A 72,089-nucleotide genomic window follows, 5' to 3' on the forward strand; every position below is an offset into this window, starting at 1 on the left:
TTGACACAGATCCGAACGACTCTAAGTCGTATTTATTCTTAATGGGGGTGCGGTAAGCTGGTGCAGTTCCAAGAAGAGCGTCGTAGCAGATTCTACATGTGAAGCGGAGTACATGGCTGCCTCGGAGGCGGCTAAGGAGGGTGTCTGGATGAAGCAGTTCATGACGGATCTTGGAGTGGTGGCAAGCGCATTGAATCCAGTAACCTTGTTCTGTGACAACACGGGTGCCATTGCCCTAGCAAAGGAACCACGATTTCACAAGAAGTCCAGACACATCAAACGACACTTCAACCTCATCCGTGACTACGTCGAAGGGGAGGTCGTGAATATACGCAAAGTGCACACGGATCTGAATGTAGCAGACCCGCTGACTAAACCTCTTCCACGGGCAAAGCATGATCAACACCAGAACTGTATGGGTGTTAGATTTATTACAATGTAATTCGCATGATGATGTGAGGGCTAGATTATTGACTCTAGTGCAAGTGGGAGACTATTGGAATTATGCCCTAGAGGCAATAATAAATATAGTTATTATTAAAGTTCCTGTATCAAGATAATCGTTTATTATCCATGCTATAATTGTATTGAATGAAGACTTATATACATGTGTGGATACATAGACAAAACACTGTCCCTAGCAAGCCTCTAAGTTGGCTAGCCAGTTCATCAAAAATAGTCAGTGTCTTCTGATTATGAACAAGGTGTTGTTGCTTGATAACTGGATCACGTCATTAGGAGAATCACGTGATGGACTAGACCGAAAATAATAGACGTAGCATGTTGATCGTGTCATTTTGTTGCTACTGTTTTCTGCGTGTCAAGTATTTGTTCCTATGACCATGAGATCGTATAACTCACTGACACCGGAGGAATACTTTGTGTGTATCAAACGTCACAACGTAACTGGGTGACTATAAAGATGCTCTACAGGTATCTCCGAAGGTGTTCGTTGAGTTAGTATGGATCGAGACTGGGATTTGTCACTCCGTGTGATGGAGAGGTATCTCGGGGCCCACTCGGTAATACAACATCACACACAAGCCTTGCAAGCAATATGACTTAGTGTAAGTTACGGGATCTTGTATTACGGAACGAGTAAAGAGACTTGCCGGTAAACGAGATTGAAATAGGTATGCGGATACGGGATTATATGAATCCTTGGCACTGAGGTTCAAACGATAAGATCTTCGTAGAATATGTAGGATCCAATATGGGCATCCAGGTCCCGCTATTGGATATTGACCGAGGAGTCTCTCGGGTCATGTCTACATAGTTCTCGAACCCGCAGGGTCTGCACACTTAAGGTTCGGCGTTGTTTTATGCGTATTTGAGTTATATGGTTGGTTACCGAATGTTGTTCGGAGTCCCGGATGAGATCACGGACGTCACGAGGGTTTTCGGAATGGTCCGGAAACGAAGATTGATATATAGGATGACCTCATTTGATTACCGGAAGGTTTTCGGAGTTACCGGGAATGTACTGGGAATGACGAATGGGTTCCCGGAGTTCACCGGGGGGGGGGCAACCCACCCCGGGGAGGCCCATGGACCTTAGGGGTGGCGCACCAACCCTTAGTGGGCTGGTGGGACAGCCCAAGAGGGCCTATGCGCCAAGAGAAGAAAAATCAAAGAGGAAAGAAAGAAAAAAAAAGGAAGGAGGTGGGAAGGGAAGGAAGGACTCCCACCAAACCAAGTCCAACTCGGTTTGGGGGGGAGTCCTTCCCCCCTTGGCTCGGCCGACCCCCTTGGGGCTCCTTGAGCCCCAAGGCAAGGCCCCCTCCCTCCCACCTATATATACGAAGGTTTTAGGGCTGATTTGACACGACTTTCTCACGGCAGCCCGACCACATACCTCCACGGTTTTTCCTCTAGATCGTGTTTCTGCGGAGCTCGGGCGGAGCCCTGCTGAGACAAGATCATCACCAACCTCCGGAGCGCGGTCACGCTGCCGGAGAACTCTTCTACCTCTCCGTCTCTCTTGCTGGATCAAGAAGGCCGAGATCATCGTCGAGCTGTACGTGTGCTGAACGCGGAGGTCCCGTCCGTTCGGTACTAGATCGTGGGACTGATCGAGGGATTGTTCGCGGGGCGGATCGAGGGACGTGAGGACGTTCCACTACATCAACCGCGTTCACTAACGCTTCTGTTGTACGGTCTACGAGGGTACGTAGATCACTCATCCCCTCTCGTAGATGGACATCACCATGATAGGTCTTCATGCGCGTAGGAAAATTTGTGTTTCCCATGCGACGTTCCCCAACACTTGCACCAGTCTTCGCTATGTGTGGCTTTGAGTACCGATGTATGTGCCCCTTCTAGATGGAAGAGAACTAGGATTCTGTTCCAGCACTGGATCGGACAACCTACCCGGGCAAAGCACTATATCCCTCCAGCAGTAGCGCAAAGAAGAAGGAAGAAACGCAACAGGAAATCATACCAGCGATGAGGAAGAAGAATCTTTATCTCGACACAACCACCACCCATTCAAGGACCAACAAGGGTAGTGCCATGCGAGCACTAATATGGGCCACACCATTTAACACTATAGTGGTTCCCTGGTTTGGAAAATTGTCAGAAATGTGCGAGTCCGTTTTTTATTTTATTTATCTTTTTTTGTTTGCTGTTTGGTTTACTTACCTTTTGTTTGAGCTTTTTAAATTCTGTAAATTTCCCTCCTAAGTATTTTTTTTTGGAAATTTTAAATTATGTTTGGAGTTTAAAAATATATTCATGGTTGCAAACATTTTTTGAACTTTCAAACAATATTCTCGTTAAAAAAATCTTAAATACTAGCAACGTTTAAGAAAAATTAAAAAATCTGTTTTCGACAACTAGGATTTAAAAAAAATCCAGTTTTCAAATTTTATTCATTTCCTAAACGTGTTTTTTAATATGTTTATGAATTCAGAAAATGTTCAGTTTTTCTAACGTTAGTACGAAATTTGAAAGAAAATGCGTTTCCAGATTTTGTTTGGAATTTCATATTTTTCTCTGGAAAAAAATTAGTTGAAATGGATTTTATTAAATATTCCAGAATTTCGAAAAATGTTTAGAAATTCCAAGAATTCTTTAAATTTTCATAAAATATTAGTTTTTATAATAAAATAATGTCAGGTTCTTTTAAACAAAAGAGTGGTACACTGACAAGTAGCTACATTGCTCGTTGTTTCGTTACTATGAACTGTTAGTTTCAATGGGTCGGCCCAGTCAGGTGGCCGCTTGGTTGTTCTCTATCAATCCGCGGAATTTCCTATTGGGCGCCACAGGCACTAGTTAACGTGCATGTTTGTTAACTGGGCCTGTGGTGTTTTTAAATGGGCTAGCCCATCTAGTCACGATTTCACGATGTTTTTATAAAAATTTATGAAGTTTTCTAAATAATACTGAAAAAAATAAAAAAATGAAATTACTTTTATATATTTATAAACTTTTTCATGAAAATAGATGAACCTTTTCTAAAATATTAAAAATGTATGAACTTTTTGAAATTTGATGAACATCTTCTTGAAAACGGATGATTTTTTATCAAAATTAATGAATCTTTTTAAAGTTTAAAACTTTTTTCAATTCAATGAACTTTTTCTAAAATACATGAACATTTATTTGAATTTCTATGGCTTTTTCTAAAATTGAATGAACATTCTAAAAATGTAATGAACATTTTCCAAATTGGATGAACGTTTTTCAATTTCAGTAAACTTTTTTCTAAATTGATGTAATTTTTTCAAAATTAATGAACCATTTCTAAAGATATGACCACTTTTTCCTAATGGATGAACCTTTTTCTTGAAATATTCAATCATGTTTTTATTTTATATTTTTATTTTCGGAACAAATAAAAAGTCTAGATGTTTTTATTCTACTGGATCAATAGAAAAAAAACATATCAAAGGAAAAAAAACTGGATCACGCTAGTCGCCCAACCCATGCCAGCGACGCTGCAGGCACCGGATCGTTATCAGGAACCTGCAGCGCTGCATAGGAGCTCCCTCAATCCGCCGCAAAGTGCGGTAGATAGGAGATCCAAACAAAGTAGGCCACAATTACGATGTGTTTGATAACCTTCATCAAAGCCACCAAGCTCTCACATTCTGATTTGTTTGGTGTGAGCTCCTATGCAGCGTTGCACGCATCCGTTAACGATCGGATGCATATAGCATTGCTGGCATTGCCGGCCCACTAGTGTGCCGCCCAGCTCTTTTGATCTATTTCTTTCTGTTGATACAATAAAACGTCTAGATATTCCATTTATTATGAAAATAAAAATATGAAATCAAAAAGGTTTACATATTTAAAGAAAAAGGTTAATCTATTTGAAAATAAAATCATACTTTGAAAAAGGTTCATTGAAATTGAAAAAAATGGAAAAATTCATTAAATGTGAAAAAAGTTCACAAAATTCAAAAGAGTCCATGTATATTTTTTTAAAGTTCATTAAACTGAGAAAAACTCATAAATCTTGATAAGGTTCATTAATTTTGATAAAAAATCATCCATTTTCAAAAAGATATTCATTGGATTTAAAAAAAGTTCATCTATATTAAAAAAACTTCATAGAATTTAAATATTTCAGAAAATGTTCATCAATTTTCAGAGAAAAGTTTATCAATCATAAAAAATATTCGTTAATTTTTTTTAAAAAAGCCATCAATATTTAAAAAAGGTTATAGAATTTTCTAAAAAATTTGTCAATGGACGCCTAGATGGGCTGGCCCATTTACGAACGCCACAAACGTGAGTTAATAAAAGTGCATGTTAACCGGCTCATGTGGCACCAAATAGGGAAATGCCTTGTTAGGCTGACTACTTCGCACGAAGAAACTGATTTGCACAAAACTCGAAGTACTCCTTGCCCAAGCTCGCCAAAACTGCTATCGACCGAAATCACTAATTTCGGTTTGGAAAGGTCACTCCCACCTCTTGAAGTATTGCTTGTGCCGCACTTGTCACAATCTAAGAGTTTTCTGTTTTTTCATATATTTGAATCACGAAGCACTATTGCAATTGGGTTTTTGTGTCAAAATATTTGAAACCAGATCCCATATAAATGGGTTCGGAAGAACACTTATCCCCCAAAAAACTAGGAAAAAGTAGAAAACACTAATATAACAAAAAATGAAAATGAAAAACAAAACCACGAAGAAAAAAAAAGGGAAGCACAAGTGTGATTCATCGTGTTTTCACTTTTATTTTTACACATGATTTATATGTTTTAATTTGTTTGGATTGCTTACCACATGTGTCATATGGTTACACACGTCATACTTCATTTTTGAAGCATTATTGTGTTTTTTTACACATCGTGTGCTTCACGTGAGAAAAATAATACTAACAAAATGAATGTGAGAACCTAGAAAAAATCAAAGAAAGACAAAAAAAATGCAAAAAAGGTGTAAAAAGAAAAGAAAAAAATGTGTTTGTGTGTGTGCACCAACATGCGACACTAATCTGCATTGAGGTGCACCACGTGGCGCGCTCCTGCGCTCAACAGTGCCCGCTGCCCCCCCCCAAGGGGTACTAGCTTATTAAGAGCAACTCTAGCAGAACCCATATATCGCGTGAACCCGCAAAATAACCGATATTTTATAGTTTCGCGTTGAAAAGTGTCCCGAACAGACCCCATATCGGTTAGCAAACCGTAAAAAATTTGCGAGGCATGGTAAAAGTTCGCCCTCAACCTTTAGATTCACGAGCTCGAGGTGCGGCCCGAGGTTGACCCCTATCGGTATAGATTTTTGGCGGGATGAACATTTTCGCATGGCAGTTCCCACTTCCACTTTGGTTCGTCTTTGTTGATCTTCATCCGACCGCTTCGGACCACCATCCGCGTTCGCCCGTCGCCGTCATGGAAGCCTTCAAGCTGTTGTTCGTCACCGTCGAGGTCAGCCATGTGCCAAACCCTCCGACAGATCCCGTCACCGGCCATGTCGTGCCAGACGTCGTTCAACCCTTGTTCGTGCCACCCCGCAAGCGGCAGGGCAGCTCCGTCATCCAAGGCGGCTTATCCACAGTCCCTGTTGGGAAGGCACACGCGCCCGCCGCCAGGGGTGTGATTCCAGGGAGGCTGGCGCTAGCCCGGATAGGCACGGTCTGAAGTGTGAAGCGCAAGAATGTGAGTGCAAGAGCAACCACGTTAACGCCTCGTCCGGTTGCACCGACGAGGGAAACACCAAGGATGTCAGCAGATGGCTATGCTACCGCCGCGTCCAACGTGTTTGCCAAAATGGGGCAAGGTATGAAACTTTTTAAACTTGTTTCTTTGTTCGCGATTTATGTTTGTTCGTGAATTATTGATCGTAATTGTCGAGACGGCTTGCACAATGCGACTGACGACTTTGAGTACTTGTTGGACGACAACACCATTGACATCGGTGAAGCACGATCGATTATTATGGTTACAATAAGTTGGATGATGTCATGCACGATCACGGTGAGGAATAAGATGGGGTACTGGAGGTTGACAAGGCGGCATTCAACCAAGAGCAAGCAAAAAATGTGCAAGATCCAAGAACCACACGTCATTGGAAGATCAAATCTTGATCAAGGCGTGGGAAGTTGTGTCTCTTGAAGCAACGACTGGCACAAACCCAACCGTCAAGCGGCATTGGCAAAGGATAGAGGATCAATTCCTCTGCATGACGGCGAAGTATCCCAATAGAACACCGCGCATCTTTAGGTATCTTCAAGGTCATCGGGACGCCATCAAGGTGGTTTGTAGCCGTTGGCTTGCTTGCTTGGAACAAGTCCGCAATTCACCACCAAGTAGCACTGTTGAATCGGACTATGTGAGTTCTTTCTCACATTGTACTTTAAATGTTTCACGCATGTTTCATATGTTAACATTTTTTTTGTTTTGTAGGAGGAAATTGCGCAAGAAAGGTACAATGACATGGAAGCTTCATGTGCTAGGTCATTCAACCTAGAGCATTTTTGGAAATTGCTTCAACATAGCCAAAAGTGGGAGTTAATTGAGAAAAAATCCCCATCAAAGAGAAGCTCACTCATCGAGATGGATGATGATGATGATGGCCCAAGAAACAAGAACAAGCCGGATGGAAACAAGAAGGCCAAGGACAAGATCAAGAGGGAATTTGAGGCATCAAGCTTGCGTGATAAGATAGATATCATGGTGCAATCAAATGAGGTGTTGGTGATCAATACATTGGAGACGAAGGAGTTGGTCGAGAAGGAAGCCCAAGAGAAGCAAGAAAAGTGGCTCTTACTCCACGATGAGGGGTTGGGCAAGGCCGCCATTGAGGAGAGGAAAGACCTTGCCGAGGAGAACAGGGCTTTGGCAAGCTTCTTGCGGAGGAGAACAAGATCATGACAATGAGCCGCAATAAAATGGACGACATCACTACGGAATGACATGATATGGCAAGGAGAAAAATCTTGAACAGAAGGATGATGGCCGCAAGGTGTGATGGCTTCGGTGCCGGTGGGAAATGGGTGGCGGTGGTGGAGAGTGATGATGTTGACAATGATGATCACGGAGATGATGAAGGCTTTGGCTTGAAATTCTTTTGCGGTTGTGGAGAACAAAAACGATGACAAAGATGCTGATGAAGATGGTGATTGCTTTTGCATGACGTTCTTTAGCGTCTTGATCGTAAATTATGGTTTAATTTCCACTCAAATTGTGTTTGCTTGTTCAAATTTGCTGCAAATCCGTGGATTTGATGTCAAATTGTAAGTTTGAATTTTTACGGTGGCGAGGGCTGCGACAGAACAATACCTGCTTCACGGAAGTGTAAAACGGAATATTCTACAGTTTCACAATGCATGTTCTGGTCTATCGTGACCCTCGCCAGCCCATAAAAACCCTTTTTCGCAAACTGCAAACATACGATAGAGGTTCGTAATATAAGAGGTGTGCTACAGTTGCTGTAGGTACCATTAGATCGTTTGTTTCTGAGATGCACACGCATGCTAGTAAATTCCTGAAAACATGTGAACGAGACATACCTTGGAGCTTCACGCTACCTTGACTAGCTATCTCACTGCCTTCCTTTCTCTTCTAACGCCAAAGTAAGCATTTAAAGTTGCAATTTCTTAACACTTTTGCAGCTGTCTTAGTATATACAAAATGAAATTAAACCAAGTTTGGAACCACACTGTCAGCCACTTATCCACACCACACGTTACCATTCGGCTAGATCCTAAAGCAGTTGACACAACACCATTAGAAAAAAAAAAGGTTAACGGCATAGCAGTAGCGCAAGGTGTTGTGTTATTACTACACTGCTATAGCTAACAGTTAGCAGTAGCGTGGAACAGTTAGTATACTGATAATTAATGTATCAGTAGTGTATTTTTGTACCGTGATACTCCTAAATATTAGGAGTGCATGTCTGTACCCCGTGTCACTACTAATCATGCGTATTTGTTATATTTATATTATATTTTCATATAGTTATACATACTAATATACAACATCAATAAAAATTATAAAAGAAACAACATTTACATTACAATAGATGGATACAAGAGACCAAATTGAATTAGAGAAAAATATGATGTTGCCAATCGCAACATCGTATTTTCACCTAATTCAACTTAGTCACTTACATACATCCACTTTAATCTAATATATCTCATATAATAGCTCATTATCCACTTTAATATAATATATGTCATATAACTTATCATCCTTTTAATCATCTAACAACTCATCATCATCTTAATCATACCAAGTTAACCACTAGTACATAATGTCATAAATCAGAAAAACTCCTCTCTCTTCTAGGTAAAATGTCATAAAACAAAAAAACACCTACGTCTCCATAATGAAGCAAAGAGATCCAACGGCCTCAACTTGTGGCTTGCACTTGTTCTTTATTTCTCTCCATGCTTCAATTTGGAGTTTTCATTTTATGTGTCCTCTCGGGGATCCTATCATCGTCATATATTTGATGTGTTTATAATTAAAAGATTAAAAGTTGATCACCAGTTAGCATGGGTTGTCTTTCAGTCTGTCGAGTCTCCCTTAAAAAATTCTCATCTCAGATGGTATGGACACTCTTTCATATTGATATTACAGTCGTTGATGATGGCTGCTCGTCTCCTTCTCCGTGTGCATTGTCAACAGGTCTACCACGAGGAAAAGGAGGACAAGCGACCCCCACGACAACATTTGACATTATTACTCACTAGTATTTTAACTGTATATAGTGGGTGCTCCCTTACATTGATATTACGACCGTCAGTGCTTTTCACTCCTCCATACGTTTCTAAATGCATTACAAAAATGTCTAGCACCCGGGAACGAAGGAGAAGCGACCCCCACGACAACAGTCGGGATTTGGTATTCTCCCTCACTCAAAGTGACACAAGTAGTCCCAACAGACTCAAAGTCAATCCGAACCATCAATCGTTTAACATTACATATATCGAGTAATGAACTAAGTATCGGCAATGACCTTTGCTAAAAACGGTAAATATATCAAGGCAAAAGATTACCTTCTACCGGTCGATCACGCGTGCCCGTCCGTTAGCTCCGTGGTCGTTCGATTGTGTGATGATCATATGATCGACAGCTTCCCCACGTCAGCCGAAGCCACTTCCGTTTCACGCAATTCACCTACTGTTTCATGACAGACATTCCTGATACTGGTTAACAACAGGGGTGTTTTGGGGCTCGTTTGGCTGGGAGGGCGAGCGGTTGAATTTGAGTTTTTTCAAAACACATTAATTTCTGAAATAACAAACCAATTGCAAAAACAACGGCTGCATTGCAAAAACAATTCCTGAAACAATGGCCGCGTTGCAGAAACTTATGTTGTAAAAAACAACATCTTCTTGCCCATGTTGCAAAAACTATGACATCTTACGACATGTTGCAAAAAATATGATGGCAGAGCCGCTGTGCATTGTAGATCGAACGACTGCGAGCAGGTCGGGTGTGAAAAAAATTACAATATGGTTGTGCAAAAATTACGACATGTTGCAAAGCAGGTAGATCGAACCACTGCGAGCACGTACATCGAACGACCATTCATGTGACGGATGTTTAGTATGGATCCATCGGTGGACACCTAGCAGCTCCCATATATCAAGTGCGTAAAATTTGCTGGAGCAGGAATAAATGAGTATTCCGGCAGAACATAGGCATTCATAGTTGTTCACTACAAAACTATACTTCAAATGCTAAATTTTCTCGAAGTGTCATTTATTCATAACAATATTATCACGATGAAGTATTTAACACTCAATCAAAATTATCTTTGTCTCATTGTTCTTTATTTCATTTCATCCATCCATCTATTTGTGTAATAACAAAGTAAACAAGATTATAGAAAAAGAAGTATATCATGCATCCATCAATCCATCTAACCAGATAACCGTACAACCATCCATCTAATATCCATCTAAACGCATCCATCAATCCATCTAAATAAATGCATTTCCTATTCTATTCAATTCAAAATACCCACATTCTATTCAAAAACCTATATATTTTATTCTATTCAAAAAACCTATACTCTACAAGCTAATTCAGTGGAAGAACACACGGAGGAGGGACAAGGGGGGAGAAAGAAAGGTGGGAGGGAGGGAGGGAGGATGGAGAGCTACCGCCGGAAGAGGGAGATTCAACGGTGGTGGACGAAGGCGGCGGGCGACGACAATGATGACGAGGAGAGGAGAGCGCGAGAGAGAGTTAGGAGAGTGACTGATAAGGTCAGATTAGTAGTAACGCGGGGAATGAGGACGCGCTACGAGCATGGTTAATAGTATAGCCAGCTGCTCGCTATAAGTCATTGCCATGTCATCTATAATCCATCTTATAGCCAACATGTACAATAGATGATTAGAAAAGTATACTATTTTTTTATTATATGGCTCATCTTTCATTCTTATAAAGTGCTTAGGAGTACGTGCTAGAGCTAACTCTTAACTAAGTGCCTGCTTACCTTCTCTTTCCTCTTCTTTTTCCTCCAACTACGTAAAAGTATATTAACTTATTTTTTATAGCCCGCTCACTCAGCTCTATTGTACTTGCTATACTATGATCTGTTTAGTAGTAGCGCCGCTTCACGAGCCTCGCTGCTACTATAGGCGGCCCCTATGCGTATGGAGGGGGGCCACCTATTAGTACACGCGCTACTGCTATATGATTGCGTGTAGCACAGGTTTGAAAACCATGTTGCTGCTACCCAACGCTATTGTTAACCTTGTACCTATAGGAATTTCTCTAAAACGAAAACTCTACTATTTAAATCGAGAATCATATATAGAAGAATTTCTTTTATGGAAACCGGCAAGAGCGCTGCCATTTCATTAAAAAGAGGGAAATATGTATATGAAGGCATGTTTTTTTGATAAGGGGACAAGCCGAAAACCCCCAAGGCACCCCAAATCACAAAATAATCTGCATGCTAACTATTCGCTTCTATGGTTTGTTCTTGGCCGAAAGGCCAAGTCACGCTGCCTAATCTCCTCGACTGTGAGTTGAGCCACCTCTATGTAAGTTAATCTTGTGCCTTTGAAGATGCGTCGGTTCCTCTCCTTCCAAGCATTCCACATTATATAGATGAGGAAGCCGATGCGTTGCCTACTCGAGTCGTTGACAACGCCTCTGAGGCTATCAACCCACCAAGTATCGATTGAAGGGGAAGCAGAGGCCATGGAGAAAGCGAGCGGCTCACCCACCCAAGTGGGAACCAGGCTTCGGACCATAGTCGTGAACGGATAAGTCTTGCATAGGTGCTCAATGGTTTCGAAGGCCCGTAGGCAGATGGGTCGTGCAGCCATTCGTGCATGGCCACGCGGTACACCGTGAGGATTCTGTTATGAAGGACTAGCGAGGAGAAGAGCTTGCATTTGAGATCTGCGCGCGCCCGCCATATTTTTTCACTCGAGAATCTTTGGTAAGAGCCAAGGAATTGCGCCCGGTAGGCCGAGCTTGCCGAGTAAACGCCATTTGGGCACCATTTCCACGAGATGGCATCCTCGGAGTCGGGGTCGAGCGTGGTCGAGGTAATCGTGAGAGCCATGTCCATGAATTCTCGTAGTTCGTCCAAGCTGCTAATCCTTGCCAAGGCCTGGATCTAGACCTCGTTTCAGAGCTCATCATGCACCGATCTGCTCTTTCTTGTAGCGATGGAGAAACAACCAGGGTACCTTTGGCTTAGTGCCCCCTTTCCTGACCAGTTATCATGCCAGAACGAGGCCTTCTGCCTGTCTCCAATGGTGATTATCGTGGAAGCTCTAAATAGGGCGTAGTCTGAGGCATCACAGTGCAGAGAAGATCCGACCCAAATCCGATCCGGGCCATTCCATTGGAGCCAAATCCAGCGTAGTCTCAGCGATCTTCCAAATCGCTCCACGTCCTTGATGCCGAGCCCCCCAGGGTTGGGGTCAATAGCTCCTGTGCGACATATTTGACGTGGAATGGAAGCAGTGCAACGTTGTTGATCAAAATTGCTCTGGTGCGACATCTTTGAAGCAAACAATAGTTGCAATGCGACATGGCTCTATTTAACCATGAAATGCAAAACTCAACGGGTTAAGTTATGACACACGGGACCCACCAGTTATCCACGTCAACATGAGACCCACCACTTACTCGCATGTGTGCGGGACCCACAACTTATCCACATAAGCATGGCCGTGCTCATCAGCGTGCCCGGACCCGAGCCAGCCCATCCTCCCCCCATTGCTTGCCCTTCCTCCTTTCCCCCACCTTCTTCTTCCTCTTCTCCAGTGAGGAAGCGCGTCGCCGACGAGTGATGTCTAGCTCGAGCCCGGCCTCCCGCCAATGGAGGAAGTATGGTCTAGTGCCGCTAACAAGATGCCCCGATTGCCCATGCATGGAGCCTCTGAAGCGTCTTACTAGTATGAGGGAAGAAAATGGCAACCGTGGGCGCGACTTCGTGAAATGCTTGAGCAGGCCACAGCCGGGGCAGGTTAGATCTGTCTGCTACACCAATCGTATGGTCTATTTCTCCCATTTTTTTCTTTTTTCGTCAAATTTGGGCGATGGAGCTAGGGTTGGATCTAGAGTTCATGAGTTGACGACCCCTGTTTTCAGGTTCTGCAGAAATGCGGGTATTTCGAGTGGCTCGATGAGTACGTTGAGAGGTTGAAATTGGAGGGATCAACCGAAGGGCTCAATTTTGGGGCACCGCTTGCTGTGGAACACGCCCCCCATTTGGCGGACAGATCAGGTCATTGTTATGGGCAAGCTGAACTGGGGTGTGAATTGAAGAAAATGGGCAAGCAACTAAAGCAACTGATCGATTTGAAGCAGCAAGCAAATATAATGGCTCGAGCATTTTATTGTTGTGTCATTGCTAAGGGTTTCTTTTACTTGATGTTCATCAATCACTAGAAATTGTTAGAGTTTCAGTCAGTGTGTCAATCTTGTTTCATTTGTTAGCTGAATTTGAATTTATGTGAAGCAAAACATGCCTGTGTTTGTAATGGATTATTTTAAAATGCAGCAATTGATGAAAAAAAATGCAGCAATTCATAATGTGCAGCAATTCTTCAGTTAACAGAGTGGAGGTGCATCTCGTTCAAAAAAACAGAGTGGAGGTGCAGAGTTCATGGTCAAACAAAAAATGTTATTGGGTCATGGGCTGATGAGGACTGTGAGAAGAAAAGGCAGGCCCAAATAGAAAACAGGCCTATCCGCTTGGTGCAACCATTTTGCTTCGATAAAAAATAGTCGTGCCCATTTTGTGATGGATCATTTTTTGAGACCCAGATGTAAATCAATTGTTGCTTCGATAAAAAATAGTTCATCTAACAACAGATAACAGATAGCAACAGATAGCACCAGAAATTTAGCTTAGCTTACATCCATACCTGCAACAAATAGATAAAAAATACTTCATCCAACAACAGATAGCAACAGATAACAGATAGCACAGATAGCACCAACAAATAGCTGCAGCATCAGTTCATACAGGGGTCATTCATACAGCCAACACCAGCAACAGTTCATCCAACCGGCACCAGAAATTTAGATTACATCCATACCAAAAGTAGTTCTAAATTATATGTTGACATATAGCACCATACCTAACCGGTAACAGCCCCTGACGGCGCACTTCAGTTGTTCTTGAGGTTCTTCAGGCGCTCTGAGCGGTGCACCACACCCACCACCGGCTTCTTCTTCTTGTTTCCGCCAGTGAAGACTGGCGGAATGATCTGCACTTCAGGGTCGAGGACGGCGGTCGGCAGCACGAGGACAACATCGGTCACCCTCTCCGTCCTCGAGGCAAGACGGGTAGGATCCGGCTGCGGTGCCATCATCCTGGATGAGCGGTACATCCACGTGGTACACTGCACCTCCCTCATCGCCCAAAGGATGACAGCGGAAGGTGGGACACAGTAGCCGCGGGGGAAGGCACGGAGCTTCTCGTCCTCTCGCATCACCTTGATCAGGCCACGGGTGTGGTTCCACATCATCTCGATGCTTGGGAACCAGCCCGTGATTTCACGAAGCTACTCACGAATCTCTTGGTTGTCGTCGGCGAGATCTTGCACGGCCTTCAGCCAGGCAATGCTCTGGACCATGGTGCCGGCGGTTGCGTCGTGTGGGAGAGAGGAGATGGGGGAGAGCGAAGAGATGGAGGGCGGCGGTTTCTATGTAGGAGGAGATGGGGGAGTGGTGTGAAGAGACGGTGGGTAGGTGTGTGGTCTTTTCATCATTTACACCAGCCTACCTCGGAAACCGAAACGGCCACCGCTTGCAAAACACGCTAACACTAAATACAGAGGGTACCCAAATACAGAAGTAGTATTTTTTTACGGGAACGCGAGCATTCAGTAACATGACAAGTTATCCAGTTCCTATTGGCTTTACATATTTGTTGCATGCACTAGATAGAACTAGATAGAACATATATGAACTAGATAGAACATCAATATATATATAACATAAATAGTAGCAGGGCATTACATAAACATGACATATATAGTACCATTACATAGATAAATAAGCACGACATAGATATATAGTACGATTACATAGATAGATAAGACCCTAAACCCTAACTAGATAAACTCCTCCTCCTCCATGGCACCATCGGGTGCTCCAAGCTCCAAGATCCAAGGCAAACTCCTCCTCCTTCACTCGTCATCGTCGTCGGTGCGGTACGGGAGAGTGTGCATGCTGCCATTGGGGAAGATGTTGTCTAGATCAGTGAAGATGTTGTATGTTGTGAATGCAATAAACTCGCATCCACACCAAAAAAACACGACCGAGGAGGTTGTAAGCATCGATGCTGTTGGTGAACCTCACAATAAGGCCGATAGGATAGCCATTGTTGGTCAGCTCCTCCACGTGGAACATCACCGGACAACCCCTGGGGAGGTGGCGGTAGCCGGCGGAGAGGAAGAACTCGGTGAGCGCCCTTGCACCCCTCCACCTCGAGATTGCCCACACCCGTAGGGTGTTCTCCACCTAGACTTGGGGAGGGTAGAGCATCTCGGGGACGATGGGCGGCACACGGTAGGTCATCCCGGTGTAGTTCATCTTCCGGCATGAGAGGTGGAGAAGATGGACTAGGAGATGAAGAAGAAGTCCGGGTGGGAGAAGATGATGTTAGGGGGTGCTTAAAACCCGTGCTTAAATAGGGGTGCTAGCCTTGGTGTGCATCGAGTGTGAAACGGCTACCTCATGGCATCGAGGGGGCATCGAGTGTGTACACATCCCACGTAGCACAGGGTCAATTAAAACAAGGTACATGTCGCACATGAGAAATTAAAACGAGCCAAAAGATGGCTGTTGCATCGGTCGGGTTGGGCGACGAGCTTCTGCATGGCTGAGCCGCTGCGTGCCTCTGTTGCGTCGGTCGGGTTGCTTCTCTCTATGGCGTCGGGTGTGCTCCTGCTCGATCGATGCGCATGCATGCAGTGTCGGTCCAACGGGCGAGCGAGGGGAGGCAAGGCTACGGGAGAGCGAGGGGAGGCAGGGCTACGCGCATGCATGCAAGGATGGTACGTTGTGAGATCCAACGGATAAAAGGGTGGCCCGCCTTTAATTAAGCCTGACAATGCATGCACGTGTCTTCTCGTCCAGCAATAAAAAAGAGGGCTAAAAAGGCTAGCCAATCAGAGTGAAGGCCACGGATCGCTGCTGACGTAGCCCTAATGCGCGATCCAGACCGTCCATTCACGGCGATCCAATGGTCCGATCGGGTGTTGGGTTTTGAGAGGTTTGGACGGGGTTTTGATGGGGTTTTGAGAGGTTTTCAAGGGCTAGGGTAGAGCATAACTAATTCAAAAAAAATCAAAAAATATAAAACTTGTGCCAATCATCATTATATGTGACTAGGTTGCTAGAAAAAATACTAAAGTTGGACTATGAAGTTTTTCATGAAAAACCCTTCACAAAAGTGGCTATCACGTACAAGGTTGTACGGTTTTCAAAAGTTAGGGTTGGCTATAACTAATTCAAAAAAAAATCAAAAAAATATAACACTTGTGCCAATCATCATTATATGTGACTAGATTTCTAGGAAAAATAATAAACTTGGACTATGAAGTCTTTCATAAAAACCCTTCACAAAAGTGGCTATCATGTACAAGGTTGTACGGTTTTCAAAAGTTAGGGTTGGCTATGACTAATTCAAAAAAAATCAAAAAAATATAAAACTTGTGCCAATCATCTTTCTATATGACTAAGTTGTTAGGAAAAACAATAAACTTGGACTATGAAATTTTTCATGAAAAACCCTTCACAAAAGTGGCTATCACGTACGAGGTTGTATGGTTTTCAAAAGTTAGGGTTGGCTATAACTAATTCAAAAAAAATCAAAAAATATAAAACTTGTGCCAATGATCTTTCTATATGACTAGGTTGCTAGGAAAAATAATAAACTTGGACTATGAAATTTTTCATGAAAAAACCTTCACAAAAGATGCTATCACGTACGAGGTTGTACGGTTTTCAAAAGTTAGGGTTGGCTATAACTAATTAAAAAATCAAAAAAATATAAAACTTGTCCCAATCATCTTTCTATATGACTAATATGTCAAGTTTCATTTTTTGGCTGATTTGGAGAAGGTCAGAAAAAAACTTGCTTACAAACGGGGCTTTAGAGGGGCTTGGAGGGGGTTTTTGAGCTCATTTGGAGCACATTTTTCATGTCCAAAGTTTCACATAATAAAAGTTCTCCGATTAATCACCTAACATGTGTAATAGTACATAAATCATTGTAACACCATATGACATAACAAATAACTTCAAATTTGAATTTTGGCTCAAATTTGAATTTTATCTCAAACTTGAAATTTGTCTCAAACTTGAATAGTATTACAAAAATACATTTCATATGATAAATACAACACCATACCACATACCAAATAACTTCAAATTTGAATTTTGGCTCAAAATTGAATTTTGTCTCAAACTTGAATAGTATCACACAAATACAATTTCATACAAAAAATACAATTTCACGCAAAGTTTTATTCTATAGCATAGTACAACACCCAGTTCACTTCACTTCAGTTTCTTCTTCTTCTTTTTATCAGTGCTTCTCTTTACCACTATACCCAGTTCACTCAAGCTCTTGGTTTTCATCACTGCATCAGCTGGAATATCATCAAGCTCAGTTGGCAACAGAACTTCCAATATAGGCTTAGTTGGCACCACATCTTGTGGAAAAACAGGGTTAGGCAACACAACTTCTAATATAGGCTCAGCTTGCACAACATCAGCTGGAAGATAATCATTTGGCACCAGATCCATATCTTGCTCATTTTGCACCACATCTTCTGAAAAAACAGGGTTAGGCAACACAACTTCTAATATAGGCTCAGCTTGCACAACATCAGCTCGAAGATAATTATTTGGTACTAGATCCATATCTTGCTCATTTTGCACCACATCTTGATTTTGCAGCACATCCAAGTCTTGCTCATTTTGGACCACATCTTCATTTTGGAACACATCCAAGTCTTGTTGCTCATTTTGCAGCACATCCAAGTCTTGCTCATTTTGCTCAGTTTGCATTGTTTCACCATAACTTCTCGTTTTTCTACAACCATTGCCTCTTTTCTTTTTCTTTGGCCAGCAATCCTCAACAACAAGGGGCTCAGCTGCACACTTCCTCCTAAAAAATTTAAGCATGTCAATTGGTTTGTAATTGAAAAATGCAGCCAAATAGTAAACATAAAAAACATTAGCACACATACTTTGGCCTTTTAGGAGTGTAACAACACTTGGAAGATCCAGCTCGGTGCCCAAGTTCCTGGCACAACTTGCATCTATTTTTGTTACCTTTTTGGGACCTTTCTGATTTTCCATCCTTCTTTCCCTTCCCTTTTTTACTACTCCCGCCTCTCTCAAACCATGCCTTGAATATGCTCTCTTTAGGCCTACCAGCCTTTCTTTTTGTTAGGGGAGGACACATGGAAAATTCTATGTCCACTTCAGACCACTGAGAATGATCTGTAAGTGCTGGAATTGGAGTTGCATATGCAGCCTTGAATTTTGCTACTGAGTAATATTCGTGCAAATAAGGGTGCATGTTTATCTTTGGTCGGGAGGCCGAGAAAAGTATGGCACGATCACATGGTTTCCTAGTGTGTTGCCACTCCAATAAAGTGCACTCATGCATTTCAGTGTTAACAACATGCCTTCTACCACTTTTGGTATCTCTAACTTCAGCACCCCACACAGAAGATTTTTCAATAGATAAATGTGTAAGATTTCTGCTCCTGTTGACCACCTGTTGTACCACTGCAGGAAGCTTGTCCCCTTGCATACAATCACCAATCCTTCTTCTCAATTCCCACAAGCGCATGATCATGATCATGATTTGGTCAACCATGTCATGCACAGGCAGGTTTTTCAACTGCTTCACCTTGTTGTTAAAACTTTCTGCCAAGTTGTTGTTGATATGATCACATGTGATGGCAGTGTTAAATCCTGACCTATACCATAATAGAGAATGGTAGGTGTTCACCCATGGACCAAATTCAGGGCATGCTGTCATTATCTTACCAAGATGATATGAATATGTCTGTTTAGAGTAAGATCTTGCTGCTGGCCACATGCGACCAAATTCTTCCCCTCTGAACTTTTTGATCAAATTCATCCACATATGGCCGAAGCACTCTCTCTGCTCACAATGGGGGAACACATTCTTGACTGCATTTTCTAGCCCTTTGCATGCATGTGTGTGGACTGCCAAAGGTGACACTGGACCTATGCATCTCTTCAACTGCATCATGAACCATGTCCATGAGACCTCTGTTTCTGACTGAAACAAGCCAATAGCAACAGGGAACATCCAGTTGTGTCCATCTAAAGCATTGCAAGCTGCCAATTGACCATTCCACTTGCCGGTCAAAAATGATGAGTCTATGCTCAAATATGGACGACAACTTGCCTTGAAGCCATCGATGCAAGGCTTTAAAGCCATAAAAAACTTTGAGAAAATGACTCTTCCTTCCTCTGTTACCTCAGTATCTATCTCCACAACACTGCCAGGTGACCTCTTCTCCATCTCTGCTTTGAAATTATAAAGCATCCTAAATGTATTTGCCCAGTCACCATATAATTCTTTCATTGCCCTTTGGTTTGCCTTCCATACTGTGGTATACTTCACCTTAATTGGGTACTGCTTTTCCAAGTCTACTTTAAGTTTCTTTGCAGTAGTATTTTGTTTCTTGGCTAAAATATGAGTGATATTTTCTGCAATCCAAAGTTGTGATGTCATGGTTGATACTCTGTGTGAACTTGTAATACAAGTATGTTGGTGTGGGATTTGATTGACCCTAATGGTACTTCCATCAGGTTGGCGTCTAGCAGATATGTACCACTTGCAAGGCTTGACACTTCCATCAAAACCTCTGCATCTTGCATAAAACTTTTTTCTGTCAGTCCACTTTGTCTTGGCATCAAACTCATGTTTGATGGCATAAGTCTTGAAACACATTCTAAATTCATCCATGTTTGGGAACAACTTCCCTACTGCAATAAGAGGGTTTTCCTTGTCATAGACATTTACCAACTCATCATCATGTGCATCATCAACATCATCTGCAGCATCTTCCATCAGCTGTCCATCCACATCTTCACGTGTCACACCCTGTTTTTGGCTTCCCTGACTAATTAACTTATTTCAAAATTTAGGACCAATTAAATTTTTTTGTGAATGCTTGTGATGCTTGGAGTGACTATTGTCTGCCTGTTTGTTTAATTGCATGTGATTGATCCCCATTAATTCTTGCCATCCTCCTAATCACCTCCTCACTCCATGATCTCCTGCCTAATGATCATACCATGTGTTTAGGACAAATATCTATTTTTACCAAATATTATTTTCACCAAAAAGCTTTTCTCTGAATTAAACTTTCAAACCCCTGAGATGAGGTTTGTACTACAAGTCCTAAAATTAGGGAGTTTATTTTGCACCAATTGTTTTATTTAAAACCATTATCAAAAGGACTTTCAAAAACCACCATATTATTATTTTAAAAGTTATTTTATTATTTTATTTAAAAGCCCTTCTGTGAGGCCAGAAATGGTCACCTATGAAGGAAAGTTATTTTTATTGCCTTCAAAATATTTCAGAAAATTTAGGGAAACTCAGTGGATATATTTATTCCATATTTATGAGTTTCAACACATGGTCATGTTCAAAATATTGGGCAAACCCCTCCAAAACCATTCCTGCCTATTTCAAGCTTTTGGAATATTTCTATAAGAAATATTCTCAATAAATTCCAGTAAAATTCTAGCATGTCATCTATGATATTCTTGATGATCTTGCCAAGTTTCATTTCAATCCAAGTTGATTTGACTCCCCTAATTACTCTAAAACCCTATCTGTCCAGATCAAATTTGAGCAACTCTACATTGTGAAGTGTCTCCAATTGTGCTCAAATTTGGTGGACATGTTCCAGTACTCCAATGAGGAATCCACACCAAGTGGTACACCAAGGAGAATAGAGTAACTTGTCCTAAGACCCTCAAAACCCTCTCTGTTGATTTCTGACTTTGGTAAACTTTACATTATAAAGTTTCTCCAATTATCCTAAAACTTTTTGTGCATGCCTTAATGCTCAAATAATGCTCCTACACCAAATATTGGATTTGTGGGAATTCATTTGAATAGGGTTCTAAGCAGAAACCCATTTCTGCCCATTTCTAGGGTTTTTCAAGTCTACATTGGAAAACTCCTCCAGCAAATCCCAAAATTGGTGTGAAAGCCTTTTTTCATCTATTGTTTGACCCTGCTAAGTTTCATAGCCATTGGAATCCATCTGGTAGCCCTACCACAGATCAAGCACCTTGTGTGCACTCACTAATTTGGCTTCTTTTGCCCCTCCTACTTTTACCCTTGAGCTCAATTTCTACCACAACCTCACATAGTCATATTTTACCTCCAGTAACTTCCCCATGGCCACTGGTCAATTATTGGAGAAGGTCCCTTTGTAAGTTTCTCTCCTTTTTACCCTTGGCAGCACTGTTTTACCCTTCCTTCCATTCTTCTGCTTAATCTATCACTCCCAACTCTTTCCAGAGCATTTAATATATGCCAAGGCTTCATTTAGAACCAAGATATGGCATGCTCATGTGGAGAAAATGAGCAGCACCTCCTCAAGTTCATTTCTGGCTGAAAAGTAGATTTGTACAGCAAGTGCTAGCTACACTTCTTTTCTTGAGCTCAATTTTTGCAGACGTGTAGTCCTTCCATACCAGATGCTCCAGGACATGGTTTCACCTCCCATCTCTGCCTGTGAAAACAACTTATGCCAGCCCCAAGTTTGCTGCTGCAAACTAAACCAGAGTCCAAGCCTCATCAAACCACCCCCACTAGCTACCAAACTCCAGAGTCACTCTCCTGCGTGTGTGCCTTGAGTGCGGGACATGTTTTACTGGCCATTTGGACCCTGTAGACACACGTGACCGTGGTGACCACCACTCTAGCGTGCAGTATTGGTGCTCTGCACCCTCTTCTCCTTTTGTAGCTCGATCCCCTCCTTGGCAGCATGCCCCAGCGCGCCAGAACGCTCCCCTTGACCAGTCCAACCCATCCCGACACCTAGAAGCAGCCAAGCCCTCCCTGGCACGCGTGCTCTCGTCGTGCACCGAAGCTCCAAATAGCTCCTGAGCTCTCTCTCCCCATTCCCTCTATTATCTCTCCTTTCCCCCGAGCATCAGCTTCTCTGGCATCTCTCCCCTCTTCATTGGGTTCCTCCAGGGCCCTCCTTGAGTCTCCTCTCCCCAAGCTCTCCCTACCCCCATGATCACGGCAGATCTTCGGCCCTCGCTGAAACCAAGCACCCCGGGACGCTTCCCCTCTCCCTTGAGCCTTCCCCAGTCACCCAACACCCCGGGGCCTCCCGTGGACCTTTCTTCTCCACCTCTTTCCCTTCGCAGGGGGCTGCCGCCTGAGCCGCCGTCGGCCGGCCGCTGTGACCAAAGCTCCTGCTCGCCCTCGGTCCGCCTGCAAACAAGGACCCTCCAGGCCGGCGCAGCAGCCTTGCGCCGAGGGCGCCGCTGGCCGGGGCACAGCCGGGCGTGGCCAGAGTTGCCGGCAAGAGCGCCGACATGCCCTTGGGATTGGGCCTCTGCTCTTCCCTGGCCGAGCGAAGGTTGAAGGAGAACCTGGCATGCGGGACCCTCCTGTCCGCCTCCCGGAGGCCGGGCCCGCATGGGGTAAGTGGAGGCGCCCCTCGCAGATCCCGCTTTCATGTGGGGAAAGCGCCCCCCAGGAAAGGCGCCTTCGGCGTGGCCACCTTGTGCCTCCAGGCCGAGCCGCCGGGCCGTCCCACCTCTTTCTCTAGCGCCCAGAGCGCATGATAGCTAAGTCTACAGGCCCATTTTCCCTTTTTCGTTTATCTGCAATCTTCTAAATTCCATCCAAAATTCATACTAACTCCTATTTCATTGATTCAAATTTCTGCAGGATCCTAAAAATCAGGGCTAACCAAATAAGTGCTTTGCACATTTTTCCTATCAACATTTTGTGGTGTTTTATTTAAAATGCCAATCTGGATATAAATACCCCACCTTTCAAAACTCCTAGAAGCTTCAAATCAACTCAAAATGGAGTGATTCAAACTCCCAGAGCCTTCTAAAATCGTTCTCTATTTTTAGAACCCTGGTCAACATTTTTGTGTGACTTACTTCTGTTGCAATAAATAAATAGCTCCTATTGCTATTTATTCCTCATTGTAAAATCTCTAGAATATTCATACCATCTCCAAATCCAGTGAAACCACTTCCTAGATATTTCTAAAATCCTTCTCTGTTAAATGGGTGCCTCCACTCATTTTTAACAGAATGATTTCTGTTGGCTTCTTCAATGATAACCTATTGCTCTTTCCATCCATTCAAAAATCCTTGATGATTCAAATCTCCTGTGAGAAGCTTCAGGTATTTTTCTTATGACCAGAGAGGTCCAAGAAAAATAAAACTTCTATTTATAGAACACTTTTATTCTGCTTGCTATATGGCTTACTATAGTTGTTTCCGACGATAGTTGGCGGTAGACGGAGTATTCGGAGTTGGAGCGGAAGACCTCGAAGACTCCGAGGACATACGTGAGCAAGGCAAGCAGCCCTTTGACCATGACTTGATCATAAACATTGTTGCATGCTAGTATAGTTGGTATTCTCCCGTTGCATGTGATCACGATGCCGGTTCATCATTGTGGTGATGGTACCGAAGGCTTCTTCGAAGCACTTACATGTTGATGATGTTATTCATATGGCTACTCGGAGCACAAGCATGATGAGCTTGACCCTACCATCTATGAGGATCATGCTACTGTCATGCTGACCAGTAGAGTTATAGGATCATTGCATTGAGCTTGACCCTACCCCTTGAGGGTCATGTTAATACCATGTTGACAAGTAAAGATAGAAGCATATTATCACAAGCATGATGATGAGTTAAATAAAGAGTTTATGAAAACCCCGTCGGGTGCCACTAATGCCCGAGGGTCATGATGAGTTGGTGGCCACTTTTGGAGAAGTGGTGCACCGGGTATTTTACGTGTGTGGTTTCAGAAATGGGATTAGATTTATGATGTGTCGACCGTCCCAACCTTACCAATACGACCACGATACCCCTTTATGGGACGGGGCTTTGTTGATTACTCTGGTCGGTACTAGCAAAGAGCCACATTACTAGTGGCGGGAGTGATCGGTGTCACTCTCGTGATGGGGTCGTGCCAGGTAGGACGACTATGCCATTATTATGAGTTCCAGGCACACCGTTGGTCCCTGCATGGTTCATACAGTCCACAGTCGGTGCTCGTAAGACGTACAACATGTGGGCTGGGTACCAATCGAGTGGACCTCTTTGTCTAGTATCGTCAGGGGAAAGATGATGATCGGGTACTTACCTCGGGTATACGTGATATACCGCGAGTCGTGGATGACACGAAAGTTTCCCGTTTCTCGTGGGTCCAGCGTACTACCTCTGCAGAGTGTAAACTATTCGAATAGCCGTGTCCACGGTCAAGGACAGTTGGGTGGTGCTGCTTAAACTACGTCCAACATTTCCGCATAAACCAAGTGTGTGTGTGGTGTTATAAAGGTGTTGTTATAGAGATGATGATATGACCAAGTTCGATGACTTGGCATATAGGGTAAACCAGAATGGTTTAACCCTCAGCTGATATATTGAGGTTATGACAAGTCCGATGACTTGGCATATAGGGTGAACCCGGATGGTTCAACCCTTAGCAGATATGTTGATATCTGTAACCTGTTCTTCAAGAGTAATTCTTTAACTTGATGCATATTCATGATCACTCCACCCAGATGAGTTACACTAAAGATGCATGATACTGTTATCCTTCACTTTCATTGTTCGTATCATGGGCTGTTTGCGAGTACATTCAAAGTACTCATTGGCTTGCCACTGGTTATTTCATTGACCAGGTGTGAAAGACAGGATATGGTGAAGACTAACTCGGTGACGTTCTTGTGAGCTAGGACGCTTCCCAGTCAGAATGCATGTAGGTTAAGGCTGATGGCATGGGTTCACACTTTCAACCAATAATTCCGCTATTGGTTCAGTTTCAAGTGTAGGCCTTTGAGGCCCTATATATGTAAGACTCGACCGAAGTGGTCATTTATTGTATCAAACGGCATGTATGGATGTAAGACTCTATTATTCAGTATCTGTGTTCAGTGAGCATTGATCCTTGGGATCACTGGGCACAGCGATCTCGACTTACCAGTCGGGGTCCCCACAGAGCTGGTATCAGAGCCATCCTGACTGTAGGAAGCCCTTAGTTAGAATGGACGTTAGTCAGGATAAAACTGCTTTCCAGATCCTTCAAAATACTTACAAAACTTAAATATTTTCTCAACTCTCCTAAAACTTCAAAGAAATTGAAGGTTATGCTCTAGCCTTCCACTCTTATTTTCTTGACACTCCTCGTCTACTTTTTCAAAACTTGCTAATGGTCGCTAGAACCTTATGCCCTTCTGACCATGGGATAAATTGAAATCCTCGTGGGCAACCCGGAAGGAAGTAACCTTTCCAGGAAAACACCTGTGCTTAAGGACAGTGAAGACAAATCTACGACCAGACGACACCAACGGAAGTACCTCTAACAGGAATGAGGACATCGAGGCTTAGAAGATGGTGAAACCCCGGGCACTGTTCCAGAGTGATGCCACTTTTGCCTACGATAATCTGGACATAATTTATGCAAACCTTGATCTGCATCACTAGTAGAGCGACCCTGTCAGTTATAAGTAATTGTGTTGACCACCAACGGTGGATGAGAACCTTGCCATTTGGTCCGCCTTACCTTAGTGAGTAGGAAAACAGTTCTCTTCATCCCCCGCTCTAGGTGTCGATATCGCAATTAGTATGATTGACAGATCAGAACTCTATCATGTCTTGCAAATATCGGTGCGTGAAGGTGTCCACTTGAGACTCTCGAAGCCTCTAAAGACAAGAAGACGATGACAAGATCACGAAGACAAGGAAGACCCTGTCAGTGACAGCTATGAAGAACCACCTTCCTCAGCAACTTCTCAGACGAGAAGACAACCAGAGTTCCTTACAACTCAAGCGAATTGCTTCAGCAAGCGACAACAAGAGGCTTGACAACACCCTGAGAAGGTCCGGAAGACTTAGCAGACTCCTCTCCGGAGCAAGAAGCAAGCACGACTGTCGAGTCCCTGAACCTAGGATAGGATGAGTCGTGAATCCCCTATGCGAAGTCGAGTCCGTGGAATGGTTCGGATGGACCATGTTGTGTGTTGTTTGTTTTTGTTGTTTGTGCTTTGATATGAGTCGTGCTTTTGCTTAGGCAACAAGCATGCGGTTATATCACTTGTCTTATTTTGATGTTCAAAATAATTTTAGCACTTGTTTGAGTTGATTTTTCAACGCTTGTTTGATTGCGCTGAGACCCTTAGACACTCCCCTTGGTGCTCTCTCTCTCTCACACCCCTCTCGACAACTGAAGACGGCAAGGCAGATGCGCCAAGGATCCGCTTCGAAGGACGGCTGACACGGAAGACACTGACTGTGCTATGCTTAACCACATGCAACCCGTAGGAGTGTGTTTTCCCTCAAGATTGGAAAACCACACTAGACGATACTAACCTCCACAGGCCTTTCCGGCTCAAATTTTCTGGTCATGTGTCTCGTACACGGACTGCCAGAACTCGTGTAGGTCCCCGATGAAACCCCGCTGAGCACCGGGTTCTCAATGGAACAAGTGATCACCGTGAACAAGTATCCTTCCATCTTAAGATAGCACTGTAACCTTGATGCCATAAGAGGACCGATCTCCGATATGAGAGCATTAGACTAAGACTGTCATGGTGATGATAATAGATGCCTTGAGGATATAGCTAGACTATCTTGGTGGATCATGAGACCCTTATAAAGGTAAGTAAACTTGGTGGAACGAGTTGATGCAGTAGTATAACCTGCATAATCTGGAGTAAGATTGGATTTAGTAGGATGATTATGATCGTGAACATTATTCTTGGTGGTATACATGACTTTAGCTAGTAGTTGGCATGATTTGATGCGTTTGCCAAGATAACTTGGAGTATCAAGTAGACTTATTATTGGATTTGAGTCTTGGATTTAAATAGGTAATCTTAATAGAGATTTGAGGATGACAAAGACCACATGGTTCGGAGTAAATTGGATTTAGCCGTTAATCTCGATCTTGATATCATGTTTCTCGGTGGATATAGAGTACGTATACTTGGAGTTGTCAAATAGATTTACAACCTATGTAGTTTGGCCTTGGAGATTAGATGGCCATGATTATTGAAGTTGGTGGATATACTACGATGTAATTCTTGCAGTAATATGTGAGTTATGAGGACTCTAAGAGATTATGTAGAACCCCATCCGTGTTGGATTTGTAAGAGTGATAGGTCTAGTAATGATTGATCAGATTGATGGATCACTTGATCGGATTCATAGGAAGGAAACAAAATATTGGATTGGTCTACTACGTGTTTCCTTAATATAGTAGTGTAGTACCCTGTCCATTGGATGACTTAGGTGGACAATTGGATTTGTTGTGCCTCAGATTCAATCATGGTAGCTGTATGTCTCCCCAAGGTCCTTGCATAGTAATGCATGTACAGTTGGGGCTACGCCATACTTGTAAGTGTTTGGGTTTAGTTCTTCCCTCAACCCGGAGTTGACTAGCTTGAGCGGTGTGGAGTTGACCCACGTAGGATGATATCCTTGATGAGATGAGGTGATGTTGTCTCAAGTTAGCGGTCGAATTATTGGCATCTAAGGAATGTGCTTAGAGATAAGATGATAACTGTTCGCCCACATCCTAAGTTCCTTAAGACCCTAAAGCTTCGCTTAGCCACAAAATGGATGGACTACGACCATAGAAGACGACTCTAAGTCGTTGAAATGTGGCCAGTACCCGCCCATAGCAAGTCCCGTTCTCCTCACCTGACTTTTGAGCACTGTGCTTATGTCGTGTTTGGGAAGGTAGGTTGTCATCCTCACTGATGACATACTTACTCACCCAGTAAGAGGAAGAACACCTTAGTCGTGTTTGGTCGAGCCCAGGAATGCTGATTGTTATGCCTCTCGAAGGTAGCGTGATATCTCGAGAAGGTGGACTTCTCGAAGCAATCCCAACACGATGGAAGTCTATCCTACTCAAGTCAAGACGAAGAACCGCCGTGACGAGGAAGCCATGACAACGACGATGAAGCAACAGAAGTCAACCACCGACCGCGCACCGACCACATCAACAACGTCAAGAAGCCTCGACGATTCAAGATGACGAAGCCCTTGGACAAGCGAAAGAATCAGACGACCTCTCCTTGGTCCAAATTAAGGACGCAAGTACTAGTAGGTCGTGGTGGAAACCTGCTAAACGTGATTCCCGCTTGCCGAGTCGCGGACCTTGGGATTGGATGACTGGTCTATACTCTTGGGTATCCAGCTTATCCAGAAACCCTCACAACTCCCAAGATGGCAGGACCTATTCGGGACCTGAGCCTCCGAGCTTAGACTCATAGGTGAGACCTAGCCCGGACCCTTCCACGAGAAGCCTTCGAAGACTATTTGCGACCATAGCTTGACTGCTGAAAGGAAGTCAAGGACTTCCCCGTAGGCAGGAAGCCATGCGAAGACTTGACAGTGCGTTCTAACGCGAGACATCTTGATGTCACTAACTAGAATGCGAAGCCCAAGACCAGATCCCAGACACTATCTTGCCATGTATTTTGACTTTGGAATACACTCGCAAGCCAGAACCTTGCACGGACTTAGCTTACCAAGCCCTTGACCTCGGTCAAGCCTAACTTATTACCAGATCCCGCTCACGATCAGTCAAGGACGTGCGGACATTCAAAGTTGTATCATCAAGCACCTCAAGACCACCATAGCAACATGGGGACATGAAGACTACCTCCAACTCAAGATTCTCTATCTCACCAACCCCTAGCCCAGAAATCTTGGGGACGAGATTTTCTTAAGAGGGTAAGGTCTATCACACCCTGTTTTTGGCTTCCCTGACTAATTAACTTATTTCAAAATTTAGGACCAATTAATTTTTTTTGTGAATGCTTGTGATGCTTGGAGTGACTATTGTCTGCCTGTTTGTTTAATTGCATGTGATTGATCCCCATTAATTCTTGCCATCCTCCTAATCACCTCCTCACTCCATGATCTCCTGCCTAATGATCATACCATGTGTTTAGGACAAATATCTATCTTTACCAAATATTATTTTCACCAAAAAGCTTTTCTTTGAATTAAACTTTCAAACCCCTCAGATGAGGTTTGTACTACAAGTCCTCAAATTAGGGAGTTTCTTTTGCACCAATTGTTTTATTTAAAACCATTATCAAAATGACTTTCAAAAACCACCATATTATTATTTTAAAAGTTATTTTATTATTTTATTTAAAAGCCCTTCTGTGAGGCCAGAAATGGTCTCCTATGAAGGAAAGTTATTTTTATTGCCTTAAAAATATTTCACAAAATTTAGGGAAACTCAATGGATATATTTATTCCATATTTATGAGTTTCAACACATGGTCATGTTCAAAATATTGGGCAAACCCCTCCAAAACCATTCCTGCCTATTTCAAGCTTTTGGAATATTTCTATAAGAAATATTCTCAATAAATTCCAGTAAAATTCTAGCATGTCATCTATGATATTCTTGATGATCTTGCCAAGTTTCATTTCAATCCAAGTTGATTTAACTCCCCTAATCACTCTAAAACCCTATCTGTCCAGAATCAAATTTGAGCAACTCTACATTGTGAAGTGTCTCTAGTTGTGCTCAAATTTGGTGGACATGTTCCAGTACTCCAATGAGGAATCCACACCAAGTGGTACACCAAGGAGAATAGAGGAACTTGTCCTAAGACCCTCAAAACCCTCTCTGTTGATTTCTGACTTTGGTAAACTTTACATTATAAAGTTTCTCCAATTATCCTCAAACTTTTTGTGCATGCCTTAATGCTCAAATAATGCTCCTACACCAAATATTGGATTTGTGGGAATTCATTTGAATAGGGTTCTAAGCAGAAACCCATTTCTGCCCATTTCTAGGGTTTTTCAAGTCTACATTCAAAAACTCCTCCAGCAAATCCCAAAATTGGTGTGAAAGCCTTTTTTCATCTATTGTTTGACCCTGCTAAGTTTCATAGCCATTGGAATCCATCTGGTAGCCCTACCACAGATCAAACTCCTTGTGTGCACTCACTAATTTGGCTTCTTTTGCCCCTCCTACTTTTACCCTTGAGCTCAACTTTCTACCACAGCCTCACATAGTCATATGTTACCTCCAGTAACTTCCACATGGCCACTGGTCAATTATTGGAGAAGGTCCCTTTGTAAGTTTCTCTCATTTTTACCCTTGGCAGCACTGTTTTACCCTTCCTTCCATTCTTCTGCTTAATCTATCACCCCCAATTCTTTCCAGAGCATCTAATATATGCCAAGGCTTCATTTAGAACCAAGATATGGCATGCTCATGTGGAGAAAATGAGCAACACCTCCTCAAGTTCATTTCTGGCTGAAAAGTAGCTTTGTACAGCAAGTGCTAGCTACACTTCTTTTCTTGAGCTCAATTTTTGCACACGTGTAGTCCTTCCATACCAGATGCTCCACGACATGGTTTTACCTCCCATCTCTGCCTGTGAAAACAACTTATGCCAGCCCCAAGTTTGCTGCTGCAAACTAAACCAGAGTCCAAACCTCATCAAACCACCCCCACTAGCTACCAAACTCCAGAGTCACTCTCCTGCGTGTGTGCCTTGAGTGCTGGACATGTTTTACTGGCCATTTGGACCCTGTAGACACAGGTGACCGTGGTGACCACCACTCTAGCGTGCAGTATTGGTGCTCTGCACCCTCTTCTCCTTCTACAGCTCGATCCCCTCCTTGGGAGCATGCCCCAGCGCGCCAGAACGCTCCCCTTGACCAGTCCAACCCATCCCGACACCTAGAAGCAGCCAAGCCCTCCCTGGCACGCGTGCTCTCGTCGTGCACCGAAGCTCCAAAGAGCTCCTGAGCTCTCTCTCCCCATTCCCTCTATTATCTCTCCTTTCCCCCGAGCATCAGCTTCTTTGGCATCTCTCCCCTCTTCCTTGGGTTCCTCCAGGGCCCTCCTTGAGTCTCCTCTCCCCAAGCTCTCCCCTACCCCCATGATCGCGGGAGATCTTCGGCCCTCGCCGAAACCAAGCACCCCGGGACGCTTCCCCTCTCCCTTGAGCCTTCCCCAGTCACCCAACACCCCGGGGCCTCCCCTGGACCTTTCTTCTCCTCCTCTTTCCCTTTGCAGGGGCTGCCACCTGAGCCGCCGTCGGCCGGCCGCTGTGACCAGAGCACCTGCTCGCCCTCGGTCCGCGTGCAAACAAGGACCTTCCATGCCGGCGCAGCAGCCTTGCGCCGAGGGCGCCGCTGGCCGGGTCATATCCGGGCGTGGCCAGAGCTGCCGGGAAGAGCGCCGACATGCCCTTGGGATTGTGCCTCTGCTCTTCCCTGGCCGAGCGAAGGTTGAAGGAGAACCTGGCATGCGGGACTCTCCTGTCAGCCTCCCGGAGGCCGGGCCCGCATGGGGTAAGTGGAGGCGCCCCTCGCAGATCCCGCTTTCACGTGGGGAAAGCGCCCCCCAGGAAAGGCGCCTTCGGCGTGGCCACCTTGTGCCTCCAGGCCGAGCCGCCGGGCCGGCCCACCTCTTTCTCTAGCGCCCAGAGCGCATGATAGCTAAGTCTGCAGGCCCATTTTTTCCTTTTTCATTTATCTGCAATATTCTAAATTCCATCCAAAATTCATACTAACTCCTATTTCATTGATTCAAATTTCTGCAGGATCCTAAAAATCAGGGCTAACCAAATAAGTGCTTTGCACATTTTTCCTATCAACTTTTTGTGGTGTTTTATTTAAAATGCCAATCTGGATATAAATACCCCACCTTTCAAAACTCCTAGAAGCTTCAAATCAACTCAAAATGGAGTGATTCAAACTCCCAGAGCCTTCTAAAATCCTTCTCTATTTTTAGAACCCTGGTCAACATTTTTGTGTGACTTACTTCTGTTGCAATAAATAAATAGCTCCTATTGCTATTTATTCCTCATTGTAAATCTCTAGAATATTCATACCATCTCCAAATCCAGTGAAACCACTTCCTAAATATTTCTAAAATCCTTCTCTGTTAAATGGGTGCCTCCACTCATTTTTAACAGAATGATTTTTGTTGGCTTCTTCAATGATAACCTATTGCTCTTTCCATCCATTCAAAAATCCTTGATGATTCAAATCTCCTGTGAGAAGCTTCAGGTATTTTTCTTATGACCAGAGAGGTCCAAGAAAAATAAAACTTCTATTTATAGAACACTTTTATTCTACTTGCTATATGGCTTACTATAGTTGTTTTTGACGATAGTTGACGGTAGACGGAGTATTCAGAGTTGGGCAGGGCAAGCAGCCCTTTGACCATTTAGTTGACGGTAGACGGAGTATTCAGAGTTTTTGACGATATGGCTTACTATTTATAGAAGCGGAAGACCTCGAAGACCCCGAGGACTTACGTGAGCAGGGCAAGCAGCCCTTTGACCATGACTTGATCATAAACATTGTTGCATGCTAGTATAGTTGGTATTCTCCCGTTGCATGTGATCACGATGTCGGTTCATCATTGTGGTGATGGTACCGAAGGCTTCTTCGAAGCACTTGCATGTTGATGATGTTATTCATATGGCTCCTCGGAGCACAAGCATGATGAGCTTGACCCTACCATCTATGAGGATCATGGTACTGTCATGCTGACCAGTAGAGTTATAGGATCATTGCATTGAGCCTGACCCTACCCCTTGAGGGTCATGTTAATACCATGTTGACAAGTAAAGAAAGAAGCATATTATCACAAGCATGATGATGAGTTAAATAAAGAGTTTATGAAAACCCCGTCGGGTGCCACTAATGCCCGAGGGTGATGATGAGTTGGTGGCCACTTTTGGAGAAGTGGTGCACCGGGTTTTTTGCGTGTGTGGTTTCGGAAATGGGATTAGATTTATGATGTGTCGACCGTCCCAACCTTACCAGTACGACCATGATACCCCTTTATGGGACGGGGCTTTGTTGATTACTCTGGTCGGTACTAGCAAAGAGCCACATTACTAGTGGCGGGAGTGATCGGTGTCACTCTCGTGATGGGGTCGTGCCAGGTAGGATGAATATGCCATTATTATGAGTTCTAGGCACACCGTTGGTCCCTGCATGGTTGATACAGTCCACAGTCGGTGCTCGTAAGACGTACAACATGTGGGCTGGGTACCAATCGAGTGGACCTCTTTGTCTAGTATCGTCAGGGGAAAGATGATGATCGGGTACTTACCTCGGGTATACGTGATATACCGCGAGTCGTGGATGACACGGAAGTTTCCCGTTTCTCGTGGGTCCAGCGTACTACCTCTGTAGAGTGTAAACTTTTCGAATAGCCGTGTCCACGGTCAAGGACAGTTGGGTGGTGCTGCTTAAACTACGTCCAGCATTTCCGCATAAACCAAGTGTGTGTGTGTGGTGTTATAAAGGTGTTGTTATAGAGATGATGATATGACCAAGTTCGGTGACTTGGCATATAGGGTAAACCCGGATGGTTTAACCCTCAGCTGATATATTGAGGTTATGACAAGTCCGATGACTTGGCATATAGGGTGAACCCGGATGGTTCAACCCTTAGTAGATATGTTGATATCTGTAACCTGTTCTTCAAGAGTAATTCTTTAACTTGATGCATATTCATGATCACTCCACCCAGATGAGTTACACTAAAGATGCATGATACTGTTATCCTTCACTTTCATTGTTCGTATCATGGGTTGTTTGCGAGTACATTCAAAGTACTCATTGGCTTGCCACTGGTTATTTCATTGACCAGGTGCGAAAGACAGGATATGGTGAAGAGTAACTCGGTGACGTTCTTGCGAGCTAGGACGCTTCCCAGTCAGAATGCCTGTAGGTTAAGGCTGATGGCATGGGTTCACGCTTTCAACCAATAATTCCGCTATTGGTTCAGTTTAAAGTGTAGGCCTTTGAGGCCCTATATATGTAAGACTCGACCGAAGTGGTCATTTATTGTATCAAGCGGTATGTATGGATGTAAGACTCTATTATTCAGTATCTGTGTTCAGTGAGCATTGATCCTTGGGATCACTGGGCACGGCGATCTCGACTTACCAGTCGGGGTCCCCATATCACATATATCTCTTTGAGCATTAGTAAGCGGGTTAGTAGTTTCATCATTCTCTTCCTTATCTTCATCAGGTACTGGAATGCCAACAAATTTGGCCATCTCAGTGTCATCCATTGGTGCACTGACTAAATCAGTTGGTTCATTCAATTCAACCGAATTCCAATCAACAGAAAGAACCCTTGCAACACCATCAGAGCCCTCTTGTGCATCTGCATTAGCCCCCTCATGTAATACTGTCACCTCACCCGTACACATGAGCATTATCTGCCTCTCTGAAGCCCAATCATCATCTACCATTTGTGCAGCCAATTTTGAGGGAACATATTCAACCTTAGAATCTGATTTCAGATCAACCAGCTCTGCACGAAACGTAGTTTGTTTGGTTGTCCAGCCATTTTGTCGATTGATTTCATCAACCATCTCTTCGCCGCCATCAATTCTCACATACTCTCCTTTCCAATTATCAAACCATAACAATGCTACCTCTTGCACTGGACCCCAAAAAATGTTCTCCCCAATTTTTGCCACCACATTCCTCACGACCTTCTCTTCCATGCTCTGTAGTTCTTGTGGATCAATCTTTGATAATTCAACCTCCCATTTCACAATAGTATCTCCCTCTATGTCCCGCAAGCTACCATCACCTAGCTTCGTCTTAGAAGGAAAGAATTCGATAGTGAATTCAAATGTCCGAGAATCATCGGCCCTGTTTTTCAATGGCGTGCACTGTGAGCTAGCGGAAGCAGACGAGGCATTGCATAGGATGGAAAGGATGCACAGATTACCTAGTCAACGTTATTGTTGTCTCTGGAGGCTCCATCACCTTTAGCCCCCCTCCGCCCCACCCAAATCTGGATCAAATCGACCAAAAAAAAACAGAGGAGGGAGACAGGAACTGCAGTGAGATCTAACTCGACACAGAAGGGAACGGGCTGGACAAGGGTTCCGGATTCACTCACCACAACTGCCGCCGTCGCCGAGATCGAAAGCTCCGCCGCTGCAACAAAAGCGCCGCCGCCGTCTTCGACTCACCGTCGGGAGCAACAGAGCTTCAGACGGGCGGTTCAGACAGACAGGCCAGGCACAGGGGCACGTCTCACCCAATGCACTGCCAAGTGGGGCCCATTAGTAGATGCACTGTCAAGTGAGGCCGTAAGTAGACGATCTGCCAAGTAGGACCCACATGTCTTAAACATAACCTCACTCCAGTTGACGACCATTTTAATCGCCCGAGTGGGCCTTTGGCTATTTGGGCCAGAGAAACGTAGCACAAGATCCAATTCGCATTAAATGTGTCGCACAGGAGCTATTGACCCCCACGGTTGTTGGGGCGGCAAACCGCCTTCCAGTTTACCAGTGACCACCCGCCACTAGTAGTGTCGCTATCATCGCCAGCCTAGATGAAACTGCGGGTGGTCTTATCCACCTTGGCGCTCACCCATTTTGGTAAAGGGATTACCGTCATGTGGAAAGTGGCGATAGAGGTTAGTGAGGACTTTGCCAAAGCCACCCTGCCCGCTCTGGCGATGTTCTTGCCTTTCCATCCAGGGAGCCTGTCATGGACCTTGTTGATTAACGGTTGAAGGTGGACTTTACGTAGCCGACAAAAGTGAAGAGGAAGATCCAAGTATTTTTTGGAGAAGGAGGCAATTTTTGCCGGGAACACGGTGAGGAGGTCCTGTAGGTCAATGTCCTCGCAGCGGATAGGGAAGATCTCTGTCATTAGGAGGTTGGTGATCAGGCCAGAAGCGTTTCTGAAACAGCCAAGGATGGAATTTATCGCACACAACTCGTCCTTGTTGGGGTTAGCGAAGATGCATACAACGCAGATTACAGATAACTCAGCGTCGAAAAGCAACCTCTAGCAAACATGAGCAACAAGCTCTTGGTCAATAATGCCATCCAGGGCGCTGACTGAAAAACAAAGACACAACCTCTCCTTGAACAAGCTGCGATGTCCTTGTTTTTCTCTTGGCTTCTGTAGACCAGCCTAGAGATGAACCAAACCAAAACCTTATAGTACAGCCCTACAGTGGGTCACAGGGTAAATATTATCAAAGCATGCCGCATTTCTGGTTTTACAAATCGGCCAGAAAACAGTAGCAACACCAAAAGAAACTATCCATGAATCACTACTACTACTACTCGGAAAGTTTCTAATCCAAACACTAATATATGAAAAAACATGCAGGTACATTGACTACACCAAGAGCACACACAACAAACCCCGCAACAGGTTTGGCTAACTTGTAGGAGCAGTGGAGAAAGATATGATTTAAATCCTCTAGTTACTTACAGAAACAATAGTTAGAGAAACTCCAACCAGCCGATTCAAACGGACGGTGATTTTATCCACTTTTCGTTTGTTTGGGTCGTTCGCCGGCTCTGTATCCGTCTGGTCTATAATTTGGGTCGGTAGTGCGCCCAACGCGCCGACCCATATTTGTCCGCGTTGCCAGCTAGCCGCTGGTTTTTAACAAATACAAATATTTTGCATATTTTTCAAAAGCAAATGAAATAACATAGTTTCACAATCGAAATAAAATATGGCGAAGTTTTACAAGCCCAATAAAAAATTAAACTGTTTAAAAGATACACCTATTGGTTGCCAACATGATCCCACATATGCTCAACAAAATCATCTTGGAACTGAATATGAGTTTCTCAATCACGTATTTCATGACGAAATTTGGTGAACTATGCAAACGATGTCGCTTCTCCGTCATGCTGAGGCACCACATTGTCAACCTCAAACTCAAACTCTTGATCGTGGAGATGTTCCGGATTCTCATCCTCTACGATCATATTGTGCATGATCACACAAGAAGTCATCATTTCCCACAACTTCTTGGTGCTCTAAATTCTAGCAGGATACCGAACTATGCCCCATCGAGATTGCAGAACACCAAAGACACGCTCGACATCCCTTCTAGCACTCTCTTGATCTTGGGCAAATCTTTTCCTCTTCTCTCGGACAAGGTTGGAGGTTGTTTTCACAATAGTGATCCACTATGGATAGATTCCGTCAGCTAGATAGTATCCTGTGTTGTAGTTGTGACCATTGATGTTAACATTGACCGGCGGATTTTTGCCTTCGGCAAGCCTTGCAAACACCAGTAAACGTTGAAGCACGTTGATATCATTGTGTGAGCCGGCCATGCCAAAGAAAGAGTGCCAGATCCAGGGATCTTGAGAGGCCACGACATCAATTATGACAGTGCAAGCCTTGACATGGCCCTTGTACTGGCCTTGCCAAGCAGAAGGGTAGTTCTTCCACTCCGAGTGCATGAAGTCTATGCTTCCAAGCATCCCTGGGAAGCCCCAGCTAACATTGGTCGCCAACAAGCGGGAAGTGTCTACAGCAGTCGGCTCTCTCAAGTAGTCAGGACCAAACACTGCAACCACAGCCTTGCAGAATCTATAGAATGACTCTAGGCACGTAGACTCACTCATACATCCGTACTCATCAATAATATCACCTCGTACTCCGTAAGAAAGTATCCGGATAGTTGCAGTGCATTTCTGATAAGATGAGAAGCCAATCTTTCCAATGGCATCCTCTTTAAACTCGAAGTAGTCATCGTATCTGACCACCCCCTCTCGAATTCGGTTGAAACATGCCTAGACATACGGAAACGCCGCTGGAATTCTGATGTTTGAACAGAGGATTGGTTGTGTCAAAGTAGTCCTTCCATAAAAGGAAATGGCCGCTCTCTCGGTTGCGATTCAACGCAGGAACATTGCCCCAGAATCGAGCCCCGGAACAACGACCACTACTTATTAAGGTATTCATGGGCCAACACAACAAGCAGCATCTCCTTATTGTAGGATGAGGAATTGTCGAAGTCGCATAGAACATTATGGAAAAAGAACTCATCGACACGGTCCATTTGTACCTTGAGGAAAACTATCGAAGAGCTTGCACGCATGCACGATGAAGCTGACCGGCGACGATGGATTGGTGTCGGGGAAGCTGCGGTGGCCCAACGGTGATGCGGCCGACAACGTGGGTAGGCGCTGGGAGGTACAGGAGGAGGCGCCAGAACTGGGCGACGGCGGCGACGGGCTGGGGGCAAGGTGAGGGCTAGGTGTCGGCGCTGCCGGTAGTGGTGGAGAATGACCAATGTGCCACCGACTGGCGGGACAGGGGATGGAGTACGCGTGCGTCGTGCGCGTCTGCTTTGTGTCCATGCCGACCCAAATGAGGCTCAAAATTGGGCCGGAATGGATCCGCAAGCGGACGAAAAACGGATGTGCGTCCGTTTGGATCGGCGCGTTGGGCCTTTTTTGTGAGCGCGGACCCAAACGGACGCCGGTGGACGAAATAGGTCGCTCCGTTGGAATTTCTCTTAATGTTTTGATCTTCACATCCTCCGTGACAGTAGCAACAGAAATATTGGCACTAAAAGATAAATTGTATAGTCTAAAATACTTGACATACAAAAGAATTATCCCCAATCCACATATCTTTTTTATAATCTAGTACTAATCGCATTACGTATTTCTTTTCTACAAGAACTAGAGCTTTTCCATTCATCATCCCTTTCCACAAATGAGACAAAACACCCATTTTCTTCTTGCACGAATAGGGAATAAAACTCCTAATGTATTTTCCTTTCATCAGCCCCTGCCAGAAATGGGATACACTCTTTCTTATTGCACAAAGATACACTCCTAAAATTGGCGTTGAAAGTTAATGTTGGAAATATGAGCAATTTGTCATATGATTTTATGATGAGGACATCAATACCATTGTTACACCTGCCATACCTACTGGACCAGTAACTAGAGTTCGCGCACGCCAATTGAATTATCACGTACTTACACTTCTTGGAGATCCTTCTAATGCTCATGAACATATGATGTTGCCTAAATTAGATAATTTTGTTTTTCTTATGAATGAAGGACCTAGCATGGACAAGGAGGATGGCCATTGGAGCGGGATCAACCATAGAGGGAAGCTGCACACGTGACAAAGAACAAGGGACCTTATAGTGATGATTTTCAGACTTTAAAGCCGCCATAAGGAAAGCATGAAGGCTTCAACGAAATATACAAGATGTCACTTCAAAAATGTTGTTCATAGGCTATTATAGGTGTTGCATCACCTTGTTTTTGGGCAGGCCCATGTAATTTCAAAATAATATCACATAGGCTGGTTTTTAGAGTATGTACGTGTGGGGAAACCGAGTTTAGTATTATTTTCGGACCCATCCTCCAAGGGTCACGAAAATCTCCCTCTATTCCCTCATATATACAGCTCTTAGGGCACCATTTAGACTTGGGTTTTTTAGACTACAAGTTCGCCATCGTTGCAACTTCGCGTTCTTCGTTTGCGTTCTACAACCAGACCAAGATGTCACATAACTCCACTTTCATCAATAAAGTTTTCCTCTTATATTCTCAATATCCAGATTGCAATTTCGGTTTCTTGCTTGTTCTTCATTTCCGTGCGGGAAACATACCCTCGTGGTCAGGTTGATCGTGCTCCAGCGTGGTCAACAACCTCTCAGAGTTGATTTAGCGATTGCTAAGGCGTGACCTCTTGGCACGTTCATGGTAGGATCGTCAAAGTCTACAGCACCACAAATGATATCCACCATCTCATCGAAAGACAGGGACAACTTTGCCTCTATCAAGTGGTATCACATTTCCATATTGCTCAGTGAGATTTTACTAGTTTTCGTAGTTTAGATCGCATCTGTTCTTCATACCTATAGTCCACAAAAAGCAACAAATCTATCTGAGCCTTTTGCAATTTTTGTTCGTTATTTTGCTTTGTTAAACTTGCAGTTGCATCATCGTGTCGAGTTGCCGGTCTTAGAGTCTAGTCTTTTAGAGTTTCGAGTTCTATTCACTAGTTATCACGCCACCGTCGCACTATCTTCGATTTGGCTGCCATCCACCACTATCATCACCGCTGCCATATAGTAGTCACCCATTATTATCGTCATCATTATCATATATCACCACTCCATATCCACCTCTAAGCCTAATTCTTTAGTTATTCGGTTTGATCTCGAGATGCTTTTGTTTTCGGTTTAGTATTTCCTTACCTTAGTAGGTTTCAAAAAAAATCCCGCAAATTTCTGCATAGTTGCAGCAAAAAAATTCACAAGTCTGGACCAAAATATTCGCACAATTCCGCAAAGTTTTTCGGCCAAAATTCCGGTGGGTCAAAAAAATTTGTGCCAAAATTCCGGTGGGTCAAAGAAGTACCATTTAAAAATTTCAAAAAGTTATTGCGTGTAGCGTCGTGATTTTGTCGGTGTTCTAGGTGTTCGAAATATGCCCTAGAGGCAATAATGAATTATTTATTATTATATTTCCTTGTTCATGATAATCGTTTATTATCCATGCTAGAATTATATTGAATGGAAACTCAAGTACATGTGTGGATATATAGACAAAACACTGTCCTAGTAAGCCTCTAGTTGACTAGCTCGTTGATAAAATATGGTCAAGGTTTCCTGGCCATAGGCAAAGGGTTGTCACTTGATAACGGGATAACATCATTAGGAGAATGATGTGATGGAAAAGACCCAAATTGTGAACATATCATATGATCGTGTCAATTTATTGCTACTATCTTCTGCATATCAATATATTTGTTTCTATGACCACGAGATCATGCAACTCCCAGACACCGGAGAAATACCTTGTGTATATCAAATGTCGCAATGTAATTGGGTGACTATAAAGGTGCTCTACAGGTATCTCCTAAGGTGTGTGTTGGGTTGGCGTGAATCAAGACTGGAATTTGTCACTCTGTGTGACGGAGAGGTATCTCAGGGCCCACTCGGTAATACAACATCACAACGGGCCTTGCAAGCAATGTGACTAAAGAGTTAGTCACGGGATCTTGTATTACAGAACGAGTAAAGAGACTTGACGGTAATGAGATTGAACTAGGTATGTAGACACCGACGATCGAATCTCGGGCAAGTAAACATACCGAAGGACAAAGGGAACATCATATGGGATTAACTGAATCCTTGACACAGAGGTTCAACTGATAGAGATCTTCGTAGAATATGTAGGATCCAATATTGACCGGAGAGTGTCTCAGGTCATGTCTACATAGTTCTCAAACCCGCAGGGTCTACACACTTAAGGTTCAGTGATGTTTCGGTATTATTGAGTTATGTGTGTTTGGTAACCGAAAGTTGTTTGTAGCCCTAGATGAGACCCCGGACGTCACGAGGAGCTCCGGAATCGTCCGAAGGTACATATTGATATATAGAAAATCCCGTTTTGGTCACCGAAAAAGTTTCAGGTGTTTTCGGTAGTGTGTCGGGAATGCCGGGAGGGCCATCGGGAAGGGTCACTCACACCGGAAGGCTAAATGGGCCTTAGGGGGGCACACCAGCCCTTAGTGGGCTGATCGAGCGCGCCCCAAAGGGCCCATGTGGCCAAGAGGTGGGAATAGAAAAAACCCAAAGGAAAAAAAGGAAGGAGGGGAATATTCAAAGTGGGAGGAATCCTACTAGGAGTAGGATTGGAGGTGGACTCTTCCACCTCCACCAGTTGGTTCGGCCGAACTCTTGAGGGTTGGGCTGCCTCCTCCCCTCCCTCCCTCCTATATATACTAGAGGTTTTTGAGGGCAGCCCTAACCCGAATAAGCCACGGCTTCCCTCTCTCTCTCTAGATCGTTTTCTCCTCTAGATTATTTTCGCAGAGCTTGGAAATCCCTACAGGATTAGTTCACTACTACCACCACCATGCTGTCGTGCTGGAGAACTCATCTACCTCTCTGCCCCTCTTTCTGTATCAAGAAGGCCGTGATCGTCATCGAGTTGTACGTGTGCTGAACGCGGAGGTGTCGTCCGTTCGGCACTAGATCGGGATGGATCATGATGAGATCGCGGGACGGGATGCGATTTGGATCGCGGAGATGTTCCACTACATCAACCGCGTTATATATGCTTCCGCTTAGCGATCTACAAGGGTAAGTGGATCCAATCTCTCCTCTCATAGATGGTCATCACCATGGATAGATCTTATGTGCGTGTAGGAAATTTTTTGTTTCTCATGCGACGTTCCCCAACACTAGGCTCGCATCTCTAGTACGGTCTAGTCTAGGGCCAACACGCTATCGTTGTTGAGCATCCTCTCAACTTTGCATCTCTGAACTCATTATTGCTGACCCTTTTTGCTACCATATTTTAAGCCTTCCCAGCTCCACATACATCTACATCGTGTGTTTGACACCACATGACAATCGCTCTATCCAAGCTTTTGAGTTTTGACTACACCGATTGCCGATCACCACCTGCTGCTGGGTAAGAACTGATAAGAATTTGAGATTTTCTTGATGGATTTGTGTCACACCACCACCACCACTTCCTCGTAGTCTATAGGTTCATTTTCTTCAGTGTTCCTATTGCTGCCATGTTGGAATTATGCCCTAGAGGCAATAATAAATGTATAGTTATTATTAAAATTCCTGTATCAAGATAATAGTTTATTATCCATGCTATAATTGTATTGAATGAAGACTCATTTACATGTGTGGATATATAGACAAAACACCGTCCCTAGCATGCCTCTAGTTGGCTAGCCAGTCGATCGATGATAGTCAGTGTCTTCTGATTATGAACAAGGTGTTGTTGCTTGATAACTGGATCACGTCATTGGGAGAATCACGTGCTGGACTAGACCCAAACTAATAGACGTAGCATGTTGATCGTGTCATTTTGTTGCTACTGTTTTCTGCGTGTCAAGTATTTATTCCTATGACCATGAGATCATATAACTCACTGACACCGGAGGAATGCTTTGTGTGTATCAAACGTCGCAACGTAACTGGGTGACTATAAAGATGCTCAGGTATCTCCGAAGGTGTTAGTTGAGTTAGTATGGATCAAGACTGGGATTTGTCACTCCGTATGACGGAGAGGTATCTCGGGGCCCACTCGGTAATACAACATCACACATAAGCCTTGCAAGCAATGTAACTTAGTGTAAGTTGTAGGATCTTGTATTACGGAACGAGTAAAGAGACTTGCCGGTAAACGAGATTGAAATAGGGATGCGGATACCGACGATCGAATCTCGGGCAAGTAACATACCGAAGGACAAAGGGAATGACATATGGGATTATACGAATCCTTGGCACTGAGGTTCAAACGATAAGATCTTCGTAGAATATGTAGGATCCAATATGGGCATCCAGGTCCCGCTATTGGATATTGACCGAGGAGTCTCTCGGGTCATGTCTACATAGTTCTCGAACCCGCAGGGTCTGCACACTTAAGGTTCGACGTTGTTTTATGCGTATTTGAGTTATATGGTTGGTTACCGGATGTTGTTTGGAGTCCCAGATGAGATCACGGACGTCACGAGGGTTTCCGGAATGGTCCGGAAACGAAGATTGATATATAGGATGACCTCATTTGATTACCGGAAGGTTTTCCGAGTTACCGGGAATGTACCGGGAATGACGAATGGGTTCCGGGAGTTCACCGGGGGGGCAACCCACCCCGGGGAAGCCCATAGGCTTTGGGGAGACACACCAGCCCTTAGTGGGCTGGTGGGACAGCCCCAAGTGGGCCTATGCGCCAAGATAAGGAAATCAAAGGAAAATAAAAAAAAAGAGGGAAGAAGTGGGAAGGGAGGGGGACTCCTCCCACCAAACCAAGTCCAACTCGGTTTGGGGGGGGAGTCCTCCCCCCCTTGGCTCGGCCGACCCCTTGAGGGTCCCTTGGACCCCAAGGCAAGGTCCCCCTCCCTCCTCCTATATATATGGGGCTTTTAGGGCAGATTTGTGACAAATTTCTCACGGCTGCCCGACCACATAACCCCATAGTTTTTCCTCTAGATCGTGTTTCTGCGGAGCTCGGGCGGAGCCCTGCTGAGACAAGATCATCACCAACCTCCGGAGCGCCGTCACGCTGCCGGAGAACTCTTCTACCTCTCTGTATCTCTTGCTGGATCAAGAAGGCCGAGATCATCGTCGAGCTGTACGTGTGCTGAACGCGGAGGTGCCGTCCGTTCGGTACTAGATCGTGGGACTGATCGCGGGATTGTTCGCGGGGCGGATCGAGGGACGTGAGGACGTTCCACTACATCAACCGCGTTCCCTAACGCTTCTGCTGTACGATCTACAAGGGTACGTAGATCACTCATCCCCTCTCGTAGATGGACATCACCATGATAGGTCTTCGTGCGCGTAGGAAATTTTTGTTTCCCATGCGACGTTCCCCAACAGTGGCATCATGAGCTAGGTTCATGCGTAGATGTCTTCTCGAGTAGAACACAAAAGGTTTTGTGGGCGGTGATGTGCGTTTTGCTGCCCTCCTTAGTCTTTTCTTGATTCCGCGGTATTGTTGGATTGAAGCGGCTTGGACCGACATTACTCGTACGCTTACGAGAGACTGGTTTCATCATTACGAGCGCCCCCTTTGCTCAAAGATGACTGGCAAGTGACGGTTTCTCCAACTTTAGTTGAATCGGATTTGACCAAGGAGGTCCTTGGATGAGGTTAAATAGCAACTCATATATCTCCGTTGTGGTGTTTGCGTAAGTAAGATGCGATCCTACTAGATACCCTTGGTCACCACGTAAAACATGCAACAACAAAATTAGAGGACGTCTAACTTGTTTTTGCAGGGTATGATTGTGATGTGATATGGCCAACGATGTGATGTGATATATTGGATGTATGAGATGATCATGTTGTAATAGAAATATCGACTTGCACGTCGATGGTACGGCAACCGGCAGGAGCCATAGGGTTGTCTTTATACTAACATATGTGCTTGCAGATGCGTTTACTATTTTGCTAGGATGTAGCTTTAGTAGTAATAGCATAAGTAGCACGACAACCACGATGGCAACACGTTGATGGATGATCATGGTGTGGCGCCGGTGACAAGAAGATCGTGCCGGTGCTTTGGTGATGGAGATCAAGAAGCACGTGATGATGGCCATATCATGTCACTTATGAATTGCATGTGATGTTAATCCTTTTATGCACCTTATTTTTCTTAGAACGACGGTAGCATTATGAGGTGATCTCTCACTAAAATTTCACGACGAAATTGTGTTCTCCCCGACTGTGCACCGTTGCTACAGTTCGTCGTTTCGAGACACCACGTGATGATCGGGTGTGATAGACTCAACGTTCACATACAACGGGTGCAAAGCAGTTGCGCACGCGGAACACTCGGGTTAAGCTTGACGAGCCTAGCATGTGCAGACATGGCCTCGGAACACATGAGACCGAAAGGTCGATCATGAATCATATAGTTGATATGATTAGCATAGGGATGCTTACCACTGAAACTATACTCAACTCACGTGATGATCGGACTTGGGATAGCGTAAGTGGATCATGAACCACTCAAATGACTAGAGAGATGTACTTTTTGAGTGGGAGTTTAGCATGTAATTTGATTAAGTTGAACTCTAATTATCTTGAACATAGTCTAAGTCCACTTTGTATATATCTGTGTTGTAGATCATGGCTCACGCAAGTGTCATCCTAAATTTTAATACGTTCCTAGAGAAAGCTAAGTTGAAAGATGATGGAAGCAACTTTGTAGACTGGGCTCCTAATCTTAAGCTAATCTTACAAGCTGGAAAGAAGGATTATGTCCTTAATGCTGCGCTAGGAGATGAACCACCCGCTGCGGCTGATCAGGATGTTAAGAACGCTTGGTTAGCACGTAAGGAGGACTACTCAATAGTTCAATGTGCAGTCTTGTATGGCTTAGAACCGGGACTTCAACGTCGCTTTGAGCGTCATGGAGCATTTGAGATGTTCCAGGAGTTGAAGTTTATCTTTCAGAAGAACGCCCGGATCGAGAGGTATGAGACCTCCGATAAATTCTATGCTTGCAAGATGGAGGAAAATTCGTCTGTCAGTGAACATGTGCTCAAAATGTCTGGGTACTCGAACCGTCTAGTTGAACTGGGGATTGAACTCCCGCAAGAAGCTATCACTGACATAATCCTTCAATCACTGCCGCCAAGCTATAAAGGCTTTGTGTTGAACTACAACATGCAAGGGATGAACAAGTCTCCCGGCGAGTTGTTTGCGATGCTGAAAGTCGCAGAGTCTGAACTCCGTAAAGAGCATCAAGTGTTGATGGTGAGCAAGACCACTAGTTTCAAGAGAAACGGCAAAGGCAAGAAGGGAAATTCGAAGAAGAGCGGCAAGCCTGTTGCCAATCCACCGAAGAAACCCAAGGCTGGACCTAAGCCTGAAACAGAGTGCTTCTATTGCAAGGGTATGGGTCACTGGAAGCGCAATTGCCCCAAGTATCTGGCAGATAAGAAGGCGGGCAAAGAAAAATCAGGTATATTTGATATACATGTTATTGATGTGTACTTAACTAGCTCTCGTAGTAGTGCCTGGGTATTTGATACCGGTTCTGTTGCTCATATTTGCAACTCGAAGCAGGAACTGCGGAATAGGCGAAGGCTGGCGAAAGACGAAGTGACGATGCGCGTAGGAAACGGTTCCAAGGTTGATGCAATCGCCGTCGGCACAGTGTCACTTCAGCTACCATCAGGATTAGTGATGAACTTAAATCATTGTTACTTAGTGCCTGCGTTGAGCATGAACATTATATCTGGATCTTGTTTATTGCGAGACGGTTACTCTTTTAAGTCTGAGAATAATGGTTGTTCTATTTCTATGAGTAACATCTTTTATGGTCATGCACCGAATGTGAGAGGATTGTTCATATTGAATCTTGATAGTGATACGCATATACATAACATTGAGACCAAAAGAGTTAGAGTAAACAATGATAGCACCATATTTTTGTGGCACTGCCGTTTAGGTCATATTGGTGTAAAGCGCATGAAGAAACTCCATGCTGATGGACTTTTGGAGTCACTTGACTTCGATTCACTTGACACGTGCGAACCATGCCTCATGGGCAAGATGACTAAAACTCCGTTCTCCGGAACAATGGAGCGTGCAAGTGACTTGTTGGAAATCATACATACCGATGTGTGTGGACCAATGAGCGTAGAGGCACGCGGCGGATATCGTTATTTCCTCACCTTCACTGACGATTTAAGTAGATATGGTTATGTCTACTTGATGAAGCACAAGTCTCAAACATTTGAAAAGTTCAAGCAATTTCAGAGTGAAGTGGAAAATCATCGTAACAAGAAGATCAAGTACCTACGGTCTGATCGTGGGGGTGAATATCTGAGTTTCGAGTTTGGTGCTCACTTAAGACAATGTGGAATTGTTTCGCAATTAAACACCGCCTGGAACACCACAACGTAATGGTGTGTCCGAACGTCGTAATCGTACTTTATTAGAAATGGTGCGATCTATGATGTCTCTTACTGATTTGCCGTTATCATTTTGGGGTTATGCATTAGAAACAGCTGCATTCACTTTAAATAGGGCACCATCAAAATCCGTTGAGACGACACCATACGAACTCTGGTGTGGCAAAAGGCCAAAGTTGTCGTTTCTTAAAGTTTGGGGATGTGATGCTTATGTCAAAAAGCTTCAGCCTGAAAAGCTGGAACCCAAAGCGGAAAAATGCCTCTTCATAGGTTACCCAAAAGAGACAGTTGGGTACACCTTCTATCTCAAATCTGAGGGCAAAGTGTTTGTTGCTAAAAACGGAACTTTTCTCGAGAAGGAGTTTCTCTCGAGAGAATTGAGTGGGAGGAAGATAGAACTTGACGAGGTTGTCGAACCTCTCATCCCTCTGGATGGTGGCGCAGGGCAAGGGGAAACCTCTGTCGTTGCGACGCCAGTTGAGGAGGAAGTTAATGATGATGATCATGAAACTCCAGTTCAAGTTTCTGTTGAACCACGCAGGTCGACGAGATCACGCACTGCTCCAGAGTGGTACGGTAATCCCGTATTGTCAATCATGTTGTTAGACAACAATGAACCTGCAAATTATGAAGAAGCAATGGTGGGCCCAGATTCCAACAAATGGCTAGAAGCCATGAAATCCGAGATAGGATCCATGTATGAGAACAAAGTGTGGACTTTGGAGATACTGCCTGAGGGCCGCAAGGCTATTCAGAACAAATGGATCTTTAAGAAGAAGACGGACGCTGACGGTAATGTGACCGTTTATAAAGCTCGACTTGTGGCAAAGGGTTTTTCACAAGTTCCAGGAGTTGACTACGATGAGACCTTCTCACCCGTAGCGATGCTTAAGTCCGTCAGAATCATGTTAGCAATAGCTGCATTTTTCGATTATGAAATCTGGCAGATGGATGTCAAAACGGCGTTCCTTAACGGTTTCCTTAAGGAAGAGTTGTATATGATGCAACCCGAAGGTTTTGTCGATCCTAAAAATGCTGACAAAGTGTGCAAGCTCCAGCGATCCATTTATGGACTGGTGCAAGCATCTCGGAGTTGGAACAAACGCTTTGATGAGGTGATCAAAGCATTTGGGTTTATACAAGTGGTTGGAGAATCTTGTATTTACAAGAAAGTGAGTGGGAGCTCTGTGGCGTTTCTAATATTGTATGTGGATGACATATAACTGATTGGAAACAACGTAGAGCTTTTGGAGAGCATAAAAGGTTACTTGAATAAAAGTTTCTCTATGAAGGACCTAGGAGAAGCTGCTTACATTCTAGGCATTAAGATCTATAGGGATAGATCAAAACGCCTGATAGGACTTTCACAAAGCACATACCTTGATAAAGTTTTGAAGAGGTTCAAAATGGAACAGTCCAAGAAAGGGTTCTTGCCAGTGTTACAAGGTACGAGATTGAGTAAGACTCAGTGCCCAGCAACTGATGAAGATAGAGAGCATATGCGCTCCGTCCCCTATGCTTCAGCCATAGGTTCTATCATGTATGCGATGCTGTGCACTAGACCGGATGTTATCCTGGCCATAAGTATGGCAGGTAGGTTCCAGAGTAATCCAGGAGTGGATCACTGGACAGCGGTCAAGAATATCCTAAAGTACCTGAAAAGGACTAAGGAGATGTTTCTCGTGTATGGAGGTGACGAAGAGCTCGCCGTAAAAGGTTACGTCGATGCAAGCTTTGACACAGATCCGGACGACTCTAAGTCGCAAACCGGATACGTATTTATTCTTAATGGGGGTGCAGTAAGCTGGTGCAGTTCCAAGCAAAGCGTCGTAGCAGATTCTACATGTGAAGCAGAGTACATGGCTGCCTCGGAGGCGGCTAAGGAGGGTGTCTGGATGAAGCAGTTCATGACGGATCTTGGAGTGGTGCCAAGTGCACTGGATCCAATAACCTTGTTCTGTGACAACACTGGTGCCATTGCCTTAGCAAAGGAACCAAGGTTTCACAAGAAGACCAGACACATCAAACGACGCTTCAACCTCATCCGCGACTACGTTGAGGAGGAGGACGTAAATATATGCAAGGTGCACACGGATCTGAATGTAGCAGACCCACTGACTAAACCTCTTCCACGGCCAAAACATGATCGACACCAGAACTGTATGGGTGTTAGATTTATTCCAATGTAATTCACATGGTGATGTGAGGGCTAGATTATTGACTCTAGTGCAAGTGGGAGACTGTTGGAATTATGCCCTAGAGGCAATAATAAATGTACAGTTATTATTATAATTCTTGTATCAAGATAATAGTTTATTATCCATGCTATAATTGTATTGAATGAAGACTCATTTACATGTGTGGATATATAGACAAAACACCGTCCCTAGCATGCCTCTAGTTGGCTAGCCAGTTGATCGATGATAGTCAGTGTCTTCTGATTATGAACAAGGTGTTGTTGCTTGATAACTGGATCACGTCATTGGGAGAATCACGTGATGGACTAGACCCAAACTAATAGACGTAGCATGTTGATCGTGTCATTTTGTTGCTACTGTTTTCTGCGTGTCAAGTATTTATTCCTATGACCATGAGATCATATAACTCACTGACACCGGAGGAATGCTTTGTGTGTATCGAACGTCGCAACGTAACTGGGTGACTATAAAGATGCTCTACAGGTATCTCTGAAGGTGTTAGTTGAGTTAGTATGGATCAAGACTGGGATTTGTCACTCCGTATGACGGAGAGGTATCTCGGGGCCCACTCGGTAATACAACATCACACATAAGCCTTGCAAGCAATGTAACTTAGTGTAAGTTGCGGGATCTTGTATTACGGAACGAGTAAAGAGACTTGCGGTAAACGAGATTGAAATAGGTATGCGGATACCGACGATCGAATCTCGGGCAAGTAACATACCGAAGGACAAAGGGAATGACATACGGGATTATACGAATCCTTGGCACTGAGGTTCAAACGATAAGATCTTCGTAGAATATGTAGGATCCAATATGGGCATCCAGGTCCCGCTATTGGATATTGACCGAGGATTCTCTCGGGTCATGTCTACATAGTTCTCGAACCCGCAGGGTCTGCACACTTAAGGTTCGACGTTGTTTTATGCGTATTTGAGTTATATGGTTGGTTACCGGATGTTGTTCGGAGTCCCGGATGAGATCACGGACGTCACGAGGGTTTCCGGAATGGTCCGGAAACGAAGATTGATATATAGGATGACCTCATTTGATTACCGGAAGGTTTTCGGAGTTACCGGGAATGTACCGGGAATGACGAATGGGTCCGGGAGTTCACCGGGGGGGGGCAACCCACCCCGGGGAAGCCCATAGGCTTTGGGGAGACACACCAGCCCTTATTGGGCTGGTGGGACAGCCCCAAGTGGGCCTATGCGCCAAGATAAGGAAATCAAAGGAAAAGAAAAAAAAAGAGGGAAGAAGTGGGAAGGGAGGGGGACTCCTCCCATCAAACCAAGTCCAACTCGGTTTGGGGGGGGAGTCCTCCCCCCCTTGGCTCGGCCAACCCCTTGAGGGTCCCTTGGACCCCAAGGCAAGGTCCCCCTCCCTCCTCCTATATATATGGGGCTTTTAGGGCAGATTTGAGACAACTTTCTCACGGCTGCCCGACCACATAACCCCATAGTTTTTCCTCTAGATCGTGTTTCTGCGGAGCTCGGGCGGAGCCCTGCTGAGACAAGATCATCACCAACCTCCGAAGCGCCGTCACGCTGCCGGAGAACTCTTCTACCTCTCCGTCTCTCTTGCTGGATCAAGAAGGCCGAGATCATCGTCGAGCTGTACGTGTGCTGAACGCGGAGGTGCCGTCCGTTCGGTACTAGATCGTGGGACTGATCGCGGGATTGTTCGCGGGGTGGATCGAGGGACGTGAGGACGTTCCACTACATCAACCGCGTTCCCTAACGCTTCTGATGTACGATCTACAAGGGTACGTAGATCACTCATCCCCTCTCGTAGATGGACATCACCATGATAGGTCTTCGTGCGCGTAGGAAAATTTTTGTTTCCCATGCGACGTTCCCCAACATGCCAACCATGCCAGGATCACAAGCCGATGAGATCACATGGGAGAGCGTGACCAACCAGGAGCTCCATGATAAATTTCTGCAAATGATGGCTAACCAGGTACAAGACTTCGTGACCAGCCTTGGCGAAGCCAGGGAGAAGCTAGACGGTTTGGAGAAGACATTCAACACCAATATGGATGCCAAGTTCAATGAGGTGGTTGCCCGTTTACTACCACCAGCTGCAGCTTCCATCCCTCTCCAACAACAACAACAACGACAACAACGAGGCCCGTATTTTGTGGGATAAGCGCGACACATGCCTACCACGGCCAAGGACAAAATTCTGGTGTTGTTTCTCCTGCTGCTACTGTTGAGGTTTCTGTAGCTGAGCAGAATGAGGATTATGATAGTGATTACGATGATGAGGGAGAGGTTGCTCCAAATCAACACCAGGGACAACAACCACCACCACAAGCACCGGGTCGTCCACATGGATACAATCGCAATGGTAGGGTTGAACCACCCCCTCAGGTACGAGATCATGACCATCTCCCTAAACTTAAATTGAATATTCCTACATTTGATGGTAGATATGTTCCTTATATATATATTACTTGGGAGTTAGAAACATAGCAACGTTTTACATGCTTACAATTCCCCGAGGATAGACGTGTTGCTCCTGTTGTTTGTTCTTTCACTAGTTTTTCTTGTGTTTGGTGGTCTAAACATTGTAGAATACATCATGCTAATATTCCAACTACTTGGGCTGCTTTGAAAACTGGTATGCGTACTCGTTGGATTCCACCATATTATCAATGTGAATTACTTTAAAAATTGCAGTGTTTAAGACAAGAACAAAATGTAGAAGAATATATCGGGAATTACAAACTGGCATGATTAGATGTGGTATTGTTGAAGACAATGATGCTATGCTTGCACATTTTATGGGTGGATTAAATAGAGATATTCAGACTATTTTAGAGTATAAGGAGTACAACACTATCACTCGTTTATTCCATCTTGCTTGCAAAGCTGAACTAGAAGTGCGGGATTGACAGGCATTGGCCAGAACTGATTTTTCTGCAGGCCGCACTTCATCACGGACGCCATGAACCTCGTCTACTTCCACACGTCTTGCTGCGGCAGCACCTATTTCAGCCACTAATGCCAACCGAGATAGCAGGAAACAGGCACCTGCCCCACCTTCCGCCAACAAAACACCTTCGGGGCCTCCACAAAGTGCGTCTTCATCCTTGCGTCCACAGGCGAACACATGAGGTTATATGTCGTCGCTGCCAAGGTGGAGGTCACTATGCGAGAGACTGCCCATCCAAGCATGTGATGATTGTTACTCAAGATGGTGGATATGACTCCGCTAGTTATTATGATGAGGAGACTTTGGCTCTTCTAGCCAGTGATGAACATCGTGTCGACGATACAGAACAAGAAACACAATACATGGCCGCTGACTACGCCGACGAGTATGAAAGTTTAGTTGCTCAACGTGTGTGCAGGTAACACAGGTTGAGCAAAATCAGCGGCACAATTTGTTCCATACAAAAGGAGTTGTGAAGGAACGTTCTGTTCGCGTAACCATCGATGAGGTGGAGTTGCAACAACTTGGCTAGCATGAAGATGGTGGAGAAGCTCTCTTTGACCACCATATCACATCCTCATCCTTATTACATCTAATGGTTCAACAACAGTGGCAAGGTTAAGGTAAAACGTACTGTTCGTGTGCATTTTAGCATTGCTACATATTCTGATTATGTTAATTGTGATGTTGCACCCATGCAAGTGTGCTCTGTTTTACTTGGTAGACCATGGTAATTTTATAAAAAAATTGTACACCATGGTAGGACAAATTAATATACTCTTGTTCATAAAGATCACAATATAACTTTGCTTCCTATGTCTCGTGAATATATTATGAAAGATGACGTTGCTAGAGCTAGTAAAGCAAAACATGAGCCAAATAAGAGTGAAAATCAGATTGTGGCAAAGAAATTTGAGCAACACAATAAGCCTAATAAACCATCATCTAGCGTTGCATAGGAAATAAAATTAAAAAGTGGATGTTTACTTGCTACTAAATCTGATATTACTCATCTGGATTTTACAACAACTGTTTGCTATGCATCTGTGTGCAAAGAGGTATTATTTTCATTCGAGGATGTGCCTCCCTCTTTGCCTCCTGCTGTCACTAACATTTTGCAGGAGTTCGGATTAATTCAATCTGATGCTTAGGGCTGTTTTGAAGAATAACTTGAAAATGTGGGAAGAATGCTTGCCTCATATTGAATTTGCTTATAATCTTTCATTGCATTCTACTACTAAGATGTGCCTTTTTAAAATTGTGTATGGTTTCATACCTCGTGGCACCTATCGATTTGTTGCCTCTTCCATCTTTGAAGAAGGTTAATTGTGATGCTAAACAACGTGGTGAATTGATATTAAAAATGCATGAGGTAACTAAGGAAAACATTGAGCATATGAATGCTAAATACAAACTTGCTCGGGATAAGGGTACAAAACATGTTGTCTTTGCACCTGGAGATCTTGTTTGGTTGCATTTACGTAAGGATAGATTTCCTGATTTGCGCAAGTCAAAGCTAATACCACGTGTTGATGGTCCTTTTAAGGTGTTAGAGAAAATAAATGATAATGCATATAAACTTGAGCTGCCTGCGGAGTTTTGGGTTAGTCCCACTTTTAACATTGCAGATTTGAAGTCTTATTTCGGTAAGGAAGATGAGCTTCCATCGAGGACGACTTCAATTCAAGAAGGGAAGGATGGTAAGGACATTGATACCATTGTTACACCTGCTATACCTACTGGATCAGTTACTAGAGCTCGCGCATGCTAATTGAATTACCACATACTTTTGTTTCTTGAAAATCCTTCTGATGTTCATGAACATATGATGCTGTCTAAATTAGATACTTTTGTTTTGCTTATGAATGAAGGACCTAGCACGGATAAGGAGGATGGTCATTGGAGCGGGATCAAGCATTGAGGGGAAGGTGTACACACGGGAAAGAATAAGGGAGCTTCCTGTGGTGATTTTTGGACTTTGAAGCCGCCACATGAAGGCTTGGACGAAATATACAAGATGGCACTTCATAAATGTCGTCCAGATGCTCTTATAGGTGATCCGTCATCTTATTTTTGAGTCAGGCCCATGTAATTTTAAAATAGTATCACATAGGCTGTTTTTAGAGTCCGTATGTGTGGGGAAACCGAGTTTAGGGTCGTTTTCGAACCCCTCCTCCAAGGATCACGAAAATCCATCTCTATTCCCTCATATATACAACCCTTAGGGCACCGTTTAGACTTGGGTTTTGTTTAGATTACAAGTTTACCATAGCTGCAACTTCGCGTTCTTCGTTTCTGTTGTATGACCAGACCAAGAAGTGAGAGAACCCACTTTCATCAATAAAGCTTTCTTCTTATATTCACAATATCCAGATTGCAATTTTAGTTTCTTTCTTGTTCTTCGTTTGCATGCAGGAAACAGACCCTCGTGGTGAGGTTGATCGTGCTCCGGCGTGCTCAATAACCTTTCGGAGTTGGTTTAGCGATTACTAAGGCGCGACGTCTTCGCATGTTCGTAGTCGGATCGTCAAAGTCTATACCACCAAAAACGATAGCCCCCATCTCATCGAAAGAAAGAGACAACTTCGCCTCTATAATTTTATCAATAGAAACAGTAGATTAAACATGACTAATATAGCAGAGACAAAAAGAAGTCATGCAATCTAACAAAGAGAAGGAGAATAGCATCTGAAGATGTGAACTAGAATAGAACATACCTAGAACTGATACTAGAACAAGAAATCTAGTAAGATCTCGAACAGAAAAGATACGAACACATACTAAGCAGTTACAGTAGCATTAATGTTGGCGTTGGCATTGGCGTTGACGTTGTTGTTTCCCATGTCGACGAAGAGGCTGTTGACGTCGGGAAATAAGTCATCGATATTCGTGATGAAAAGGTCAGTAGTCGCGAGAGCGCTCCCCAAAAACCTTATCACCCTTCTCTTGTACAAGACTCAAAGATGTGAGGTTTCAAAGGCATGTCGTTCCAAATTGCGGTGCATGCTAAGCCGAGATGGGGAAGAACCTACCAGCAACTTGGAGCTTTGGAAGTGGATGGCGTGAGGAATGTGTTGGTCTGGTGAGTTTCTCTAGATAGGAACGACCTCGGCTCAGCTCATTCCTGCAACCCGCGTAGCGTCGCGTCGTGCTATGACGAGGCGTGGTGTGTGGCGGAGGAGGAGGAGCACGCGTGATGTCTCTCTCGTTTTCATCCTCAGACATATGGAGAAACAACCTCCCTTATAAGAAGGTCGAACTTCCACTACGTGGGGAGTATGGGACTAAACTTTAGTCTTATCTTTTGCCTTGCATGAATTGGCTGAATGGGCTTCTAAAATTTATTAGGAATTTTAAAAATGCTATTGGTCTGCCCATATATTGATGAAATTTCAACAGTTAAATTGTATAGTCTGCAGTACTTAACCAAAAAGGATTCTTCCCAACCGGAAATTGGTTGGAGAGCACGAGCGCGCGCGCTCTCTGTATCGACCACCATTGGTTCGAGTGTGTGGGGATGCAGGAAGTATGATGTACCGTAGAATGGCAGGGTATACTTAAGTCATACCTGGAGGATACATACTTAACGGAGATTTTGGGTTGTGACGGAATGGTAGCATGTACCAAGGGCACATGAAGGAGATGTAGAACTGGGCCGACGAAAGTGAAAAGAAACAGAGTTTGTTGTATCACGGCCAACTGCTGTGAAGCGGTGTGAGTGATGTCCAGCCTGGGAGCATTTATTCCTAGTAGGTATCGCGACCGGTCGTCCCCATCTGCATCTTATCACTCATACCTTCCTCCAAACAGCCGACTAGAGCTCATGGCGGACGGAAACCAAGGTCCAGATCCGGTGGCTCTACCAGCAGTCCCCTGCCCGGACTGTGGCAGGACAGTGGTGACGTACGTCGTGAGGCGTGGTTAGCACGTCGGAGAGCGCTTCTACAAGTGTCGTAATCACAACATAAGTGGATCTGTAGCCCAAAATCAAATGGTTTCATAAGTTTGTTGATTTCTTAGTAGTCTTAATGAATCCATTGTAGCCGGGGAGAGGTGGCTGCGATTTCTACAGGTGGCAGGGGTAGTACGCTAAACATCTTGCTACGTTGGGAGCGGATGCACCTTTGTTGGGGCAAATCAATTCAGGCCAGGAGGGAAATGCACCAGTAAATCAAGGTGGGCATCTGCAAGCCATGGAAGAGGCGGCCGGACATCAGATTGGGGCAAAGCATGGGTCGCACAGGCCATCCGTGGCAAGTGATGCTGGAGGATCTTCGATCGGGGTAGCTACTCTTGCTCGGAGCCCGGCAACAATCACGCTCGACGCCGCATCCATCAACTTGGTGGTCTCTATTTGCAATATGGTCATTTGCGTGGCGATCCTTGTTCTGGTTGTGGCTTCAAGTGTGATGCATGTGTTTGATTAGTCAAACGTATCTCAGCAGAGTATGTGGTGTAGATAAGATGATTGATGTTATGTCAGGAGTTTAGTAAGCGCTTCGACTGTGATGCGCGTGGGTAGTTACTAGTAACAAGCTTTTATCAGGTTATGCGTGGGTTTGATTAGTAGCAGTAATCTTTTTATCAGGAGTATGTGCGTGAGCAGCATGTTAAGATTTTGTTTGTGTATGACAGTATATTAATGGAAATTTCTGTTTTTCTGTCTTTTAGCTAACATTATTAGCGTCATCCTTTTTTAATGTAGAAACAAAAAAGGCTCTGTACCCGCACCTGCATGCACACCACGTGTGAGGGGGTGGTGGTGGTGGTGGGAGGCACCCCACGTACGAGTCAACAGCAACGCGCGCTCTCTTTTTCTGAAATTCGTCTACAGCTGGGTGCTTGGGACTGTGCCCCTTTATCAACAACCTCATCCTCTCCTTAGCGTTGTATACTAGTGACACCCCTTGGAAGGTAGCTATCACCGTGAGGGGCAATTCTACATTGCAGTATACATAGACAATTGTGCGGAACAGCTCCAGCTGCAGGACCGAAGGCTGCTGCGTCTCCATCCTACACTCTGGGTGTGAAACTGGTATGCGAGATCTACATCGCAACTGTTTTCCTTCATCTTTTTCTATACAAGCAGATTCTAGAGTGGAATCCATTGCTCATGTACAGGGAGGTTTTTTTGTTCTTATGGGGAGGATATTAAAATCATGTTTATTTGTGATTTGCTGGTTTTCTAGATGGACGAAGACGATGAGCGGGGTTGTTTGGAAGGAGGGAGGCAGGATTCAACGGTGTATTGTGATGGTGTTCAGCAGGCATTAGAGGATCCAGAGGATCAGACTGCATTGACTTCGCGTTTGTCAGTTAAGCATGTTGTCGAGGTTATGCAAAAATTTGATGACTATAAGAGGTGGCTTGTGTCTGAGATTGGGTTCGAGGGTATGCTGAATCTGCCACGGTCGGGTAAGATAGATCTGAGGATGAGCGCCTGGATTATGAGGAAGGTAAAGGTGAAGTCGCGTACAATAGTCATTGATAAAGAGCGGGTGCTACTTTTTGCCCTAGAGGATTTCCACAAAATCTTTGGGGTTCCATGTGGTAATCGGGTTGTCCGCGGGAGGGATGGTGAAATCAAGAATACAACAATAGAGTTCATGAAGCAGACAATTGGTATGAATGCATCACCTGCTCACAATCTGAAGGTGGCAGAAAATTTTATAACTAGAGACATATCAGAGGAGTCGAGCAAAATTGAAAAGGATTGTTTTCAGATTTCATTTGTTATTTTTGTGATGGGCTATGTATTGTCCCCGGGCACAAAGCATGAGTACATGACAATTGATTTTTGGGGGGCTTTGGCAAATGCTGAATTAATATCACAGTTCAACTGGTGCGAGTATGCTGTTGATAACCTCATGTCAGCTGTGATGAAGGTGCAGACGGAGTATAATAACAAGGCAGGGACAATTCATATGTCTGGATGCCATCTATTCTTTCAGGTATGATCTCAAGCGCTACTTTTTTGAGAACTGATAGTAAGGATGTAGTTGCCGACACCAACATTATATTGGGATTGTTTTTTGAGCAGATTTTCCTGCTGGACAATATCGATCTGGGGATTTTCAACATGAGGCACCCTGTTTTCCCTCGTGTTCAGTGCTTTAACCAGAAAAGGCTTCGACAGATGATCACGATGGCACAGTGCAAGCAACGTGGCGTTTTAACTTATGTACTTGGAGCAGTAGGCCTTTGTTTCATGCTTTGTGGAGTGATGCATTTTTTATTTTTTGTGTATCTTGTACATATGTTTATTTAACATGTTTGTATGTTTGCAGGTGCGACCTCCAGATTCGGTGTGCTATACTCGTGTGGTTGCGATGAGTCACTATGTACAGATGCTTCATCGGTGGTGTCTTCATCGAAACAACCAGTATCTAGCTTGCCCATGACACCCAATTACAAGACACGAAAAGACCGCGTAGATGTAAACACATGACAACTGAATTTGCTTGCCGATCCAATGTCTGCTAGTCGTTCTATAGGACCAGCTGATTTTAGCAAGTACCTATGAGAGATTTGTAAAGATGATCCGGTATTTTCGGGCAGATCCTTTTTAATGATATGTAGTCAAGAGATATTCGTAGTTATGATACGTGCGTTCTGTAGGTACTGGAGGAGTTGAGCTTGATGTTGAAGCAGCACAACGCAAAGTGCACATTGAGCACGACATTGCTGCGTAACCAGTTGCAGTCATATATGTTACTTTTTGCCAACAATATGGTTGCACTTGTGAAGAGACGGTGCAAATGATGTCACAAACGTGGGTTGCCAAAGTGTATTACCCTTGAGGCAGATGGTATGTATGTTTTGTATGTTTTATCTTTTTTTCATTTATGTGTACTGCTAAAAATAGGAAACGACTATTTTCTTTTCTTTTCAGTGATGATATGTTGGATTGTTCATGTGTTATATATCTGCATGTACGTGAAGAACATATTTCACATGTACCAGTTTCTAAATGTGGACGTCGTCTTAACATGTCTTAGGAGGAAGGTATTTAATTGGCAGATGTTGATATATATTTTGATTTTTCATGGTCGAACGAATTGATGCAATGCAGTGATGTTTCTTTCTTATTTTTGTGTTCCAGGACCAAGCAATGGTAAAGACGGAGCAAATCAGCAACAGATGAAAAGAGTTCGTTTTGAACAAAATGAAAAAAAAGGTTTGTAATAGTTGCAATGGAATGGTGCATGTATCTATTAAATTCATAAAATGTGGTTACGCCCAAAATGCACATCTGTGATGCACCTATGTTGTATCTTACTTGTTTGTAGAAGTAGGGGACGGACAATCGGAGAGTGAAGACGATGCACCTGTGTACAACAACCGTGTAATGCAGCAAGATCATACCTTCAAGGGAAATATTTTTGAAGATAGGCTGATACTCTATGCACAGACTGTCGCTGAAATGGTGAAGTCTCTTTATGATAATACTGAAGAGGAGTCAAACATTGTTTTTTTTGCCTCAATGGAGGCAAAGTTACCAAGGCATAGGTATGTGACGTCTCCAAGTTTCTGTGGTGATCCATGGATGCGTGGGTGTGTCCCGCAGCCACCACCTATCCCTCTATCAACCAAGTTCCATGAATGGATAACTAGTGAAAAAGATTTTGATCTGCAGAGGTAAAATCATTTTTTTTGCTGTAAATGCGAGAGAGATGATAACCACCATGGTCAAGCTAAAAGCTTTTGCTCAATGGGCTCACATGATCCTTTTTTTTTATACAGTGTTTGGATTATGCATACGTCGCCAAGGTTTGTGAGGGTAAATGATGTATGTGTGCAGCGGCAGATAGCAGGGGCAAATGTTGTTGATCATGAGGTTGCCACCCTTGTCTTACGAAGGTTTCATCAGTTGAACACCGGGATTGGGGGATCAAGCACGTATATGCTGTGGAGACAAGTCTTTGAACCAGATCTCTCAGTGATTCCATGTTGCACAGATTGACATGGCTATTTTTCTTTGATGCACTTGAACAAGGTACATTCTAAATGTGCAACATTGACTCTTTTTTGTGCCACGATAGACACATGTACTTGCAGGCGACGAAATCTTGCATGTAAAGGCTATTGAGTTTAGTTTTGCAAACGCAATGCATGATATCACGACATGCAGGATGGTAAGAGAGAGTGATTGTTTGCAGCATTATTTCTTCTAGTAAATCAGAACGATCCCTCACTTAGTAAATCCGAAATCATGCAGTTTTTTGTTCCCATCACACTTGATCAAGGTTGGGCTGCGTACATGTGGGACATGATGCAGAAGGAGATACATGTCCTTGACCCTATGGGGTGCCAAGGATTAGGTGAGGGGCACCGTCGTATGATGCACGAGGAGGCAGTGTCGAAGATACATAGTGCACTGTTCACATGCTTCAATGAGTTCTTTGCAAAGTGGCATTGCACATCTGAAAGATGGAAGAGGAAATTCCCGAAGATTACCGATGACATTTTCACGAGGTGAAGCAGGATATACATATATTTTTTCTATCATGAAGGAATCATTTTTATTTTCCATGGTTTATTTTATTATGAAAATGATGATGTTATTTGTATCATGTAGGGACGAAACTGGAATATGTATGATACATGCAATTAGGCAGTATGACGGCAACAAGATGAAGTGGCCACTTACAAAGGTAACTTATTATCACTGAAGGACGTTTCATATCTCAGAAATGTATTCTTTTATTAAGAAACTTTATGGTTTTGGAATCTCGATTTTTTTGCTTCATTGTGAAATATGCAGAATGATATTGCGAGTTTCCGGAAACTGGTTGCTTTCGAGGTCTTCCGTTTATGTGACGAGCATGCAAATTTTGTCGCTGAAAGTGTTCCGCGCATCACATTTGACGAACCGGGGGAGTAACGTGGATGAAAATGGATGTTTGCTGATGGGCTGGTATGTAGGGTTTTGCGATCAATGTGTCAGTGCCGAATGAAGTGAATTGAAGACATCATCAAATAATGTACCTTATATGTACTTTGTCTATGACACACCTCATATATAAGTAGTAGTACTGCACCGATGTATGTTTTTCATCTCATGAAATGATCACATGGAATAAATCTCTAGTTTTTTAGACATCACTATATATTTTTTCTAAGATGAGCATATGTAGAATAGGTAACTAGTATAATGGGCAGAAACGAGACATCTTTTTTTGAAGAATTTGCTATGCCACGATTTATAGTTGTTTTACCTTTTTTTCGAAAAAGTATGCGGTGTGACAATTTTTAATTGTTGAGATAAAACGATAGACATTGAGACTCGAGAGAGGGTGTCCCATATATTATTTCACTCAAGATGTAATATCGAAATTGTTGTTGTATATAACAATATTCTACCATAGATGTTTGTTCTTAGTTCTTTGGTGTATTTCTTTCTTATCAAATGTGCAACTATTGGTACAGCGTGCTTACAAATTTTTTATGTTTTTTTATATTCTTTGTCCATTATACGAGAAAAAAAACCATTGTTCATGTATGAGGGAACAAAACTTTTTCACATTTGTCATGTATATCAATCAAATGTCGCACGGAATGGTTGTTGTATGGTCTGCACCGCCGGTTGATCAGTGAATTGTGTGTATGTATAGTAGTTGATCACTATATATATATAGCAAACGTGAGCCTGAATTTTTCTTTTTTTGTTCATCAGATTTGCGTTTTTTTGACGAAGAACACCTTACTAATACAAGTTGCAGAATATTTTTTGACGCCAACCTGACTTCTTTTGTATGGTTTGAACGGGGAACATCTTGTTGTATAACATGGCAAGACACCTATGATTTTGTCACGCGTCGACTGTTGTTTGTCAAGTGGGGATACGCCGGGGTACATGCAATGCATGCATTAGTGTTGTAGACTTTTTTCCCCTTTTAAGAAAATGAGTTGTTCCTTTTTCAGATGTATGGCTACCACTTACGTGGAAATGGTAGTTAGTTGCTTTAATAGCTTAATTGGCAGTAATTTGTCGATGTAATATGATGCGATCACAGATGTCATGGTCGTTTCAATGTTATATAAATTGTTTTTTTACAGGGGAAACTGTTGCAAGATGGAAACACAATCACGATTTATATATGGAAAGCGCATGCCAACTGCAGGTAAGAAGATTATGTTCTTCGGCACACTCATAATATAATCCAGAGATTATAACTTTCATAATACTAGATGCAGGTCTCATATTACGTAGACACAACACTTAGTCCACATTCAGATAGAGGTCCGTGAGATAAATGCAATACAGTCTTGCCATCATACTTGGCTAGCTAGTACACCATAAATAGGGGGATGGAACGCATAGCGGTCACATTGGCCAACATCTTCATGGCTTTCAAACCAAAAATAAAGATGCACGTTCACATTCTGAGTCTGTAGTGAGACATTTGTTGATTGAGGAAGAGTATCTTCTTTTGCATTATGAGCAAAAGTGCACTCTAGTCCTGGATTACCATATATCTTCTCCTCAAGGTGTGCTTTGTTGCCGGGCATGTGGAGAATTTCATGCGCCATCTGCATCCTCATGTATGTAATTAAACCCTGGAAGCAGCACATCATATGTTAAGGAAGTGTATGTATGGGAGAGACAACTAAAAACTGTAGCGAAGATGTGTGTGCACTTACTGTAGTCGGGGATATCCTCAGCATGGTCCCATCATACTCTTTGACATAGTGTAGAACGTAGAAGCCACTCTCGGTGCTGTCAATTTTATTTTTTGGTATTTTTTCATGAGTTATGGACAGCAGAGATTGTGTGAACTTTTCGAAATTAACAAGCTGTGGCGAGTAAACTTACATGCTGCAGTTGTCATGCAGGTTGTAGCTATATTTGTAAGTCCAGGGGGGCGAAGGGAAACGCCATTCTGGATAACATGCACGCAGGCATTTCAATAGGCAACGTAAGATCTGTTTGCTTATGCTTATGTGCTTATCTTCAAGTGAGCCTGGAGGCGAGCTTGTAAGTGTCGGATCCATTACAAGCAGAGACCTGGATGTGATGTCAATCTCATATACGCACCATGCTTTTGCGACGTCTAATATGACCATAATCTGGTATGTCCAAAGGCATAGGAAAATAATTGATATAATTATTGCATGGATTTCACACAGTTGCAGATCTCAATGTAAAATATCAAAAAAGTTTTTTTACTTACTTTCTTGCTTTGCTCCAGGCTGTACTCCAGTGTATCCTTGCTGAACATTGAGTACACACCCTGCAATCCATCTTCTTTCCTGGTATAAATAGCAGCATCCTGCACAAATCATGTGTACAATGAGGAAAAAGAGAAATCATTTAAGACTGATCCTGTATCATAGATGAAGGCAATACATGCAAAGAGACACGAGATTGTTTTTTCGTACTGCAAATGCTGGGCCTATGATTGTCCTAAATCGTGGTGCTCCGCCTGGGTATAGTTTGCTGTCTTTAATGTCAAACACCCGCAGTGCTGCTGTCATGCCATCAGACTTAAGCCCGCGTCCTAGACCAAAGTTTTTTATTATCGCATGCCCGTTCATCTCCAGGAAGAAGGGATTGGGGTGAGAAACACATTTCCTACAGAAGTCGTGAAATATGTTTACCAAGGATGTCACTACGAATTGGAAAGATATATCAAAATGATTTCTCGTAAATTGTTGGATAGAAGACTGAAACCTGCGAAGCTCATGCGATCTCCATTTTTGGAGTTTGTCATAGCTGGTGTACACATCGGTGGGATCAGGCTCATCTATTGATATCCTTGCAAACTGTGGAGTTCCAGCATCATGCAAGTTCATTGGCAATGCAGAATTTGGTGCAGCAGACAAAAAATTCCAGTTTATATGCCCAGCTGGAACACAAGGTTATGAAAAGTTTATGTTTAGGGAATTAATGGACAAGAAGCCATAAATGGATATGGGGGGATGAATGTTGACACCGCTGCATTTTTCGAGGAAGTTTTCAAAAACAGACATATTGAAGATACCTAGAGTGGGTGGAGCTACGTCCAAGCTCGTACTTGAATGTGTGGTTGCATCTCTAGGTGGTACAAATTTATTTACTTTGGGATTACTGTCTCCCGTTGCAACTGCACATAAAAAAATAGAATGTTAGTAATGCTGGAGTTTTTGGTGCTGATTTTCAGAATCTTTACTCATTTTTATGGAATACAAGGAGTCGACTAATGATACCTGACGCTAATAAGTCCATGCCAGATGAATCACTAAGTGGATTGCATTTTGGACTGGCATCCCAGAGAGGGCGTGAATGCGTGTTGCAAGCACCATAATCTATGAAATTATGGGAACCAAAAAAGTGAGTGAGGGGCTGTGGTGAAAGCATTTATGCGATATCATGTCAGTTATGAGGAGGAGGATGTATTTGACCTGAATTTGTGCTTGTTTTTTCTGAACTGAAAGGGTTCCTAATGTCTTTACAACTGCCAGTGATACTAGCAGGACAATGAATCTGCTCGGCACCTGTGAGATGGAAACAAAATGAAAAAGCAAGTCATTGTTTGTTTTCTAGTTCTCAAAATTTCGTAGTGGATGCAGAATTGAACATGGTAGCATATCATATAGTGCAGCAGCACCTGGTGCATGATGACAGGAGTAACCTGTATTGGAAGACCTTGATCGGCGACGACTATATGCCTTCAATGCAACTTCTTTCTTTCCTTCAATACGAGAATAGTTCTCTGCAAGAAGTGCAAAATACATCTAGAAAACAAATGAGACAAAATGGTTGTTTATGGATGACACATGTATTTGTGTGTTTATATGGAAACAAGGCATGACCTGTATGTGGAGGTTGGACCGCCTGAAAATTGGTGTCGTCAGTTACTGGCTGGATAGAAGATGGGGCTAATGATTGCGAGGTATTGATGTCCTTCAGGATGAAAGATATATGTCTTGTTTTATGTTTCTTGTAATCAAGTTTTTTTGCAACATCTGAGCGCGCTCGTTTAGTTGTCCAACCAATTGAACCTGTTAGTGTATCAGTGTAACTTTGGCTGCGTATATGGAAGGGGGTACGAGGGCATCTTGGTGAAGGAAATTGTTTTGGGGCAGCTTGAAGGGTGTCTGAAATGAGTTATGTCACCAGGTAAGATGTACATTTTTATTATGTAAGAAATCGAACATGGATTCATACATAGTAGTATGTCTGACACATAGATATGTATTTTATCAATCCTTTTACCTGCATTAGCGGACTCACCTGCATCGCTGAATAGCAAAACACGGGGTGTTAGCTGTCTTGATGTATCTATTGAGACGGAGCGACAAATGGCTGGTAATACTGGTGCAGGCAGTGTGGCTTCAGGTGTTTTAGTGTTATCAGGAGACACGTGTTCTGCAAAGACAGCAACACCACACTGTTTAGGAGGATTTGATCCAAAAAACAAACAGAGAACATAAATAGAAACCGTGAAATGAAGCACTAGGTATAGACCTGAAATATGCACAGTTGGAGGTGGACATTTTATCTGAACTATTGTTTTTGAAGGAAGTTTCACTTGTAGAGCTAAGCAGGGCACACCGGGTAGTGTATTAAATAAATACAATCACAGTTCAACAAGTATGAAATCACACAGTAGCACTTACGGGTAATATTAAGCGCTGTAGAGCAGCTTGCCATGCATTCTGATACTTTTCTTAAATTGCATAATTGTTTTCCCTTATCATTTTCTGGGGATGTCGTTTTGTTCAACTCGCCGCTCACTTGGGTTCCTGTTGGAATTGCAGTTCTTTTTTAATATTTTTTTCTTTTACAGTGAAAAGAAAGGTAGGCGGAAAACAAGCAAAAAAGCGACGGTGGAGAAATATCTAACCTTCAATAGTAGGGGGAGCAAGCATAGTTGTATTTTCATATGTTGCTTGAGTAGATCTGGGAGCATTTATCGAGGTTTGTTGTGCCTCTCTCAGCATGCCAAAAAACTCTGTATACAGGGATTTGGAGCCTGCGTCAATCCTGTCAAAAAATTGAAGGACAAGCGCAACACATCGACGGTAGTGCTCATCAGAAAAATTCTGCCCAGGAGGTTTGTGGTTTGTGGCGAATTGTAGGACTGCATCTCGAATTCAAGCGGAAACTGAAGTCTTGATAAATTTGTCGGCAGCAATTCTGGCTGCACAAACTGAAAATGCACGCTCCTGACGCAGGATTGGATGCAGTTCCCACTTGGTCCCGGTGTAAGAGACAATACTTTTTGTCTGTATCAATGGTGAAATTATTTTTGGGTCAGATGTAAACATCAGTCTTGACATTTATATGAGTATTATTTTTGTACAAGTACACTTTTACGTTCAGGTGAAAACAGAGTGAACGATTGTCCTGCATATTGTCTACCTTAAACAAATGAGACATGTTGAATGCAAAAACAGAGCAAGATCTTACTTTGAATAAAGTAGTAGCTTTCCTTGCTAGTGCAAACAACTCTTTTAGCTTGTCACTTGTGTATGCCGATATACGAGGCCACGAATTTTCCATGTTGTTGTGTTCTTTAAAATCTATCCACTCCACAAAGAATATCTGATCACGCGAGGGGGAAAAAACAAGTTGATGAGCATCATGAGAACAAAGGTGCATGAGACAAGGACAACGACATGCATGCACGTACATCAACTACGCACCTGTGGAAAAAGTTGGAAGCCTCCTAGGAGACAGATCTTGGCTTTCTGTTCGTAAAGCTTGTGCACTTTTTCAGCACTTACCATGACTCCGTCCAGCAGGTACTGACCCCAGTTGTACGTGTGGATTTTAGAAGGATCCAACACACATGGGAGGACCTCATCAGGCACGGTTGGTCCGGTACACCTAGGATATACCATAGCAGCACATACAAGAAGAGTGTACGCGACATTTGCCATGTTGATCTCCGTAGCTACAGTTGCGTGGGGATTAAACTTGCCGATCACCTCGACCAGTTCATCTACTGATATCGTGCCCGCCTTTGTGTGCGGTAGACTAAGCAGATCTTGCACTCGCCAGAGAACGTCGAGTCGGCGACAGGGATCAAGTTGGCTTGGCACGGGTGTAGTACCAGACTGTATGCCTGTAATGTGCTCTACGTCGTCTACTGTCATTTTTCTAACTTGCTTATCAGGAAAAGTCATTGTCCTGTTTTTCGGATCTATGCATCTAAGTATGCACCAATACATTTTTTTGTCGCCACCACCTCACGCTCGAGTAGTGAGAAGTGCTCCCAAGCCGGTATTCTTGACATGAGAGTACCAGAAGGGGGAGATGCTTGTCACATGCCCTGTGTTGAAGCCGCATCGAATGGAGGGGATTAGAGCACCATCGGAGCCTTGCAAGCCGGTGAGCTTTCTTGGCCCGCGACCGCCTCCTCGCCTCCGAGTATGCGATGGTTCACAGTGCAACGGACGATATTCTTCGATGTCAGTGGGATGCACCATTGTCTGCTTCAAGCGTGCTCTCGTATGGCTACTGCATCCGGTCGCCTTGCCATTGTCATCAGGGTCTTGTTCCGGAGGAGGCATTCTTTGATGAAAAACCCCACCTAATCACAGCTGACAAATGCGTGTGTTGGACAGAAACATTAGGTATGCATAAGTGAAACAAAGATCCAACAAGAAAATGCAAACAAATCTTTTTCAGAAATGTTGACCGCATTATCACCTGAGTTGGCGCCGGCCGGTGGTCCCCACGGACAGCAAAATGCGACTAGCACCAGTTGCTTGGAGCGAACGACGAGAGTGTACGGAGGCGAACCGGAGAAGGAAGTAGCAGGGGAAAGATAGAGTGGATGCACACGCAGGGTGGAGAAAGAGATAGTTGGTGGGAGGAAGAAGGAAGGTGGGGACGAGATGCACAGCCGGGGGAAGTGAAGAAGTAATTGAAGTGGCAGTGAGAGTGGACTGGCCCAGGGCACGCGGCAGCTGAACCACCAAAAGTGGGTCACGCTTGTCTTGTCTTGGATTTGCAGCTCGCAATTACAACTTCACACGCATCGCGGAACTTTCACAGCAAAACTTGGCGCATGTCATTTGTATCTGGGAGGCGGTAAATCATTTAAGCGAAAGCTACTTCGGATGCATGGATGGGGGAAAACATCTGAGAGACAGGCAGGGGTAATCCACCCGGATGTATTGTGATATGTGCCTAGGGTAGACCGATGCAATATACGGAGCAGCAAGCGACAATGTTCTGTAATCAGTCTTTCTGTGGATTCGTTCCAAAACGAGGCATACAGGCTACGGCCTCACTCATTCACTGTGTTGTGACCCTTCTGAGTACTGTTCCACATAGACGGGTGGACCATGTTTTGGGTTTGTTCCGTCAGCCCCCCTCAGCCTGAACAGTGATCGTAGGAGATTTTATCTTGGGCTGCCCCCACACGCAGGTGAGACAGATGCATGCAGTCCCGAAGTGGTAAGTAGTACTAATCAGCGTTTACAGTGAAATCCATTTTTATTAGCCACATGGGTTGTTGACATGCTTCGTTTTGACCGCTGGATTGATGTCTTTCTCAGGAAGTCAGGGGTCTCTCAATGGAGAGCGGCGTTTTTTCAATTAGGGGACAAGAATTGAACCCAAAATTAGGGAGACGCGTAGATTTATCACACGAACTTATTTTTTTAGCGCGCCCATTCGATTTAATTTAAAACATGCCATTACGTTCTATTAAAACATGCTTAAAAAAATAGCATACACTTATTCCGGGGTTCACGGTTTCATTTTTATTTAAAAGGTCTTAATTACCGAATCTGGAAAGAAAGCACGCGCAACAAATATTGTTTATTGAAGTCTCCCAATGTCGTCACAAGACACATCAAAATGCCAACGGAGTGTACTTGTTTATTGAAGTCTCCCAATGTCTCCCAATGTTTATTGAAGTCTGTCAGTTTTGTTGACAAACCAATGGAGTGTACTTGTAATAGTCGACTACTCCTGTATGATTTGACATTTATTTTCTTGATCATTTTTTTTATCATGCATGAAACTTTTTTGTAATTTTTTTGTTGCAACAAAAATGATTTTTGATACGTACAATCATTTCATTAGCGGACATTTTTCCATACCCTACTTCCAGAAGCATTTTGTTTTTAATACAGCATACATAGAAAAAGATATTTTACATGCAGGATGTCACATCACACCTCATCAGCCATGAAGCATGACAGTGATTTTTTTTCGCACACACGTAGAAAGAAATGAGTTCAGTAACCCAGGGATACGACGTGTTGTGTTGTACTCACGACTAGAGTCACACGAACACTATGATAACTTATTCTTTAGTGCATAATCTAGACGTCGTGGATCACTACCCTCCCTAATGCTAATTTTTAGTCTTCTGCCTCATCCACTCTTGGTCGCTTTGCAGACCTGCAGTCCGCACCATCGGTCTCATATTGGAAACTTACAAAGTCGTTTACCGATTCGGAGTAACTGCCAACTTCTCCACCATTGGTGACTTCCTCGTTGCCGGAGAAGGGATTATCTAGATTATAACCCCCCACCTCTTCCATCATTACCAATCTGGATTGCACTTCAATATCGCCGTCAGTAGCAACCTCGTCTGCACTCGAACATGGTCCGTCCACTCTGTCGTGGATCGAGTGCTGCATCAAAGATAGGGTGTGTTCATTAAACACCCGATCTATAGAATGAGGGACAACTATCCGACTATGTACAACGTACCTCGAGCATCCGTTTTTGCTCTAAGCATTCTGCATCACCTAGAACGACACGTCTGTCGTCACGATCTTCAGGCACAACGACAGACGGACCGGAGAACTCGCGGGCTACTGTTGGAACCACATGCGAGTGAGAACCTGATGATGTGCGAGGGAAGGAGCTGCCGGCTGAGAGTTGAGCAGACATCGGGCCTCTGAAGCAGTTTGATCGGTCGACAAGCTAGTAGGCGGGCAAGCAAGTTGTGTGAAGGTTGAGAGCGAATGCCAAGCTCGCCACCTGCATGTAATGACGATGCGTTGGAGATGGGCTGGTAGTTGCATCGTATTAACTGCAAGTGGTTTTGGGCGGGAGGTCCGGAACGATTTCCAAATTTGAATTACACTGTATGTTCATTTTTTTCTCCACGCCCATACGTGAACCCACGAGAAGGATTGTGATGTGCTGTCCCTACGTGCTTGCTTGCCAAACATACCCAAGTCGTTATGCAATGAAAAATATAGTACAATATGCATTGCAAGGAACAGGTGGTGAACTCTGCGGTCAACAGGTGTCACATGTATTGTCACTTGGCACGTTTTTTATTGAAATGAGCAGAGCAAAAAAATCAACCACGTAAAAGATTTTTTTCAGAACATTTTTTGGCAGAATGGTATACATGATTTAGTTCAGGCATCATCAGTTAGTGACGTCACAAGGACGAAAAATAAAAAATCGACGTATATGTGAAAATGTATTTGCTCAACTATATTAATTATTTGTTTTAGATTTTCACGTCAAAATAACAAGAAAAATAGTGAGGAACAGGAGAAAGCTTGATCTGCTCACGTCGATAGTAACACGCAAGGATCATGATTAGGTACATATTACATCAGCATTACAATCACTTTGAAACACCACGTCTACACAAATAAGATGGTTCAAACTACTGACAGACGCACATATATAAGCTGAGAAATACACATTCTATAGCACGGAAATGGCTGTGTGCTCTCTTTGATACAAGGTACCTTATGCTAGTGATAATTGATGTATTTTCCATAGATTATTCAGCCTTCAATCCCAGGAATACTAGTAGCTTGCTCAGCAACATGCAACACAATCTTAGGAGTATTGCATGTATTCTTCGGATGGCCTCCAACTCCACATATTGAGCATTTTGGTTCTTTCCTTTTCTTTTAGGGGTGTCCCTTCTCTGCGGACATTTTGTGCTCTTGTGGCCGGGACCACCACATATGGTACAAAATGAGTCCGCTTGTTGCCGCTGCACCCTGCATCTAGTTTACATTTTTTGCTTTTTGCACCTCGGTCATCATACGGAGGCTTGTCTCTGCTGTTTGTTGGCCGACCAGCTTTCCGTTTGCGTTCTGGAGCTGATAAACCAATGAAATTTCCAACAACAATGCCTTCATCATCACTGCCGCATCCATTTTTTGGTCCTTGCAGCAGGCTCAACTCTGTATCCTTTGATTTATCAAACTCTATTCTGTTTTCCAAACCCAGACCATCATGTTTAGCAGCTAAGGGTGTCAGCTTATCCATAGCTGCTCTAAGGAGTTCCATTGCGCAATCATATGCAATCGGATTTGCATCACCAAGTTTTACAACTTCCAGAGCATGTGTGTACAGATTTGAATGCCTAAATGTGATGGAATTCACTGAAATCTTGTCTTTCTGCAGGTGTACCATGTGATCTGGAAGTATATCTCTTGCATCTTTTGTCCACCTTTTGAGGATGTGCTTTAATGGTATCTTGTCTATACCCAAGAAGTCTAGAACCTGCAAAAAAACACCATCTTACATGTTAATCACAAGTGTATATTTTTAAAAAACAAACCAGCTGATATATAAGGTATGTGACTATAAGTTTTGTCATGTACCTT

This window comes from Hordeum vulgare, chromosome 5H (genome assembly GCF_904849725.1).
Source record: "Hordeum vulgare subsp. vulgare chromosome 5H, MorexV3_pseudomolecules_assembly, whole genome shotgun sequence".
Taxonomy (NCBI): Eukaryota; Viridiplantae; Streptophyta; class Magnoliopsida; order Poales; family Poaceae; genus Hordeum; species Hordeum vulgare.